General features: G+C 46.7%; 2 protein-coding genes and 1 long non-coding RNA gene across 7 annotated transcripts in view; 2 read left to right on the plus strand and 1 right to left on the minus strand.

Annotated features, from left to right (window-relative positions):
- The window catches only part of hsf1 (heat shock transcription factor 1), a 105,411-nt gene extending 93,107 nt beyond the window's left edge, over positions 1 to 12,304 (plus strand). For both annotated transcript variants that reach the window (XM_043690949.2, XM_043690950.2), the window contains 4 exons: positions 3,527 to 3,632; positions 4,247 to 4,312; positions 4,953 to 5,019; positions 7,556 to 12,304. In XM_043690949.2, coding sequence (XP_043546884.1) covers positions 3,527 to 3,632; positions 4,247 to 4,312; positions 4,953 to 5,019; positions 7,556 to 7,767 — 451 coding nt within the window. In that variant the 3' untranslated portion in view covers positions 7,768 to 12,304. The remainder of the gene's footprint in view (positions 1 to 3,526; positions 3,633 to 4,246; positions 4,313 to 4,952; positions 5,020 to 7,555) is intronic.
- An 8,869-nt stretch (positions 12,305 to 21,173) lies between these two features.
- Positions 21,174 to 42,076, minus strand: LOC148150028 (uncharacterized). 4 transcript variants are annotated; one of them, XM_087986870.1, is made up of 10 exons: positions 42,023 to 42,076; positions 39,187 to 39,248; positions 35,442 to 35,480; positions 35,186 to 35,218; positions 33,790 to 33,822; positions 33,442 to 33,483; positions 28,415 to 28,456; positions 27,894 to 27,932; positions 24,848 to 24,877; positions 21,174 to 21,916 (listed from the first exon to the last, which is right to left on the minus strand). In XM_087986870.1, the coding sequence occupies exons 1-9, from the start codon at positions 42,031 to 42,033 to the stop codon at positions 24,867 to 24,869; spliced, it is 312 nt and encodes a 103-aa protein (XP_087842996.1). In that variant the 5' UTR covers positions 42,034 to 42,076; the 3' UTR covers positions 21,174 to 21,916; positions 24,848 to 24,866. The 4 variants fall into 4 exon arrangements, with proteins under 4 accessions (XP_087842996.1, XP_087842994.1, XP_087842995.1 ...); XM_087986868.1 differs by having other exon boundaries at positions 33,442 to 33,486; XM_087986869.1 differs by lacking the exon at positions 24,848 to 24,877.
- A 2,218-nt stretch (positions 42,077 to 44,294) lies between these two features.
- Positions 44,295 to 57,406, plus strand: LOC148150029 (uncharacterized). Its single transcript, XR_015757140.1, has 3 exons — positions 44,295 to 44,429; positions 55,165 to 55,260; positions 57,070 to 57,406. It is a non-coding gene; the product is annotated as an uncharacterized LOC148150029 (long non-coding RNA).
- Positions 57,407 to 60,948: the final 3,542 nt, after the last annotated feature.

Here is a 60,948-nt window from a genome sequence, read left to right on the forward strand (position 1 = left end):
TCCTTATCTCCGTTCGAAAAGCTCTTCCTTTACTCGAAAGCTGTGCCCTCGCGTCTTCATCTCTCCTGACGGTGGAAACATCTTCCCATCGCCCACTTTGTCTAGGCCATTCAGTATTCTGACAATTTCGATCAGATCCCCAGTCATCCTTCTAAACTCTCAAGTAAAGTCCCAGAATCCTCAAACATTCCTTTCATTCCTGGCATCATTCTCATGAACTTCCACCAAACCCACTCCAAGCCCAATGCATCTTTCCTGAGGAATGGGGCCCAAATTTGCTCACAATACTCTAAATGTGGTCTGATCAGAGTCTTTTAAAGCCTCAGAAATATATCCCTGCTTTTATATTCTAGTCCCCTCGAGATGAATGACAACATTTTATTTACCTACCTAACTACCTGTAGGGTTCAGTATTTAGCACTGCTGCCTCACAGTGCAAGGGACCCAGGTTCAATTCCCGCCTTGGGCAACTGTCTGTGTGGAGTTATTCACATTCTCCCCGTGTCTGCGTGGGTTTCCTTCGGGTGCTCCAGTTTCCTCCCACAGTCCAAAGATGTGCAAGTTAGGTGAATTGGCCATGCTAAATTGCACCTAGTGTTAGGTGGAGGGGAGTGGGTCTGGGTGGGTTGCTCTTTGGAGGGTCGGTGTGGACTTGTTCGGCCGAAGGGCCTGTTTCCACACTGTAGGGGATCCAATCCAATCTAATCTAATCAGAAGAAGGTTGAGAGGTGACTTAATTAAGACATATAAGATAATCAGAGGGTTAGATCGGGGTGGACAGTGAGAACCTTTTCCCTCGGATGGCAATGGCTAGCACGAGGGGACATAGCTTCAAATTGAGGGGTGATAGATATAGGACAGGTGTCAAAGGTTGTTTCTTTACTCAGAGTAGTAGGGGCATGGAATGCACTGTCTGTAACAGTAATAGACTCGCCAACTTTAAGGGTATTTAAATGGTCATTGGATGAGAATGGAATGGTGTAGGTTAGATGGGCTTCAGATTGGTTTCTAAGGATAGTGCAATACTGAGGGCTGAAGGGCCTGTACTGCGTTGTAATGTTCTGTGTTGTAACTTTCCACATAGAGGGTGGGACACGTATGGAACGAGCTGCCAGAGGCGGTGGTGAAATGCTGATGCAATTACAGTATTTCAAAGGCATATGGGTGGGTATATGCATAGGAAGGGTTTAAAGGGATGCCAAGTGCTGGCAAATGAGTCTTGGTCAGATTGGGATGTCTGGTTGGCACAGATGAGTTGGACCGAAGGGTCTTTTTCCATGCTGTAGGACTCCATGACTCTTGAAGTGGATGTAAAACTTGCCTTTGTAACTTTCTATGTCAAAATTGCTTTTGTGTGTTTTTCTCTATCCATTTGTTTTTGTCTCCATGTGTATGTGCCCCTCTCCAGTTCTGAGTTCTGCTACGTGTCTTACTCTGTGTTTGACTTTCTCTCCCTCTGTCTCTATCTTTCTTTCCCTCACTCAACTTCCACTGTGTTTCTCTGTCTTGGTGTCTTGGCACTTTTCAGATTGAGTGAGTATGTTCTTGTTTTGCTTAATGATTGGTGACTTGGTCTCTCTCCAAACACTGTGAAGAGGTGACAGATCCAAAGTTGAATGAATAGTGGCCTCCTGGTGAAATTGAGGGGACTTCAACCTTTGACATGATGCTGACTCAAAAAGGGTCATATTCGTATGAAAAGTCATTCATTAGATCAGTTTGAAATTGCCAATTTATTAACTTGTGCTGCATTCTGAGAGATCTAGCTGTGGTATAACCAGGTTGATTTCCTCCACTTGTTGTGTTCCCAATCTCAGCCATGCTAATAAAGAGACGATGCAGCCCTTTCCCAGGTTGCTTCCTGAAAGAGGAGCAAGTGCAGCTTGAGGCTGATGAACAGCTCTTCCACCCACACCTTTTGACCACTTACATATTTGAAAGTGGAAAAGGTGGTGAAATTTATGGAACAACTACTGTGTTTTTAAAATCATAGTTGGCTTTTGTTTCACCCCACTGGGGTGCCATGCTGTAAACTGAGCCTCACTATTGCCGGAGCCCCAAATATTAAAGATTTTGTGTCTATGATATGCACAATACCTCAATTTACCTGACTTTCACAGACTAGGGTTGATAGAAACCACGGGCCAGGTTTCTGTACTAACCAAGAATTATTCTTTATTACAAATAATTAGACTCTGGCTACAGCCAAACAGATATAAACAAACACAGAAATTGCTGGAGACACTCAGCAGATCTGGAGACACTCAGCAGATCTGGCACCATCTGTGGAAAGAGAAACAGAGTTAACATTCTGAGTCTTCCTTAAGGAATTCTGATGGTTCTCTCTCCAGAGATGCTGCCAGAATTCTCCAGTATTTTCAGTTTGTTTCAGGTTTCCAAGATCTGCAGTATTTTGCTTTTAAACAGATATAGACCATTAACATATAACACTTAACAAAAAAAAATCCCCATAAAATAAACTCATTTTTCTCTCATACTCACTCTCTCTCTCACACATGTTCACACACGCGTTCATACACACACATCTGGCACTATCCATAGAGAGAAAGCAGAGTTACCATTTCAGAACCAGTGAACCTTCTTCAGAGATTCGCTACATTTCGCTCCACATGCATCCAAACCTCCTGAGCTTTTCCAGCAATTTTTATGTTTTTGATTTCCAGCATCCACAATTCTTTAGGTTTTTAATTAGAGAAAATAGATTATTGGAAGACATAGAAAAACTGGAAAATCAGTTCAGTGGTCTTTATTTCCCTGCTTCCAATAAGACAATTGTTTTCAACTGGCCAGACCTCTTGTTCAGATGTCTTTCTCCGGATGCTTCCACTGGGTTGTAACAAGTTACTAATACACTTGGAAAATGCCTCTGATTTTACAATTTAGAAGTTACAGCTTCCAGCACCTGCTGCAGGAAAGCTAACTTTCTTCAGGTTCAAACTGTGGAGAACTGTGAATATGGAGAACAGAGCTTCTGGGTTGGGTGAAGATCTACACATTTCTTTTTGTCTCTCTCTCTATTTCTGTCACTCTTGTAACTTGTTTTCAGCTCCAAGCTGCTCAGCCACTGCAGAACCAATTACACAGCTGTTAGCAAGCAAAAGGTCTCTGCCATTGGTTTGCAGGATGAGTGACAGTTATCAATCGGCTTAGTATTGCCAACAAGAGCTGTATCATTACACACCCTTGGCTCCAGACCCTCTGCTAAATGAACTTCACTTACTGATTGTTTAAACAGTTATTTGCAATGCCTGCCATGGCTACTGTGTTACTTTCCATCAAAACTGCAGCCACTCTTTCAAACACTGGTTTGTAAAACACCTGTCTCTTGTTTCAGTCTCCACTTCACAAAAAAAATCAAAAATAAGAAGACACCTACCATGCACTTCTGTCCCTAGCCTTCCTGGAATTCTTTTGGAAAAATGACATACGGTAATGGAACAGAAAATGTCTTACCTTAAAACAATCTAAGTTAAAGCATTATTTCTCATTTTCTCTTCTTCTGCAGAAATGATTTCTCCAATCACTTGGATAGAATTGATTCGAGTTTGGATAACCTACAAAACCTACTATCAGGACAGACTTTCAATATGGAATCCAGCACGCTTTTAGATGTGAGTTTGCTTTGGTTGTGAACTGGGGATTTAATTCTCCTGCTGCTGCTCTGGAATTTGAATTTAATTACATAAATATGGAATAAAAGCCTGGTTTATGTAATGAGGACCATTAAATTACCAACCTGCTGTAAAAATCCATGTGGTTTGTTCATGTCCTGTGAGAAATTAAATCAGCCTGTCTGGCTGATACGTGAGTGCAGACTTGCAGCTTGACCTTTAACCACTTAGTTGCCTTCAAGAAGCTGGCTCACCCTGCTTTGTCGAGGGCTATTCGGGATGAATGCCAGCTCATTGAATAAAAGAAAATATCAGTTGCCACTCCTTCTAAATTAAATTATTTCTGTGCATATTTATCAAGCGGTGACAAAATATGAGCATATGTAAAGAAAATTCTGGAACACTTACTTGGAAAGACTTTAAATCGGTTGAGTAACATGTCCTTGTAGCAATGTCAAGTGGGAGTTAAAGCTCCTGATCCCTGTGCTAACAGGTCAGCTGTGTATTTCTATGCGTGTTATGTAGTACCTTTATCCATTCAGTCAACAGAGGGAGCTGTTTTACTGTGTTTTGGTCGAAGTTTGGAAATTAACTGTGCTTTCTTTCATTTGCAGCTGTTTAACCCCTCGCTGTCTGCCATTGACCTGAACTTGCCAGATGTGGAGGGGAACCTAGAAGAAGTAAGTAGAGTAATCCTCATTCATTATTCTACTTCTGATCCAGAGAAGCACCATATTTAGTGTAATGACCTGAAGTGAATCAGATTTTCCCCTTAGAATCAATATGAAAGCTATAGTTTGGTACTGTGGGACCTTTCTCATCAGAGAAAGTAATTATAATTAAAGCGCATTACCATGGATAATGAAAATTTAAAATGAAAGGAAAGTGTCTTTTGGTTTTAAATAGATTTGGCAGCATCAGTGGAAAGATTTGGAGATGCCGGTGTTCGACGAGGTGTACAAAGTTAAAAGTCACACAACACCAGCTTATAGTCCAGCAAGTTTATTTGGAACACTAGCTTCCAGCGCGCTGCTCCTTCATCAGCAGCGCTCTGAAAGCTAGTGCTTCCAAACTAACCTGTTGGACTATTAGCTGGTGTTGTGTGATTTTTAACTCAGTGGAAAGAAACAGTGATATTTCATGTCACACATGACTCTTGTCCAGCATTAACCTACATAAGGGAGGGTTCCTGCTCCCTCTGTTTTGGGAGGCTCTGTTATGAGCTGTGCTTTGAAGTAAACATTTGATAAAGCTAGTTTTTTTTATTAATTTTCCCAAATTACTGACCTTTTTTTCTCTCTCTGCTAATTAACTTTGCAGATGCAAGTTATGATGGGCTCTCAGGATCAGAAAGGTTCGGGGACAGATACAAGCACTTTGGATGCAGGTAACTTAAAGGGAGATTGCAAAATTTTTTTAAACCTAGGCCTGGGGATATTTCCCAAAATGCTGTCTGCTCTGAGTTAAAATGTCTTCCATTGGATGTGAGTTCTCTGCAGAGGAAAGGATTTGCACTTATCTGACTTCTTTCTCATCCATCCCTGTGAATTCTGAAAGAATTTCACAACCACCAAATTATTTTTCAGCTCTGGACATAGGCAAACGAAGCGCACAACAGAATCCTATAAAAGGCAGTAATACAGGAATCTGTTTTGTGAGTGAATTACTTATGGCATTAACCTTTACACGTTCACCAATGGAACTCCCTGCTCAGCTTCAAATATTGCAGATTTAGTCAGAAATGTTGTATTATTGATCTTGCCAGTTTCCATTTATATTCAGAGCAATAGAGATATAAATTGATAGACTTACTGTTCCACTCCACAAATGCCTAACTAAAAGGCAAGTGTGCTGGTTTTCTATTATGTTCTCAATTTACTTCTTTAAAATGTCTTTGTAACCCCTCTTCCAACCCTCCATGGAGATTATTGTTTTGACATAAATGTAAGCAAATAGAATGGGCCTGGAGCTGATTGGAAGGTGATCTTAATGAAACATAGAAGATTAAAGGTCTTGACAGGAAAGAAACTCGGAGAATATTTCCCTTGATTGGGGAGTTTAGATCTAGGATAACATGCTCAGGAGAAGAACACAACCATTTAGAACTGAGATGAGAGAGTCTCTTATTCAAGGCTGTGAACCTTTTGGAAATTGCTACCCCAGAGGTTCATGGCAACCCAATTGTTCAGCAGATTTGTGTTTGACATTGATAGGTTTGCGGATGGTGAGGCAAGTGTAACTCTTGTAGAATGCCAGCCATGATCTGTTTTACATGAGGGTCCTGTTCATTACAGAAAGAACACATACACACACTACACCAACTTGACACAACAGGTGACAGCCATTCACTGGTTCATTGCCTTGACCCATCAGAGTCTACCTGCCTGGTTTAAAATGGAAACCAAGCCTGGCAGGTAGCTGTTGAATGGTTGTAGTTTCCATGGTAATGTCTTTCCCAATCAGAATTCTCCTTTCATGTAGTATAAGTATTAGCTTTGCCCTTGAATTGGTACTCTTATGAATTGTCCTGATTTGTTCAAGATGAAAAACCTCAATAAAATGTCTTTTCCTTTGCAACTATGTACAAGTCCTGTTCTTCCATGCAACTGTTTAAAGATAACAGAAAGATTGTCATATGAGGAAAAGTTAAAGAGACTGGGCCTATATTCTATGGGGTTTAGAAGAAGGAGAAGTGATCTCATTCAAAGATACAAAATTCATTCAGGTTAGAAACGGGGTGAATGCAGATTGAGCTGTGTGAGCCAGCGGACAAGTCTTAGAATAAAGACAGGCCACTTACAATTAAGATTAGAAGGAATCTCTTCACTTGGTGAGGAATCTTTGGAATTCTTCCCAAGAGGGCTGTGGAGGCTAAGCTGTTCGGCATGTTCAAGACTAAGACGGATAGATTTCTATGTGTCAAAGATATCACAGAAATGTTATAGTGCAGAAGGAGGCCACTCAACCCATTCGGCTTAGACTAGCTCTCTGAACAAGCTTCATGACTTAGTGCCATTCTGCAGCCCATTTCTTGTAATTCGGCACATTACTTGAATTTAAGTACTGCCCTTTGGAATGCCTTGATTGACCCCATCGTTACCACATTCCCAGGCAGTGTATTCCAGACCTGAACCATTTGGTGTGTGTAAAAGCTTCTTCTTGCATCACGTTTATTTCCTTCGCAGACCTGTTTTAAATCTGTGCCCCCTCATTCTTGATCCATTTATATCAAGGGAGATGGGAATAGTGCAGGAAAATGGTGTTGGAGTCGCAGATTAACCATGATCTCATTGAAAACAAACATGAGGGGCTGGTTGGCCTCCTGCAGTTTATATTTCTTATTTACAAGCTTTTTATTACATATGCATCAATTGTATTTCATGTTCGCCAACTCCCATTGTGAAATTTAAACTTGTCTCTCTGGATCGCTAATCCAAGCCAGTGGCATAATCATTACCACTATGGCAGGAACTGAGCATTAGAATCCTGACATGCTTGCTTGCAGAATGATGACCCTCTCCCTAGTCCAGCTGCAATGATTTCAACACAATGTCTTATGACGTAGTGACAGTATCCCTATCAATCGGTCAGAAGCTTGGATTCATGTCCAACACCAGGACTTGTTTGCCGCAATGGACTGCTTATCACTTTATTGATTGGGCAAATAATCAGCATGCCAGGAGAATCCTGCTGACCTATCCTACTTTTCCCCAAAGAAGAAAGAAGTGTGTGTAAAGATATGCTTTAAGAACAAACAATTCTATAATGAGTCCACAGCTGAGACCTGCTGGGTCCAATTGGAAAGTGAGCCTTGTATCTGTGGATTGTGTGACCTATGTCACTGTGATACCAAATCCCATTCTGTTCATATCCTCAGTTGCACTGCACAATTGAATAACTTGTGTGTCTCCTCTCTTGTTTAGGAAAGCAAGTTGTCCAGTACAATGCCCCACCTCTACTAATGGTAGACACCAACACCAGTGATATAGGGGACCTCCCGGTTTTATTTGAGCTTGGAGATTCTCCGTACTTTCAGCCTGAAGACAACTTAAACCTGGATCCCACGGATGATGACCCACTGTCCCTCCTATCAAGCAGCAACCTGTCACACACAAAGGATCCACCTGTCTCCTAACTCCAGGAGAGCCTTCCCCCTACTTTCCTCCACCCAACCATGCTCCAAACGCTGGACTGTTTGTTCAGGGGACGGCTTTCTGCTGCAGGAGAGAACACAGGATGAGAGAGTGAAACTGTATCTTTAAATATTTTATTTTAACCAGTTTGCATTTCTAGCCTGATAAACTCTTATTGCAAGTAGAGAACAGCCTGGGTTCAATCACAGGGAAGTGTATCATAGGGATCCTTCTCCTGTTAAGTCCCAACATCATTGATTAAGGACAAGATCATTGATTGCAGACAGCAATTTTCTTTAATCTTGATTCTCCCTTTTAAAGCGACAAAGAGCAGTTAGACTCTATTGCCCTAATAACAAGTTCTGTTGGAGGAAGATTTAGAAACCACTATCACTTTTCTCTGAGTAAAGAGATATCGTTATATTATGTTAATTTCTGTTTTGTGTTGTCCCTACTCTCCACCCTTCCCTGCCCCTCCCCTGCCTTCCCTCCAATGTCCTTGTTTTTGTATATTTACACTTTAATCCAGTTGCTGATAAGTGAAGATGTATTTTTGATTCGTATTAAAAAAAAAGGTTTTTTAAAAAAAGTTAATATTCTAGCTTGTACTGTAAAGCCTGCAATGATGTGGTAGAAAGGAGGTTTATTTTTTTATGCACTATATTTTGGAAGCTTACAAAATAGTTTCACGAAGAATCAGAAATTGGAATGTAGGGATAAGGATTGCTGTTTTGAGTATAATCCATGTGCTCTCATTCTCTCACTTGTAGTTCACGTATTTACATTGAAGACAAACTCAATTCGCTGATTCCTTCTTTCCAGTGCTGGTGATGGGTTATTTCAATGGGAGAGCAGTGGAACCTTGCCATTAATGTAACTGCTGTGTGGTTGGTCTTGGGGCCCACAATCTCAGCAGACGTGCTCGTGCAGTCCTGAGAAAGCAGAGGTGAGGCATACATCAACCTGCTCAGGTAGTCGTAGGTGAGCCCTCTTTTTTTTTTAGAGGAAGGGCCCTTTTTTCAGAGGAAGTCAGGGCTTCCCCAATTATCACAGCAGCATTTCTCTCTTCTGTGTGTCCATTCCATCCCCCAAATTGCTCTGGGACATAATGCATAAGATGTAAGAGCAGAATTAGGCCATTCAGCCCATTGAATCTCTCCATCATTCAATCATGGCTGGAATGTTTCCAAACCCTGTGGAGTCAAAGAGTAATACTGCATAGAAACAGACCCTTCAGCCCAAATTGGTCCATGCTGACCATGGTGCCCACTCAGCTACTTCCAATTGCCCGCATTTGGTCCATATCCTACTTAAACCCTTCCCATCCATGTACCTATCCAAATGTTTTTTAAATCTTGCTATTGCACCTTGTCTGGCAGCCCATTCCATATATGCACCACTCTGTGTGAAGAAGTTGCCCCTCAGGTCCTTCCTAAATCTTTCCCCGCTCATCTTAAACCTGTGCTCTCTGGTTTTCAGATCCCCATCCCTGTGCATTCATCCTATCAATGTCGTTCATGATTTTATACACCTCTATAAGATCACCCCTCATTCTCCTATGTTCCAAGGAATAAAGTCGTATCCCATTCTCCTACCTTAGAACATAGAGAATTACAGCACAGTACAGGCTCTTTGGCTCTCGATGTTGCACCGATCTTCTTCAAGAACCTATCTATCTCTGTCTTATATAGGCTCAATGACTTGGCCTCCACAGCCTTCTGTGGCAATAAATTTCACAGATTAACCACCCTCTTGCTGAAGAAACTCCTTTTCTTAGTTCAAAAGGATTGTCCCTGCATTCTGACACTGTGCCCTCAGGTCCTAGTCTCTTCTATTAGTGACAACATTTTCGCCATGTCTACTCTATCCACTACTAGTAAGATACCCTCATCCTTCTCAATTCTATTATGAGCAGACCCAGAGTTGTCAACCGCTCCTCATATGACAAACCTGGGGATCATTCTTGTGAACCTCCTCTGGACCCCCTTCGACGCCAGTACATCCTTCCTTAGATGCAGGGCCCAAAACTGCTCACAAGCTTCCAAATGCAGTCTGACCAGAGCCTTATACACCCTCAGCAGTACATCTCTGCTCTTGTATTCTTGCCCTCAAAATGAATGCCAACATTGCATTTGCCTTCCTAACTACAGTGCAGCGCTTGCTCAGCACTGACCCTCCAACAGTGCAGCTCTCCCTCAGTACTGCATCAGTGTGTTGACCAAGGTTTCAGCCTCAGCTTTCTGGGTCTTATCAAATGATTGTGCCAGTGTTCTGTTTCTGACCTCAAAGACATCAGAGCAGTTCCCTGCTTTTATGAGTTTGTTTATTCATGGATGTTGCCTGATCCGTGATGTAAAAACTCTTCTCTGGTCTGTCATCAGTTGGATTGAGAATGGGGATGTTTAGAAGGAAGTCGTTGTTGATGTTTCATCTGTTTTGGGAGACGATAGATGGAGTCACCTGGCGGGTTCCTGACTCTGGGAATTTGACTCCAAAGCCACAATAATAATGCTGAAGGAAAGCAGAATAGGGATACGATGCGAAACGAAATTCTGCCAGTGCACATTCAACTTGACCAAAGAAGTGATGGCTTCACTTTGCTGCAGTCAATTCCCAGCCAGTTCTGTGCATTAATATAAGCCACTGTTCTTTGACCAGCACATTCTTCCCTGAGTGTCAGGAGGCTGCAGAGACTCGAGACTCCAAAAATCGAGGCTAATGCCCTCATGCATTGCTGAGGTACTACAGCACTGTTGGAGGTAAACCTAAAAGATGTCAGGACAGTTATTCCAGAGGCAAGCAGTGAGATTATCCTGGTGCCCTGACCAATATTTGTCTCTTAATGAATAATGCAAAAGCATTATTTAGTTGTGACTTTGTTGCTGTTTGTGGGATCTTGCTGTGTGCTAATCGTATGTAACAGTTCCTATATTGCAGCCACGACTACACTTTAAAAGTCAGTCACTTGCTGGTATCCTGAGGGTTGAGAAAGATGTCTTCGAAATTCCCGTCCCTCTTTCTTTAAACTGATGCAGTCACTCAGGCTGACTCTGGTACTGAACCCAGGGAACAAAGTGGACTAAATGCTGCTGGAAACCAATTGCAATGGGTATTCATACCGGGCAAGAATCTGCCATCAGGCCTACTGGCCTGAATCTATAGCCTTGAGGCTAAAGTCTTCCTTGCACTTCAGTATTGACAACCCAACTCTTGGACTGATCTGTTTTAGTCTCCCTTACCTTGAGAAGAGGTTTAATTTTAAGCGACTTTTTTTGTCTTTCCCTGATCTTTATAAATGCCGGTGAGCTGACATGGGTAGTGATAGTATGGTTATTTGAGGATGAGGGATATCGTAGTTCCACACAGGAATTGCAGATACAGTCTGGAAGAGGGAAGGTGAGTTGTTACTGGGTAGTAATCAGGAGTAGGACCCACACCTGCTCAGAGTGTCGATTGCAGCTTGCAGGAACGATTCGCTGTCTGTCTGGGAGCTGCTGTTTCTGTGTTGTGTTTTTATTCATTGAGGGGACGTGGGTGTCGCTGGCTGGGCCAGCATTTACTGCCCATTCTTAGTTGTCCTTAAGATGGTGGTGGTGGCTGCCTTCTTGAACTATTGCGGTCCACATGCTGTTGGTAGACCCACAATACGGTTAGGGAGGGAATTCCAGGATTTAGGATTAGCAATATATTTCCATGTCAGGATGGTGAACGGCTTGGAGGGGAACTTTCAGGGGGTGGTGTTCACGTGTATCTTCTGGATGGAAGTGGTCGTGAGTTTGTAGGGTAATTTTGAAAGAGCCTTCAAGGATCCTTTAGGTCCAAACACTTTGAGCAGCCTCTGGTTTTAAATGCTGAATGTTAGCAGCTTGAGTGAGTTGGCCCCTGCCTCCCTCTAGTCTTCCTGATAGTGTGAGAATGGCGGAATGGGAAGAACGAGAAATATGAACTGACTGATTTCTAAACTGAAGTGTGCATACCTTTGCTTCCTCACTTCGATGCCTCTTCACCCAATCACTTGTACAATCCACTCTGAAACCCCTCGGCAGCTTTAATATTCAGGAGTGGACCTGGACATTGAATAACATGTGTCATTGTCTGAATACTTCCCTGTTCAACAACAAAAGGGTCTTGGCATCCTTCCCCTGTTTGAACATGTTTGGGTATGAGTTGGTTTTATTTTATATATTTTAAGTATCATAGCTGCCCTTCTGAATGTTTTAGATAAAAATGGTAACTGTTGGTGGAAGAGAGCACTGCTGCGTGTAAGTATGAGCGGTATCAGCAGTTTTGCAAATGAGTGACGCCCGACATGCTGCAAAGCATGCACACCCCCATGTTGTTAAAATGCGACATTGCATTCTGTGTAAAACTGTCCATAGACAATTGGCAGCTGTGTGTATCAGACATGCACAGTGCACTTATTCTTGTATTTAAACAGTCAATGTCCAAAGTTGCCAAGTGACTGAAGGGGCTTTCAAATGTAAATAAATTGTAAATGCTGCTGTTTAATGCCATAATAAAAAAGATTGTATAGAAGTGTCGAATGGTTACAGCACCTATATCCATATAAAGAGAAAATACTAAATACATTGCTCAAAATTCTTCCTTCTTTTGATTTTGGATTATTACTTTTTGATGGCTAAACTCGTGCAGTAAATTAGTCAAAAAAAACAATATCCTTTCAATAAATTAACCCAAAAATCTGAGCTAATCTGGAGAAATTAGGTCAAACCCAGCTGGAGCAGATTTCAATTTGCTGGATGTGGGATAAAAATCTTAACAATGATGAGCATTGTCAGAAAAACCCATCTGGTTCACTAATGTCCTTTAGGGAAAGTAACTTACCTGGTCTGGCCTATATGTGACTCCAGACCCACAACTGACTCTTAACTGCCCTCTGGGCAATAAGGGATGAGTGAAAAATATACTCCACTGCTTTCCTATTCCTACATATGTTCAGTGTAGAAGGAGATTTACTCTATGTCTAACCCCGTGCCATCCCTGTCCTGGGAGTATTTGATGGGGGACACTGTGTTGGGAGATTTTCTCTATATGTAACCCCACGCTGTCTCTGACCTGGGGTGTGTTTGATGGGAAAGTGAGGACTGCAGATGCTGGAGATCAGTGCTGAAAATGTGTTGCTGGAAAAGCGCAGCAGGTCAGGCAGCATCCAAGGAACAGGAGAATCGACGTTCCTGAAGAAGGGCTTATGCCCGAAACGTCGATTCTCCTGTTCCTTGGATGCTGCCTGACCTGCTGCGCTTTTCCAGCAACACATTTTCAGCAGTGTTTGATGGGGACAGTATAGCGATCCCAAAGGGACTAACCCCTCACCTCTGTCCAAGACCCCAAAGGAGATAGAGACCATTCCCTCCATGATTCTCTTGTCAGCTCCATGCCCTCCACCATCCTGCCCTCCACTCCCGGCACCTTCCCCTGCCATCGTAAGAAGTGCAACAATGTGCCCACACCTTTGCCCTCTCCTCTGTCCAAGGCCTCAAAGGAAATCCCCAGTCCTCACCAACCACCGGATATACCACGTCATCCTCCACCATTTCCGCCACCTACAAACAGACCCCACTATCAGAGATATATTTCCCCCCCACCCTTATCTGTGTTTCAGAGAGACCATTCACTCCATGAGTCCCATGTCACGTCATTGGGAAGCACTAGCTTTTGGAGTGCAGCTCCTTCATCAGGTAGCTATGGAGTAGGATCATAGGATACAGAATTTATAACAAAAGATCATAGTGGTATACAACTGATGCGATATATTGAACAAGCCTAGATTACTACTCCACTAGCTACCTGATGACGGAGCAGTGCTCCAAAAGCTAGTACTCCCCAATAAACCTGTTGGACTATAACCTGGTGTTGGATGGACAAAGTTAAAAATCACACCAGTCCAACATCAGTACCTTCACGTCAGTGGGTCTCAGAGTTCTGATGTTGCCCTGTTGCATCTGAGCCTTCCCATTGCATTGTTGTGGAAGCTGGAACTAACACTGAGCAGCTTCAGGGAACTGCATATTTTCTCCAGCGGCTTAAACAGACGGTCTGACAAACAGAGGCAGCCCTGGTAAATTTCTAGGCCAGTGTATTCTAATTAATTTCTCTAATTAATTCATTGACTCCCAGGGTTCAGTTCCACAACCCTTCCCTGCAGAATCCATGGAAAAGAAACTGCTGGCATTTGTTGCCGATTAGATAGGGAAAGTCAGAAGGAGATCATTACAAGGTTGAGCAGCTGTGAAGAGTTTGGTTTGACCATCAAGAAGACTTATGTCATGCCATGAATTTGAATTCAATACAAATCTGGAAATAAGAGCCCAATGATGACCATGAATCCATTGTCAATTGTCAGAAAACCCCATCTGGTTCACTAATGTCCTTCAGAGAAAGAAGCTGTCATTCTTATCTGGTCTGGCCTACATATGACTCCAGACCCACAGCAATGTGGTTGACTCTTAACTACTCTGTGGGCAATAAATGCTGCCTCGCCAGTGACACTCTTGGCCCATGAATAAATTTTTTTAAACTTGCTGGACCGCCAGCTATCAGTGTTGGCGATGCTGAAGGTTGGTAAAAACAATGACTGCAGATGCTGGAAACCAGATTTTGGATTAGTGGTGCTGGAAGAGCACAGCAGTTCAGACAGCATCCGAGGAGCAGCAAAATCGACGTTTCGGTGAAGTTTGTTAACAGTTTACAATCACGAACTTGATGCTGAATTCAACACATGGTTCACAAAAGCTGTAGCCGTTAAATCCAGAGTCCGTGCTGATGTTTACATTCCACACAAGTCACCTCCCACTTCCTCTCGCTGCATTAGCACATCCTTCTCTTCCTCTTCACTGTAGATTGTTCACCTCAACTGCTGCCGTCCTAGGAAGGTCCACATTCTTACCATTCTGTGGGTAAAGACGTTTACCTTCACCCCTTATACAGGGGGATCCCTGAATTGCAAACTGCCAACTTACGAATACTTGCACTTACAAATACAATCTCATACATGGGTGTAACTTTAAAAACTGGACATACTAATGTTTCCTGTAAATATGAAAGACTCCTGTATATTGTCGTGCATTGTATTCTGACTTGGTGTATTATTCGACTTGAGTGGGATCTGTCCACAACCCAGGGACTGCCAGTAGGCATAAATGTTCATATTTATGATCTCCATCTTTGGAGTGTCACTCAAGTGGAAGTATACCGTCATAGAAATCCATAGTATAGGTAAAGGCCCTTCAGCCTATTAAGTCTGCACTGGGCAAAAGAAATCAGTGCACTGCTATGGTCTCATTTTCCAGCACTTGGTCCATAGTTGTGAATGCCTTTGCCTTGCAAGCGCATATCTAAAAATACCTTTGTCTAACCAATAAAATATTTCTATTAGATTGACCCTTCCTCGGTCTGCCTGTTTCCTGGTGGAAAGAACCAGTTTAGTCTTTGCTGACCATTCCATCCATCAGAACTGAGGAGTGATGTTCAGAACTACAAGCCTCTGAACAGGAAAGGACTTGTGCTGATTGGTGACTTGACAAGGAGCAGAACAAATTTCGGATTGTTGTTAAAAGGAAACTAAGGGAGAGGTTGTGGCAACACATGAATAATAGCTCCAAAGCTTCCCTTAATGCTAAAAATCTCACAACACCATGTTAAGACCATAAGACATAGGAGTGGAAGTAAGGCCATTTGGCCCATCGAGTCCATTCCGCCATTTAATCATGGCTGATGGGCATTTCAACTCCACTTACCCGCATTCTCCCCATAACCCTTAATTCCTTGTGACATCAGGAATTTATCAATCTCTGCCTTGAAGACATTTAGCGTCCCAGCCTCCACTGCACTCTGCGGCGATGAATTCCACTGGCCCACCACTCTCTGGCTGAAGAAATGTCTCCGCATTTCTATTCTGAATTGACCCCCTCTAATTTTAAGGCTGTGCCCACAGGTCCTAGTCTCTCCGCCTAACGGAAACAATTTCCTAGCGACCACCCTTTCCAAGCCATGTATTATCTTGTAAGTTTCTATTAGATCTCCCCTTAACCTTCTAAACTCCAATGAGTACAATCCCAGGATCCTCAGCCGTTCCTCGTATGTTAAACCTACCATTCCAGGGATAATCCATGTGAATCTCCGCTGGACACGCTCCAGTGCCAGTATGTCCCTCCTGAGCTGTGGGGCCCAAAACTGGACACAGTACTCCAAATGGGGCCTAACCAGAGCTTTATAAAGTCTCAGTAGCACATCACTGCTTTTATATTCCAACCCTCTTGAGATAAATGACAACATTGCATTCACTTTCTTAATCACGGATTCGGAATGCTGCTCCTTCAACAGGTGGTTGAAGGATCTGATGAAGGAGCAGAGCTCCGAAAGTTAGTGCTTCCAATTAAACCTGTTGGACTATAATCTGGTGTTGTGTGATTTTTAACTTTGTACACCCCAGTCCAACACCGGCATCTCCATATCATGACTACCATCGTCCCTCAATGCTGTGGGTGTTGTGATTTGACGGTAAATGTACAGAGCTATTCCAATGCAGTCAGATCAGCACACTGGAGACTCGCAGTGACACAGTGCTCACTTTGTCAGATGGGGTAAACTTGTTGCCTGAAAAAGCGCAGCAGGTCAGGCAGCATCCAAGGAGCAGGAGAATCGACGTTTCAGGTATGAGCCCTTCTTCATGCCCAAAACATCGATTCTCCTGCTTCTTGGATGCTGCCTGACCTGCTGTGCTTTTCCAGCAACACATTTTCAGCTCTGATCTCCAGCATCTGCAGTCCTCACTTTCTCCTAAACTTGTTGCCTGTCAGATGATGTGAAACATGGGGGAGCAAGTCATCACCACTTTCATATCTCCATTTCCTTATTCCCATTGAAGCCAAGATGCACCTTGTGTGTCATGAGCTGATTAGAACATGGAACATTACAGCACAGTACAGGTCTGTTGGCCCTCAATATTGCACCGGCCTGTGAAACCAGTCTGAAGCCCATCTAACCTACATGATTCCATTACCATCTATATATTTACCCAATGACCATTTAAACACCCTTGAAGTTGGCGAGTCTACTACGGTTGCAGGCAGTGCGTTCCATGCCCCTACTACTCTTGAGAAAAGGAACTACCTCTGACATTTGTCCTTTACCTATCACCCCTCAATTTAAAGCTATGTCCCCTCGTGCTAGCCATCGCCATCCGAGGAAAGGGGCTCCCACTGTCCACCCTATGTAACCCTCTGATTATCTTGTATATCTCAATTAAGTCACCTCTCAACCTTCTTTCTAATGAAAACAGCGTCAAGTCCCTCAGCCTTTCCTCATAAGATTTTCCCTCCATGACAGGCAACACCCTAGTAAACCTCCTCAGCACCCTTCCACGTCCGACCTATAATTGGCAGTACTCCAAGTGTGGCCTCACCAGAGTTTTGTACAGCTGCAGCATGACCTTGTGGCTCTGAAACTCAATCCTTCTACCAATAAAAACTAACACGCCGTATGCGTGTGTTCAGCGGTCTTCATTTTCTCTGTGGCATTTGAAATGGGAGGAGCAATAGCAAGAACCAGGGGCTTGATGGGAAGGTAAATTTAAAAGTATAAAAACTTAACTGATGTATAGGTGGAGCACACGCTGAGCAGGAGTGAACACAGGACTGCTGGGTAAGTGAGGTAATATGTTCAGGTGGTTGCTTTACCCGAAACACTACTCTGGTCATGTCTCCCACCCATTCTCTTCCTGTAACCAAAAAAAAGGTTCTGTGTGCCCAATTAGTAAGGTGACTAGTTTTTTTTTAGTTTTCCATAGTCTCATTGGGAATTCAGAAGAGTGGGAATGGATGGTAAGGCAGTTGAATGTTCCTCCTGCAGAATGTGGGAGGTAGGAGTCACCATTAGTGTCACCACTGACTTCATCTTCAGGAAGTGCACCCAACTCCGGCTCCTTGAAAGCCACGTTAGGGAACTGGAGCTGGATGGACATCAGGTCACTCAGATGGTGGAGGGGGTTATTGAGAGGAGTTACAGGGAGATAGTCACACCTCAGGTACAGGAAAAAGGTAGATGGGTTACCATCAGGGGACGGAAAGGGAACCAGTAGGCAATGCAGGGATCCCCTGTGGCTATTCCCCTCAACAACAAGTATACCATTTTGGATACTGTTGGAGGGGGAGGAGGAGGCGGACTTACCAGGGGTAAGCCATGGGGTACAGGTCTCTGGCACAGAGACTGTCTAGCTCAGAAGGGAAGCGGGAAGAGGAGCAGAACATTAGTCATTGGGGATTCTATAGTTAGGGGGACAGATAGAAAGTTCTGTGGGAATGAGAGAGACTTGTGATTGGTGCGTTGCCTCCCAGGTGCTAGAGTCCGTGATGTCTCAGACTGTGTTTTTGGGATCCTTGAGGGGGAAGGGGAGCAGCCCCAAGTCATGGTCCACATAGGCACCAACGACATAGGTAGGAATATAGATGGGGATTTAAGGGAGAAATTCAGGGAGCGAGGGTGGAAGCTTAGAGCCAGAACAACCAGTTGTTATCTCTGGTTTGTTGCCCTTGCCACGTGATAGTGAGGCAAGGAATAGGGAGAGAGAGAGGAGTTGAACACATGGCTACAGGGATGTTGCAAGAGGGAGGGTTTTAGATTCCTGGATAATTAGGCTCTTTCTGGGGCAGGTGGGGCCTTTACAAACCGGATGGTCTACACCTGAACCAGAGGGGTACCAATATCCTGGGAGAAATATTCCAATGCTCTTCAGGTGGGTTTAAACTAATTCAGCAGGGGGGTGGGAACCTAAATTGTAGGTCGAGTTGGTGGGGGGGGGGGGGAGTAGTGACACCAGAAAGAATGTTTCAAGGTTGCAAGAGGGCACCGGCAAGCAAGAAGTTGGTTTGAAGTGTGTCTACTTCAACATCAGGAGCATCCAGAATAAGGTGGGTGAACTTGCAGCATAGGTCGGTACCTGGGATTTTGATGTTGTGGCCGTTTCAGAGACATGGGTAGAGCAGGGACAGGAATGGTTATTGCAGGTTCTGGGACTCAGGTGTTTCAGCAAGAACAGAGATGAAGGTAAAAGAGGTGGGGGGTGTGGCATTGTTAGTCACGGACAGTATTACATTTGCAGAAAGGATGTTTGGGGACTCGTCTACTGAGGTAGTATGGGCTGAGGTTAGAAACAGGAAAGGAGAGGTCACCCTGTTGGGAGTTTTCTATCGGCCTCCGAATAGTTCCAGAGATGTAGAGAAAGAATGGCAAAATTACTCTCGATAGGAGCGAGATTGACAGGGTAGTTGTTATGGGGAACTTAAATATTGACAGGGAATAATATAGTTTAAGAACTATAGATGGATCAGTTTTTGTCCAATGTGTGCAGGAGGGTTTCCTGACGCAGTATGTAGACAGGCCAACAATGGGCAAGGCCACATTGGATTTGATACTGGGTAAAGAACCCGGCCAGGTGTTAGATTTGAGTAGGTGAGCACTTTGGTGACAGGACCATAATTCGGTTTTATTTACTTTAACAATGGAAAGGGATAGGTATATATACCAAAGGCAAGAGTTTTAACTGAGGAAAGGTAATTATAATTTGATTAAACAAGATTTAGGATGGGGAAGAAAATTGCAGAGGATTGGCACAATTGAAATGTGAAGCTTATTCAAGGAACAGTTACTGCGAGTCCTTGATTAGTATGTACCTGTCAGACAGGGAGTAAGTTGTCCAGCAAGGGAGTCGTGGTCTACCAAAGAAGTTGAATCTCTTGTCAAGAGGAAGAAGGCGGCTGTTAGGATGAGATGTGAAGGCTCAGTTAGGGCACTTGGGAGAATTACAAGTTAGCCAGGAAAGACCTAAAGAGAGAGCTAAGAAGAGCCAGGAGGGGACATGAGAAGTTGTTGGCAGAAAGGATCAAGGAAACCCTAAGGCTTTCTACAGCTGTATCAGGAATAAAAGAATTACTAGAGTAAGATTAGGGCCAATCAAAGACGGTAGTAGGAAGTTGTGCATGGAGTCAGAGAAGATAGGGGAAGCGCTAAATGAATATTTTTCGTCAGTATTCACACTGGAAAAAGGCAATATTGTCGAGGAGAATACTGAGATACAGGCTACAAGACAAGAAGGGATTGAGGTTCACAAGGAGGAGGTGTTAGCAATTCTGGAAAGTGTAAAAAATAGTTAAGTCCCCTGAGCCAGATGGGATTTATCCTAGAATTCTCTAGGAAGCCAGTAAGGAGATTGCAGAGCCTTTGGCTTTGATCTTTATGTCGTCATTGTCTACAGGAACAGTGCCAGAAGACTGGAGGATAGCAAATTTTGTTCCCTTGTTCAAGAAGGGGAGAAGAAACAACACTGGTAATTATAGACCAGTGAGCCTTCAGTTATGAGTAAAGGAATAAGTTGATTAGGGATAGTCAACACGGTTTTGTGAAGGGTAGGTCGTGCCTCACAAACCTTACTGAGTTCTTTGAGAAGGTGACCAAAGAGATGGGTAAATGATGAGGGTAAAATGGTTGATATGATGTATATGGATTTCAGTAAAGTGTTTGATAAGGTTCCCCATGGTAGGTTATCGCACAACATATGGGATTGAGGGCGATTTAGCGGTTTGGATCAGAAATTGGCTAGCTGAAAGAAGACAGAGAGTGGTGGTTGATGGGAAATATTCATCCTGGAGTTCAGTTACTAGTGGGGTACCACAAGGATCTGTTTTGGGGTCACTGCTGTTTGTCATTTTTATAAATGACCCGGATGAGGGCATCGAAGGATGGGTTTTAGGTGGAAGTCTTTCCCCTCCCTTGAGTGAATTTTCTGGGCAATAAATGCGGAGAGTTTGGAACTCCTTGGCACAGAGAACTGTGGGGCAGAGTCGTTGTGTCCATTTAAGGTAGAGATTGATAGGTTCCTGATCAGTCGGGGAATCAAGGGATATGGGGAAAGGGTTGGAAAGTGAACGTGAGGAATTTCGGATCAACCATGATCTTCTTGAATGGTGGAACAAGCTTGAGGGGCTGAATGGCCTACTCCTGTTACTGGTCTAATGATTGATATAATTCAACTCACTCAAATTCTTTATCAGAAAGTCCAGCATTACCTCAGAAACCCAAACATCATCAGTTCTAATTCAAACTTAAAGAAAGTGCTGGAAGCAGTAAGTAGGCCAGGCACTGTCAGTGAGGTTCCAGGAGGTGGGGGGCATTGTTCCCAGTGACAGTCAGTGGGGACTGGGGGAGGGGGCACTGTTGCAGTGAGGGTCATTGGCAGGGAGGTGGGGGGATTCTGTCCCGATGAGGGTCAGTGAGGTGGAATGGAGCACTAACCCAGTGAGTGGGGGTGTGGGAGGGGTGGACAGTTCTCGTGAGGGCGAATGCCTTCATGGGCGGTAATAACAATATAAACACGTTCCCTGGAAGCCAACAATTGAATTCACGATAGACCTTTTATTGAGAAGCAGATGTCACAGGCTGACAGATGGAAGGTATTCAGGAAACAACTCTATACAGTTATTACAATTTCAAACAATGCAATTTTGTTGAAATGGTGGAAATGCTCCAGTTTATTTAACGAGCAATTATTCCCATGAAGGTTGTGACAGCAGCATTGTTTGTAAGTTACAAAGCATCTAATAGAGAAGTCAATCTCAGCTAAATCAAATCACAGCAGTTACAAGGTCTCTGTTATTGTGTTGTAACTTTATACACACACACACACACGTGTAGACACAGTGTTTACTATTGCCAGAACACCCTCCAGATTACTTTGATAAGGTGACAGTGGCTCAGGAGGATATCACTGGGTTTTAATGTTCCTGTTTCCCTTTGAGGCTGTGTGCATGTGACTGTGAATGTATCTGTCATTTACTTTCTATTTTCTCTCTCTCCCTCCTCCCCCACCCCCCCCCCCCCCCCACCCCATTCCCTCTTTTTCTCCATTGACTTGGGTGGGTGTGTATTTATCTCTATTACAGTCGATGCTTATTTCCCCTTTCTGTCTGCACAGAGGTGTGCCTGTGTGTGCAGTTGTATGGTGTACAGAGATGAAGTGGTGTTGGTTCAATGGTGATTCTCATTAGCGTAGACTTTGGGCAGGCTGAAGTCTTTGAAAGCAGTTCCCAGCGACAGCACGTGTCTCAGATTCACAGCAGTAATCTCAGACACTTCCACCTGAAGTAAGAACAAGAGACAGATTTGTGGGACCTGAGCCAAATCCATACTCTGCTCACTTTGACCTCCCAGATTCACTTACTGAAACAGGAGAATTTACTGCACAGAAGATGACCAATCAGGGTAGGCATGTACTAATAAAGCAGTTGTGGGAAGGGGCCCGGGTAGGCCTGGAACAAGAAATGTTCCACATATCCTATGAAAAGGCAGGCATAGTTAGGACCCATGCAGGTACCCATTGCTACACTTCTGATTTGGAGAAAATGCCAATCAGCACTGACTATTCAACAAGAGTGGAAGTGGAATGGGATTATCCACAGCCCTGACAAAAATAGATCTATTTTTAAAGAAAACAGAAGCTTGAGAGGTGACTTAATAGCTGATTGTAGGATTCTATAAGAACATAGGAGCAGGAGTAACATATTCAGTCTCCTCAGTCTACTCCACCATTCAATACAATAATGTTCGATCATTCACTTCAATGCCTTTTGCCTCAAATACCTCCTGCTTGATTGACACCACATCCACAAGCATCCACCATCGAAGCTCAGTAACAGCAGTGTGTACCATCTACAAGATGCACTGCAGAAACTCAGACAGCATCTTCCAAACCCACGAGCACTTCCATCTAGAAGGACAAGGGCAGCAGATACACGGGAACATTACCACCTGCAAGTTCCCCTCCAAGCCACTCACCATCCTGACTTGGAAAGATATTGCCATTCCTTCACTATCACTGGGTCAAAATCCTGGAATTCCCTCCCTAAGGGTATTGTGGGTCAACCCACAGCACATGGACTGCAGCGATTCGAGAAGGCAGCTCACCCCCACCTTCTCGGTGGGGGGGCGGGGTGCAACTGGGGACAGACAATAAATGCTGGCCCAGCCACTGCCCACATCCCACAAATGAATTTTTTTAAAAATACACATTAAAGTCATTGGTATTTAGACATCTGTCTATCTGTAAACCTACGCATAGACACAGTCCTCAGGGGTATACCATTCCAAAGATTCATGTTCCTCTGAGCGAAAAAATTAATCCACATCTTAAGTAGCTTTCCCCTTGTTTTAAATTATGCCCCAAACATGTAAATGTGGGTACCCTGTCTCTCCCTTTAAGGATTTTTTAGTGTTAAACTCTCATTCTTGCAAATTCTCAATTACAGGTGCAGTTTGCTCAAACTCTCTTCATAGGACAGTCCCACCAACCTGGAAATAGGTCTTGTGAACTATTGCATTCCCTCTAGAGCAGTCAGAGAGTCATACAGCATGGAAACAGACCCTTTTGTCCAATGAGTCCATGCCAACCATAATCCCAAACTAAACTACCTTGCCTTTAGCCATATCCACCCAAACCTTTCATATTCTTATTCTTATCCAAATGTCTTTTAAACATTGTAACTATACCCACATCCATCACTTCCTCTGGAAGCTCATTCCACACAAACCACTCTCTGTGTAAAAATGTTGCCGCTCATGTTTCTTAAATCTTTCTCTTGTCTCCTTAGAAATGTTCCCTCTAGTCTTGAAATCACCCACCCTAGGGAAAAGACACCCGCCGTTACCTTATCTATGCCCCTCATGATTTTATAAAACTCTATAATGTTACCCCTCACCCACCTGCACTCCAGTGAAAAAAGTCCCAGTCTATTCAGCTTCTCCTTATAACTCAAACTCTCTATTCCCAGCAACATCCTGGTAAATCTTTCAACTTAATAAAATCCTTCCGATTAACAGTGTGACTAGAACTGGACACAGTACTCCAGAAGAGATCTCACTAATGTCCTGTACAACCTCAACATGACATTCCAACTCCTATACTGACAGGTCTGAGTACTGAAGGCAAGCATGCTAAATGCCTTCTGAATCGCACTATGACAAATTTCAAAGAATCATCTACCTGGACCCCTAGGCCTGTCTGTTCTATGACACTACCCAAGGCCTTACTTTTGCACATTCATGTGTGTGTTGTAGTCTGAGGATCCAATGTTATCGCTGTTTTGCTTCATTACCTATTCAATCTTGGCCTGGGGCTACATTACCTATTGAACCGTGTTATATACATCCCTGGCCTGGGACTTGAACCTACAGTTTCTGGCTCAGAGCTGGAGACAGTCTCCACTGAATGACAGGACTTCCATCAGCTCTTCACTTTCTGAAACATGTCAATCAGTTCGATGTTTAATCCTCCAGCCTCCCGAACATCCTCGATCATGCTGCCCTCCTCAGTCCTTCGATCCTTGCTTCCTCTTTACTCATAAGACATATGAACTGAAGTTGGCCATTCAGCCCATCAAGTCTGCTTCACCATGCAGTGATCCTCAGTTCCGCGTTCTTGCCTTTTCCCCCATAATCCTTGAAGCATCTTTTTTTTTTGACACTTCTCGCTCCCTCAATCTTCCTCCAATCAACAGAACATGAACTCTCGAGCAATCTGTCACACCTTGCTGATAGACTCCACTCATCTAGATTAGAGTGGTGCTGGAAAAGCACAGCAGGTCAGGCAGCATCCGAGGTGCAGCTCAGCACCATCCTCATGACCTGTCCTACCTGCCAATCTTCCTTCCCATCTATCCACTCCACCCTCCCCTCTGACCTATCACCTTTATCCCCACCTCCATCTACCTATTGTACTCTTGGCTACCTTCTCCCCAGCCCCATTCCCCTTCCATTTATCTCCCCATCCTGGAAGCTCCCTGCCTTCATTCCTGATGAAGGGCTTTTGCCCGAATCATCAACAAGAAAGATTTTCCTGCTCCTCAGATGCTGCCTGACCAGCTATACTTTTCCAGCGCCACTCTAATCTTGACTCCAATCTCCAGTATGTGCAGTCCTCAATTTTGTCTGATGGACTCCACTTCCTGTCCCTTGTTAAGCTTGTTAAAGGCCTTACAATTCATTTATATTCCCCAATTAAAACAAATGACTTACTCTTCCAAATGTTACTGCTTCATTCACCATCTGTGAGCAGTCAGAAAGAGAAGAGGAATTTCAGACATTAGTCCCGTAAAATCTCGCAGCTTAGAAATACTGCTCGTCAGCCCATCAAGTCTCTTCAAAGTCTCTTCATCCCCTTTCCCGGTTCTTTCCCCATTCCCCATCCTTGGTTACTCCCAGGAAGATGTCCATGCGTTTTCTGGATTATTTGTCCAATGACATGACCACTACTCCGTTGTTTCCCAGAGGGATGAGTGGGTTTCCATTTTAATCTGTTCTCTTTCAAAGCAAGCCCCTTGGGATCATGAGAGCCCCCTGCTCTGCCTCTGTCGGATGGATCAGGAAGCCAGGATGCGGACTGGAATTCCAGTCACCAGGCTGTCCAATCCGATTCCTGAATTACAGCACAGAAAGAAGCCATTCAACTATTCTTGGCCATCTCTAAGAGATGTTATCTGTCCCAAAGACAGGGTGTTAAACATTGCTGGGTGTTAAATATTCCATGTCAAGGAAAGATAGGGAAGGAAGGAATGAAGGAGGAGGCATGACAGGATAGATTAAAGAGGAATTCCAATACTGGGAGGGAGAGAATATCCTGAAGAACAAAATCTATTTCCTGCTTATCTGATTAAGGACATATGGTGTTTTAGAAATTTTAATACCAATTTCTTTATAAAGACGGCAGCAATAAAGGGTGTAGCCTGAGAGAGCTCTTAGGGGTAAGAGCTGGGGCAGCTACTCTGCTAACGGTTTTAAAACCTAAGCTCAAGCCTGCCTTATAGGTATCTATGTTGCATTGTAACATTGATGCCATTGGTAAATATAGGTAATAATTTAAACGAAACTGTCTAAGAGTTTTAAATTCCAGACTGCCACAGAGTACGATCTATGGGATGAACCAAGAGAGGGTACAGGTAGAGTCCCTCAGTGATTCCCTGAGCCGTCCCGAATTGATACTTTAACAGAGCCACAAGGTTTTGCTGCAGCTCTATAAAGCCCTGGTTAGACCACACTTGGAATATTCGGTCCAGTTCTGGTCACCTCATTATAGGAAGGATGTAGATGCTTTAGAGAGGGTGCAGAGGAGATTTACCAGGATGCTGTCTGGATTGGAGGGCTTGTCTTATGAAGAGAGGTTGAGTGAACGTGGGCTTTCCACACTGGATGGCAGAAGGAAGAGAGGTGACTTGATAGGGGTGTACAAGGTAATGGGAGGCATAGAGAGAGTAGATAGCCAGAGACTTTTCCCCAGGGCAGAAATGGCTGTCACGAGGGGTCATAATTTGAAGGTGATTGGAGGAAGAAATAGAGATGTCAGAGGTAGGTTCTTTACTCAGAGCGTGGTGGGTGTGTGGAATGCACTGCCAGCGGTGGTGGTAGAGTCAGGGACATTAGGGACATTTAAGCAACTGCTGGACAAGCACATGGATGGCAGTAAATTGAGGGGTGTGTAGGTTAGGTTGATGTTAGATTAAGATAAATGTTCAGCACAACATTGTGGGCTGAAGGGCCTGTACTGTGCTGTACTCTTCTATATTCTATGTTCTAAAATACCAAGGATTGTGGAAAGGTTTGCTGTACATTTTAAAAGCAGCTCCCTCATTGTAAGTGCTTCTTACACAGCTGCTTGTTCAGGCAGTGGGGAGGATTTAATTGCTGACGAGCTGGAGTCAGGAGACTCGGCCAGTAACCAGTAGCTGATTGGTCTGTGGCACAGTGACCAGTTGTCAATGACAAAGGCCTTCTCCCTGACAACAATGATGTGATTGGCTGCCAGACAGCTGAACAGCTTGTGGGTGTGAACAATATGGGGAGAAGCCTTCAGACCTCCAGAAAGGCAGGTGCTGTCCTTTTGTTTGCAGTAAAAAACACTTTGAGCCTGAAGAAAGCCCTTATCAGTTAGCCCTTATCAGGTGCTGAAGCTGTGGCTTTTACCCAGTAAGTCAGAGACTTTATAAATTATGAATCAGGCACTCTGCGCCTTCTGCATCAAATGAAAATTCCTGGAGAAAGACAATCATGGGAGCGGTATTCCTCAAAACCTAAAAGGTTCAATTCAGTAAACCCTGTGGACAGGACCCATTGAAATGTCTTCCCAGTCTCTCCTTCTGCCTGTGATACCCCTTTATTTTGTGTGGTTGTGGAGGAGGAGTTTACAAGGGGATTACATTTTTAACAAATATGTCACTGTTTTGAAATTGTTTACCTGTAGCTATATTTATTTGCAATAAACAGTAATTCCTGTTAAATATAGAAATCCAGCCTGTGCTTCTGCTCAACCTGAATCCAAGAGACAGGGAAACTGGGGATTTGCACATTGTTTTTTCAGTTTGATTTCTCAACCTGTTCATATTTGACGGGTTTCTATGAGATGCCCCTCATGTTTTATAACATCACCCAGTATCTGATCAAAGCTTTTTTGAAAACCCAAATTCACAACATCCAGCGCATGCACCTTATCCATCTCAATAATTACAATTTCCAAAACTCCAGTAAGTTTGTCAAACACACAAACTTGCACAACAGGTGAGGACCTTGTGTGAGTGTCACTAACTGATATGGGTGTTGCTGGCTAGACCAGCATTTATTCGCCATCCCTAATTGCCCAGAGGACAGATAAGAGTTAATCACATTGCTGTGGGTCTGGAGTCACATGTAGGCCAGACCAGGTAAGGATGGCAGATTCCTTCCCTGAGGAACATCAGTGACCCAGATGGGGATTTTCCCAACAATTGACAATGGATTCATGGTCATCATTAGACATTCAGATTCCGGGTTTTTTTTATTATTAGTGAATTCAAGTTCCACCATCTGCCTTTCTGGGATTTGAATTCAAGTCCCCAGAGCATTACCTGGGTCTCAGGATACCTTGCTGGAGAAGGAGTTGGGGATTATTATGAAGCTGAACCAGAGTGCTTATGGTGTAAGATGGACCAGGCTGCCCACTGACTGTTCAGAGCCAGAGCTATGGAACCTCATCCGAGCTCTCTGTGGGAATCCATCCCACATTTCCCCTCCGCAATAATAAAACCAAGCTTACCGGGATCTGGGTCATGATGTTCCACACTCAGTACATGGGCTGGGGAGAGAGAAAGAGAGAGAAAGATTAGTCTGTGTCTGTCCCTGGGTCTCTGGCAGCCTGTCCTGATGACAAATACCCGAGTATCAGTCCCTTAAACCATGTTAGGCCACTCCCCACCATGTCTGTCCCCTCCCCTTGCAGTTCCAGCCCTATCCCCACTCAGTTTCTCACCCAATCCCCATCATTTATGTGCTAGCTCTAATGATGAGTAATGTGTGTGAGGTTGGTGGGCTACAGGAGGCATCACAGCTGAGCTGAACACCTCCTCCCACCCCCCTTGTCAGGCACGGGGTAGAAGGGGGAGCCCAGTTTATGGAAACTCAGATCAGGACAGAGACCAGGGTCTGAGGGACATTCCCTCCCCCCTGCCTGCCCAGGTGGAGAGTGCCTGCTCCCAGTAGTTAGTGCAGGACTCTTGGGGAGACACCATTCCACCATGTCATCATATCCAGTCCTGGGCCCGCTCGCCATTTACTCACAGCCTTCGTCAGAACGTGCAGATCGGACGTGTCTCCTGGCATCTGAAAGTCAACATGAGAGTGGGATGAGTTATAAAATCCCACAACCTGTACCCGCGCCCTTTAGACTCCCACTTTCCCCTCTTGGGCCAACATGTGTTTTACAGCCCCCGCCTCAGCCACATCACCCTTGCCTTAACATTCCCCCCGCAACTCCACCAGCCCCTGCCAGCCTTCCCCACCCACCATGCCCTCACCAACCCTTCCCCCTCCTCATAACCCATCATCACCACCACCCCCCAGACCAACCCCAACCTCACCACCAACCCCCATCAATCCCTCAGGAGGATGACAGGGCATGGTCTCAATCTGGGATTGATGTGGAGTTTATGGGAATGGTCACAGTCAAGAGAGGGGACGGATTGAGCTCAGTGGGAGAGGGAAAGAAATATCAGGATGGTCCAACAGATGGAGAAGACCTCGGTAGGAGGAGGGCACATGGGAGGTCGAGAAATCTAAATGGTTTCTATTTTAATGCAAGGAGCCTGACTACTCAGGGGATGGAATGGGATGATATTGTTGCACTCACTGAGACATGGTTGAAGTCAGAGATCTACAGCACAGGGGAAGGCCCTTCTTCCATTGAATCTGCACCTGCCAAAAACCACCACCTAACTACTCTAACCTCACTTCCCACTACCTGGCTCATAGCCTTTTATGTTTTGGCACTGCAAGTGCACATTTAAATGAGAGTTTCTCTCTCTACCCTTCGAAGCATGAGGCTCCAGATTCCCACCACCCTTTAGAAGATAGATTTTACCTCTCAGCCCTTCCAAACTTCCTGGTAAACATCAATCTATGTCCCTAGTCACTGAAATAGTTGAGTATCTTCCCACCTATGCTATGTCTCTCATAAATTTCTACATCTCAAAACATGACTCCTCTTAGTCTCCTCTAAGGAAAGCCCAGTCTATCCAATCTCTCTTCATAATTAAAACTCTCTAGCCAAGGAGACCTGGACTGTCAGCTCAACATTCCCAGTATAAATGTTTCCGGTGCGATGGAGGGGGAATGTAAGTGAGATGGATAAAGGAGACCATTACTGTAGGGATAAGGGAGGGTGTCCACCTAGGGTCTTCAAATGAGGACACCTGGGCAGAGCTCAGAACTAAAAACGGTGCAATGTTTACTTTGCTGCGATTATACTACAGGCCTCTCAGAAATGAGATAACAAGAATCCAGAGAATGTATATTCCTGTCTGGGTGAAAGGGAAGGCTGGTAGGTATAGGGAATGCTGGATGACTAAAGAAATTGATGGTTTTGTTAAGAAAAAGACGGAAGCATATGTTAGGTATAGGCAGGATAGATCGAGTGAATCCTTAGAAGAGTATAAAGGCAGTAGGAGTATACTTAAGAGGGAAATCAGAAGGGCAAAAAGGGGACATGAGATAACATTGGCAAATAGAATTAAGGAGAATCCAAAGGGGTTTTACAAATATATTAAGGACAAAAGGGTAACTAGGGAGAGAATAGGGCCCCTCAAAGATCAGCAAGGTGGCCTTTGTGTGGAGTCACAGAAAATGGGGGAGATACGAAATGAATATTTTGCATCAGTATTTACTGTGGAAAAGGATGTGGAAGATATAGACTGTAGGGAAATAGATGGTGACATCTTGCAAAATGTCCAGATTACAGAGGAGGAAGTGCTGGATGTCTTGAAACGGTTAAAGGTGGATAAATCCCCAGGACCAGATCAGGTGTACCCGAGAACTCTGTAGGAAGCTAGAGAAGTGATTGCTGGGAATCTTGCTGAGATATTTGTATCATCAATAGTCACAGGTGAGGTGACAGAAGACTGGAGGTTGGCAAACGTGGTGCCACTGTTTAAGAAGGGTGGTGAGAACAAGCCAGGGAACTATAGACCGGTGAGCCTGACCTCAGTGGTGGGCAAGTTGTTGGAGGGAATCCTGAGGGACAGGATGTACATGTATTTGGAAAGGCAAGGACTGATTAGGGATAGTCAACATGGCTTTGTGTGTGGGAAATCATGTCTCACAAACTTGATTGAGTTTTTTGAAGAAGTAACAAAGAAGATTGATGAGGGCAGAGCAGTAGATGTGATCTATATGGACTTCAGTAAGGTGTTCGACAAGGTTCCCCATGGGAGATTGATTAGCAAGGTTAGATCTCTCAGAATAAAGGGAGGACGAGCCATGTGGATACAGAACTGGCTCAAAGGTAGAAGACAGAGGGTGGTGGTGGAGGGTTGTTTTTCAGAATGGAGGCCTGTGATGAGTGGAGTGCCACAAGGATCGGTGCTGGGTCCTCTACTTTTTATCATTTACATAAATGATTTGGATGCGAGCATAAGAGGTACAGTTAGTAAGTTTGCAGATGACACCAAAATTGGAGGTGTAGTGGACAGCAAAGAGGGTTACCTCTGATTACAACAGGATCTGGAACAGATGGGCCAATGGGCTGATAAGTGGCAGATGGAGTTTAATTCAGATAAATGTGAGGTGCTGCATTTTGGGAAAGCAAATCTTAGCAGGACTTATACACTTAATAGTAAGGTCCTAGGGAGTGTTGCTGAACAAAGAGACCTTGGAGTGCAGATTCATAGCTCCTTGAAAGTGGAGTCGTAGGTAGATAGGATAGTGAAGAATGCGTTTGGTATGCTTTCCTTTATTGGTCAGAGTATTGAGTACAGGAGTTGGGAGGTCATGTTGCTGCTGTACAGTGCTTTGGTTAGGCTACTGTTGGAATATTGTGTGCAATTCTGGCCTCCTTCCTATCGGAAAGATGTTGTGAAACTTGACAGAGTTCAGAAAAGATTTACAAGGATGTTGCCAGGGTTGGAGGATTTGAGCTATAGGGAAAGCGTTTTCCCTGGAGCGTCAGAGGTTGAGGGGTGACCTTATAGAGATTTACAAAATTATGAGGGGCATGGATAGGATAAATAGACAAAGTCTTTTCCCTGGGATCAGAGAGTCCAGAACTAGAGTGTATAGGTTTAGGATGAGAGGGGAAAGATATAAAAGAGACCTAAGGGGCAACTTTTTCACACAGAGGGTGGTACGTGTATGGAATGAGCTGCCAGAGGATGTGGTGGAGGCTGGTACAATTGTAACATTTAAAAGGCATCTGGATGGGTATATGAATAGGAAGGGTTTGGAGGGATATGGACCAGGTGCTGACAGATGGGACTAGATTGGATTGGGATATCTGGTTGGTGTGGACAGGTTGGACCGAAGGGTCTGTTTCCATGCTGTATACCTCTATGACTCTATGACTCTCAACAGGCAGAGGGAGGTAGAGGTGCAGACATGTTGGCAAATCACAGGGAGGTCTGTGAGGGGAAGAGGGTTATGGTCATAGGGGATTTCAACTTTGCTAACATTAACTGGGATCACCTTAAAGTGAAAGGATTAGACTGGGTGAAATTTTTAAAGTGGGTCCAGGAGATCTTTCTGTGCCAATATGTAAATAGTCCTGCTCGGGAAAGGACAGTGCTTGGGAATGAAGCTGGTCAAGTGTTTGAAGTGTCAGTCATATCCCTCTCCCTGGTGAGGCAGTTGTGGTCACTGTCACCGAAATGCTCTACTACTGAGAGACCTGACACCTGGCCTGGCTCGTTGCCTAGCACCAATTCCAATATGGCCTCTCCCTAGTCGACCTATCTACATACTAAATCAGGAATTCCTCCTGGACACACCTGACAAAAGCGGCTCCATTCATACCATCTGCACTAAGAAAGTTCCAATCAGTATCGGGGAAGTTGAAGTCACCCATAACAACAACTCTGTTACATCTGCACCTTTCCAAGATCTGCTATCCAATCTATTCTTCCATCTCTCTGCTGTTATTGGGGGTCTATTAGAAAACACCCAATAAAGTAACTGCTCCTTTCCTGTTACTGACTTCCACCCATACTGACACAGTGGACAAACCCTCCTCTACAACCTCCTTTTCTGCAGCTGTGATGCACTCTGTAATTAACAATGCTACTCCCCTCCTCTTTTACACCTCTCCCCTGCCTCTTATTCTTTTTGAAATATCTAAACTCTGGAACATACAGCAACCATTCCTGCCCCAGTGAAATCCATGTCTCCGTTATGGCCACAACATTGTAGTTCCAAGTCTTAGAAGAGATCTGAGAATCAACAATGGTTTGCTGGTCATCACAGATTCTTGATTCCAGATTTTTATTACGTTCTACCATCTGCCCTGGTGGGATTCGAACCCAGGTCCACAGAACATAACCTGAGTCTCTGGGTTAAGAGTCCGGCGATAATACCACTAAGTCTTTGAGTCCCCTTACAGTGTACAGTATTCCAGGTTTCATTAATAAGTAATTAATTCAGTGTCAAGTTCAACAGTTTTCAGGCATGAGCAGCTTTCCCTATGTCTTTCCCCCTCCCCCACGCACCAGGTCTTGCCATCACACGAGCTGCTGCCACACACAACCCATTGTCAGCCTCGAACAGGTCTCAGTAGCAGCCAGTCATTCTCCTAGGCTGACCTTTGTCCAACTGTGTTTCTCTCTCTTTGGGCTCTATCTCCACCTATTGTTTAGTCCCTCCCCTCCCACCACCCTTTCTTCTATAAAAGTAATAACCTTTTCCTAGCTATCATCAGTTCTGAAGAAGGGTCACCAGACCCGAAACATTAACTCTGTTTTCTCTCCACAGATGCTGACAGATTTGCTGAGTTTATCTAGCAATTTCTATTCTTGTTTCATTAACAGGGACATAGAGTACCTAATGTCTCCACCTCCTGATGCTATCTGGCTTGCTGTGTTCTTCCAGCTTCCTGCTTGTTTATATAGAGTACAAGAGCAGGGAGGTTATATTGATCTTGTACAGAACACAGGTCAGACCTCAGCTGGATATTGAGAACAGTTATGGGCACCACACTATAGGGAAAAATGTGAATGTATTAGAGAGAGTACAGAAGACGTTTACAAATATAGTTCCAGGGATGAGAAATTTCAGTTATTCTCCTTAGAGAGGAGTGGATGTACAAAGAAACAGGAAGTACATCCTACCTGTCAGGAAGTCTTCATAGTCATAGTGGCTGGAGAAACCATCTGCTGGAGAGAGGAAATGAGAACGTTACTGACTGCCCCTCACTCTTCAACCTTCGCAAAGTTCTCACCCCAACCCAGTTCCCTGGCCCTCAGCTTAATGCTGGGCTCCGAATGTTTGAGAATATTGATCCAGTGGGTGAGGTCCTGAAGCCAATCCAATCCTTTTTCCATGGAACATTAGTAAGTGGAGAGCAGCCTCTCCCAATGGAACCAGAACAGGGACTGGCTGAATTAGTTATTACTGTTTCATCATCGGCACGCAATTCTCTTCTACTGAACGCTTCCCAAATTAAAGTCATCTCCTACCTTCATCGAGAGAGTGGGAATCTGCTGAGGAGGCTGAGGGAGAAAGAAAAAGAAATTTGAGTGACTTCTCCTCAGAAACAACACCCCGATAAAGTGTCTACAAAGCCAGCCCTTCGGCCCATCAAGTATCCTGTGCCATCCATTAACGTTGTGGCTGGTCTGATTGTTGTCCATTTTCCCTGCCTCATCCCTCCATAACCTTTGACTCCCTTGTTGGTCAAGAACTTTTCTATAGTGGCCTTAAAAATCCCGAATGACCCTGCCTCCATCACTGTCTGAGGAAGAGAGAACCAAAACGTAAACTAGCCTCAGAGAAAACATTTCTCCTCATCTCACCTTAAACGGGAGACCTCTGCTTTTTAAATTGTGTCCCCTATTCTGATCTTCCCCACAAGGGGAAACATCCTTTCAACATCTTCCCTGTCAACTCTTCAGAGCATCTTCTATGCTCAAATAAAACTGGTTCTAAACAGCAACAGATGCAGGCCCAGTGATCAAACCTTCCTCATGGAAGAACACCTCCACCCTCCAACCCTGATTCCAGGAATCAGTTGATTACCTTTAGCTTCTCTGAGCTGCTTTGAAAGCAATCAAGCCCTTTTTCATCTAAAAGGAGACCATAACTGGACACGGTGCACCAAATATGGTCTCGCCAACGATCTGTGCAACTGCAATGACTTTTCCTACTCTGATATTCCATACCCCATATGATTCACAGCAATGATCTATTAGCCTTGCTCATCACCTGTTGTCCCTGCACTCACTTTATCTGAAGCAGGACCCCCAGATCCCTCTGTACCTCAACGTCCACGTAAACAATTCACTAATTCCTTATCCTTCCTGTCAGTTGCAAACTCTTTGTCCATAAGACCATCTGCAAAGCAAAAGGAAGCCACTTGATTTATACTGTCTACCCTCACAGGAATCCAGTCAAGCCCCTCTCTCCTGTTCAATCCCTGAATCCCTGCAGGTCAATGTCTTTCAAATTCCCATCCAATTTCCATTTGAAATGATTGATCTCTGTTTCCAATCCCCTCCTGTGCAGTGAGTTCCAGGTCATTGCCACTCACTGTCTAAACAAGGCCTTTCTCACATTTCCCCCCTTTCCTGCCTTGACAAAGACTAATTCTCTTGGTCCCCTGGTCCTTGGTCATCAGCTAATAGGAACAGTGTTTGCCCTGTCTACATTGTCTGAACCTGTCATAGTCCTGTACACCTCTAACAAATCCTCCCTCAACCTGTTGTGTTGCAGTGAGAACCACCCCAGCCTCTCCAGCATCTACCTATAGCTCGCCACCACCTTCTTCAAGGGGTAACTAGGGACGGGTAATAAACCCTGGGCCCTGGGCCAACCAGCGATGCCCATGTCTCCTGAATGAATAAAGACCATACTTACAGCCCACGAGAGTTCTCACCAGTCTGGAATGACCTGGAATCAGAAGGAGACAGCATGTGACTTGATCTTCCTTCCCACGCCCCTCTACCCATATAGCTGCTCAGTAAGATTGTTATAGAACCTTTCGGCTGCTCCAACCACACTGCACCCCATCCCCCAACAACCCAATTGCCCCCTCCACCCCGGAAGCAAATGCTTCATCTGCACAAGCCCAAAACACAGCAGAAACTAGAATGAGTCAAACAGGATTACTCACTTCCCAACGAGTCTGAGGATTTTTTGGAATGTGGCTTCCCTGTGAAGGTGGAAAGAAGACATTAAAGTTTTTGAGTGACACCTCCCACAATAGATCCCCTCCCATCATGCCCCCATTCAGCTCCGTCCTCTCACAACCCCATTCAGCACCTCCTCACCCTCCCCCTCCATGCTGAGGTTAGAGATGGGTGGGGCGGGGGAGGTTTACTGTGTGAACTTGTTGTGGATTCATGTTGCCTTTTTTCCTGCCACAGTTCCCTCCTGATTGGGGGACAGGGTGGGGCGGGAGGAATGGTGTGGGGGCAGGAAGAGAGGCTGCAAGGCAAGACTCCTAACTTTACAATGAATCCTCAACCTAAACCTATCAGGGACTAGCTTGGTGCAGACTCAATGGGCCAAAAGGCCTCGTCTGTGTTGTTTCATTCTGTGACATTCAAAGAGAGAGTGAAAGACAGTGCATGAATGAAAGAGAGAAGGCGAGAGGGTGTGAGACAGAGAGAGAGAGTGAATCAGAGAGAGAGGGAGAGAGAGAGAGAGCAGTACTGTGGTTTGGGTTCTATTGTGAACCTGGAGCAGACGACTAACTTCATGTCACAATCTGCTTAGGGAGGGACCGGTATGTTTTACTTCTCGAGCAGAAGTGTGGGTGATCCCAAGGACTTCCGAAGAAAATAAAGTCACAAGATTCAATGGATTTTAAACAAACAACAATGAAATTTGCTACACAATGGACCATCAGTGATATAACCTATTATACATGTACAACTTGTGTACAGACTTAGGAATAGGACTTATTTATTTGTGGGATGTGGGTGTTGCTGGCTGGCCAGTATTTATTGCCTGTCACTGGAATACAGAAGAATGTAGGGGGTGGGGTGTGGAATCTCACTAGACAGCATAAACACATGAAGGATATTCCTGATGACTGGGCAGTCCAGAATAATTTGGGGTAAGGTCATTTCGGACTGAGACGGGGAGAAATGTCTTCACCCAGAGAGTGGGGAGTCTGGGGAATTCTCAAACACAGAAGGTGTTTGACACCAAGACGTTGAATGTTTTCAAAGAGGAGTTAAATATAGAACATAGAACATTACAGCACAGTACAGGCCCTTCAGCCCTCGATGTTGCGCCGACCTGTAAAACCAATCTGAAGCCTATCTATCCTACACTACTCCATTACCATCCATATGCCTATCCAATGACCATTTAAATGCCCTTAAAGTTGGCGAGTCTACTACTGTTGCAAGCAGTGCATTCCACACCCCTACTACTCTCTGAGTAAAGAAACTACCTCTGACATCGGTCCCATATCTGTCACCCCTCAATTTAAAGCAATGTTCCCTCATGCTAGCCATCATCATCTAAAAAAAAAGGCTCTCCCTGTCCACCCTATCTAACTCTCTGATTATCTTGTACGTCTCAATTAAGTCACCTCTCAACCTTCTTCTCTCCAATGAAAACAGCCTCAGGTCCCTCAGCCTTTCCTCGTAAGACCTTCCCTTCATACCAGGCAACATCCTAGTAAATCTCCTCTGAACCCTTTCCAACACTTCCACATCCTTCCTATAATGTGGTGACCAGAACTGTACGCAATACTCCAAGTGTGGCCACACCAGAGTTTTGTACAGCTGCAATGTGACCTCATGGCTCCGAAACTCAATCCCTCTATCAATAAAAGCCAACACATCATATGCCTTCTTAACAACCCTATCAACCTGGGTGGCAACTTTCAGGGATCTATGTACATGGACACCGAGATCTCTCTGCTCATCGACACTACCAAGAATCTTACCATTAGCCCAGTATTTTGTATTTCTGTTACTCCTTCCAAAGTGAATTACCTCATACTTTTCAGCATTAAACTTCATAAAGTTAGTCACAGAGATGTACAGCACAGAAACAGACCCTTCAGCCCAACTCATCCATGCCAACCAGATATTCTAAATTAATCTAATCCATTTGCCAGCATTTGGTCCATATCCCTTCCCATTCATATACCCATCCAGATGCCTCTTAAATGTCCTCAGGCTAAAAGGACCAAAGGGCATGGGGAGAAAGTAGGAACAGGGAACTGAGTTGGATGATCAGCCTTGACTGTATTGAATGGTAGAGCAGGCTCAGAAAGGCTGAATGGCCTCCTCCTGCTTCTAGTTTTGACATTTCTATATTTCAATTCGATGCCTCCATCGTGGCTAGCACTGCTGCCTCACAGCACCAGGGACCCAGGTTCAATTCCAGTCTCGGGCGACTGTCTGTGTAGGGTTTGCATATTCTCCCCGTGTCTGCGTAGATTTCCTCCGGATGCTCTGGTTTCCTCCCACAGTCCAAAGATGTACAGGTTAGGTGAATTAGCCGTGCTAAGTTGCCCATTGTGTTCAGTGATGTGTGTGTTCGTCATGGGAAATGTAGAGTAATAGGGTAGGGGAATGGGTCTAAGAGGGATATTCTTTGGAGAGTCAGTATGGACTTGTTGGGCCAATGGCCTGTTTCCACTCTGTGGATTAGAGTGGTGCTGGAAAAGGATGCTGCCTGAACTGCTGTGCTTTTCCAGCATCACTCTAATCCAGAATCTGGTTTCCAGCATCTGCAGTCATTGTTTTTACCTAGTTGTTTCCACTCTGTGGGGATGCTATAGAAATTATCATCTATCTGGTCGTTAATGGTAGCAGATTATGATCGATCACCCAATAGCAGCTATGATCAAGGGGCTTTCTCTGCAACTCCCCTCAGATGTTAATGACATGATTGGTCTCAAATCCCATTCAACTTCACAAGAGATTACTCTTCTGCACTTCAGCCAATCTGACCTTGAAACCCTGAAGAGCCACTCATGGATTTCTTCGGCATCTGTTCCTGTCCTGGGTGGTGCGAGGTTTACGTAACCCTGTCCTCCAAAGCAACACTCCAGTGCCAGCACACAGCTCGCTTCACCAAGCTACAGCCATCCCTGAATTGTTTTTTTCAGCTCTAATCTAACACAGTTGCAGAAAATAACTGCTGGTTGTGGGTTGCAGAGAGCTGCACTGAACTATTTATTAGCGCACAGCTTCTTCTAATCCCTTGCAGCTCCCAGAACCTATCTTGAGCTACCTCCTTGTTCCTAGAACTTCTTCCTGAGGTTTATATGCCATCTAGTTGCTCTTGACTGCTGATTCCCCAGACTCGGTGCAGGTCACTGGCCTATTCAGCAGTACAGGGCAAAAGTGAGGACTGCAGATGCTGGAAATCAGAGTTTAGATCAGAGTGGTGCTGGAAAAGTACAGCAGGTCAGGCAGCATCCGAGGAGCAGGAAAATCAACGTTTCGGGCAAAAGCCCTTCATCAGGAATCCGATGAAGGGCTTTTGCCCGAAACGTCGATTCTCTTGCTCCTCGGATGCTGCCTGATCTGCTGTGCTTTTCCAGCACCACTCTGATCTAAACTCTATTCAGCAGTACAGCCTCATATAGAGTCCACCTCTTTTCCTATCTCCCATTCTCACTCATTTCCAGACCCTCTGCCTGCCATCTTTAAATTCTTCTTCAGTAACTCTTTAACTTTCCTGGGTCATCTATTAAAAGCCTTGCATCAGGGCCTGTCCGTACAACTGAAACAGAATTCAATAGCGACACCCAGTAAATCTTGGAACCCTGTGCTTGCTGAATGTTGCCATTGACAGATTAATAACTTGCAGAGTACAAAGGCTAGGATACAGATGGAGGATTTCATCACAGCTCCTCTTTCACCGGCCGGGGGTCAATCTGTTACCTCTTCCAGCAGCAGTCAGCCAGCATCCCAGTAAAACCAGCAGAACACAGCAGAGGATGGACCTAGAAAACAACACTGATTATTAGCAGGCCAGCACTTTACAAGGTTCATTCTCTCTCCCTAATGCCAGGGACTGGGGGTCTAGCGGGTATCCGTTAGCTGCATGGGCTTGGTTTGATGCAGAGTCGAAGAGTATGATGCTGGAAAAGTACAGCAGGTCAGGCAGCATCAGAGCAGCAGGAGAGTCAAAGTTTCAGGCATAAGCTCCTCATCAGGAATCCTGATGAAGGGCTTCTGCTCAAAATGTCGACTCACCTGCTCCCTGGATACTGCCTGACCTGCTATGCTTTTCCAGCACCACACTCTTGGACTCTGATCTCCAGCCTTTGCAGTCCTCACTTTCTCTTTGTTTTGATGCAGACTGATGCCAAGAGCATGGGTCCATTTCCTGTACCAGCTGAGGTCACCATGTACGGCCCTGTCTTCTCCACCAGAAGCACAGTGACCCTCACTCAGGTAAAACTCACCTTCACTCCTCTCTCTCTCTCTCTCTTTACTGAGCCTGTGGTCTTCTGGGCAACTTTCTCTTCCTTTCCAGGATCTTACAGGACAGAATAAATTCAGTGCACTGTTTCTGTGTCAGCTCTTTGAAAGAGGAACACAATTACTCCCACTGCAGCCCCCAACGAAAATCACCCCAGTTTCTCTCTCCACATTCACCAAAGTCCCTCATGACTGTGTCAGAACATAGAACCTAGAAGAATACAGCGCAGTACAGGCCCTATGGCCCTCGATGTTGCGCCGATCCAAGCCCACCTAACCTACACTAGCCCACTATCCTCCATATGCCTATCCAATGCCCGCTTAAATGCCCATAAAGAGGGAGAGTCCACCACTGCTACTGGCAGGGCATTCCATGAACTGACGACTCGCTGAGTAAAGAACCTACCCCTAACATCTGTCCTATACCTACCACCCCTTAATTTAAAGCTATGTCAGGTTTTGGACCATCACCAATTTCGAGACTATTCCCTGTATCCTGTGGTCTAAGTTATTAATACTTTGTGAATATTTCAGAATTATAGGGGAGGTGATGGCCCTGTGAATCTAGAGACCCAGGTAACATTCTGGGGACCCGCTTTCGAATCCCACTGCAGCAGATGATAGAATTTGAATTAAATAAAAATCTAGAATTGAGTCTCATGATGAATTGATTGTTGGAAAAACCCATCAGGTTCATTAGTGTCCTTTAGGGAAGGAAACAGCCATCCCCACCTGGTCTAGCTTACACATGACTCCAGACCCACAGCAATGTGGTTGATGTTTAACTGCCCTCTGGGTAATTAGGGATGGGTAATAAATGCTGGCCTGGCCAGTGACACTCACATCCCATGAATGAATAAAAAATAATGTATGATCCCTACCATGACTCCTGAGAATTCTATGAGAAATCTCCCTCAATGGGACAAATATCTATTGTTCTTGTTCCCAGTCTGTCAGCTAATCCATGTCACCTCTATCCCCATTATCCCATGATTTCTGACTTTGCTGGCAAGGCATTTGTTTTGATACTGTATTAAATGCTTTTTTGGAAACCCCATCAACTGCATTACCCTCATCAAACCCTCTCTGTTACCTCCTCAAAAAACTCTACATACACATGAGTTTCCCTTAACAAATCCAAGCTCAATTTCCAGGATTGATTCTCACTTGTCCAAGTGACTGTTAATCTGGGATCGACCTTTGCAGAAGGTCCAGGTTAGACCAATTGGCTGCTGGCCTTATCTTGACACCCACTTTTCAACAAAATGGTAACACTGCTCTGACACTGCTCCTGAGTGTAAGGAAGATGAAAAAATCATGGCCAGTTCCTTTATAATTCTTACCCTTAAATTCATCAAGATCCTCAGTTTTATTCATTATTCAATTAATTATTTTCACTTCCCCTCCAAACTTTCAATATTCAGCCTGATTCTCACTTGACAGCATTCTCATGCCTATAGTTTTCAGCTTCATTGTAATCTTTATCTCTGCCATTATCTGCTAAGTTTAAAATCACACAACACCAGGTTATGGTCCAACAGGTTTATTTGGAAGCACTAGCTTTCGGAGTGCTGCTCCTTCATCAGGTGGTTGAAGGATCACATGACAAAGGGGTAGCTCTCTGAAAGCAAGTGCTTCAATTAAACCTGTTGGACTATAACCTGGTGTTGTGTGATTTTTATCTTTGTACACCCCTGTCCAACACCGGGATCTCCAAAGCATGATTATCTGCGAATTTAGTTTGCACGAGTTTTGCCCATTATGTAAACACACCTTCACAGGATTTCCCTCGTCTCTCTTTAAACGCACCCCTTTTTTTTATAGAATCCCTAGACTGTGGAAGCAGGCCATTTGACCCACTGAGTCCATATCAACCCTCTGAAGAGCATCACATCCACACCCACCCCTTACCCTATCTCCTACATTGCCTATGGCTAAACTATTTAGCCGACATAACCCTGACACTACAGACAATTTAGCATGGCCAATGCACATACCTAACCTGCACACCTCTGGATAGTGGGCAACTGGAGAAATGGGGAGAATGTGCAAAATCCAGACTATTGCCCGAGGCTGGAATTGAAGCTGGGTCCCTGGTGCTGTGAGGCAGCAGTGCTAATCACTGTGCCACACCTTCTAAGTTTAGTTCCAATTTACCTGCAGATTTTTGATTATAATCTACCAGATCCAGATTCATTCTCACAAAAAAGGTCCCATGAGATTCTTTCCCCAGTATCGTTTTGAATGGGATAGGGACAGACTGGACCCAAAGTTACCGAGTGCCCATTCTTACCTGGGCAGCATGCTGAAATGCCAGGCCAACAGCAAGAGGCAATATCTCAGATGGAGCCTGCCTTCAGGACTGGTACAAGCAGCTTCCTGGAGGCTTTTTATTATGTGAGTTAGTGTGTCTATCAGCTCCCATTGCCAATTAATATCAGAGTGCTGACAGACAGAGGAATCGATTACATTGTACTGATTTACTAGTCATCAAAGCACACAGTGTCAGAAAGAAACTTTCCTTTCATATAGTATTAAATGAGCTACAGGTTCATTTTAGATTCAGGTGATTGAGTGTATTGAGGAACTTAGATGGTTCCTATCAGATTACAGAGCACAGTTTAATTAATACAGTATCAATGACCTAGCATTCCTGAGAAAAATCATCAATGCTGCAGCACACCCTGAGTACTGATCCTCCAATACTGCGTTACTCCCTCAATACTGACCCTCCGACAGTGCGACACTCCTTCATTACTGACCCTTCAACAGTGTGGCACTCCATCAGCACTGACCCTCTGACAATGCGGCGCTCCCTCAGCACTGACCCTCCGACAGTGCGGCGCTCCCTCAGCACTGACCCTCCGACAGTGTGGCACTCCCTCAGCACTGACCCTCCGACAGTGTGGCGCTCCCTCAGCACTGACACTCCGACAGTGTGGCACTCCCTCAGCACTGACCCTCTAACAGTGCAGTACTCCCTCAGTACTGACCCTCCAACAGTGCGGCACTCCCTCAGCACTGACCCTCCGACAGTGCAGCGCTACCTCAGCACTGAAGCTCCGACAGTGTGGCACTCCCTCAGCACTGACCCTCCAACAGTGCGGCACTCCCTCAGCACTGACCCTCCGACAGTGCAGCACTACCTCATCAATGACCATCCGACAGTGCGGCGCTCCCTCAGCATTGACCCTCTGTCAGTGCGGCACTACCTCAGCGCTGATCCTCCAACACTGCGGTATTCCCTCAGCACTGACCCTCCAACATTGCGGCCCTCCCTCAGCACTGACCCTCCGACATTGCAGCCCTCTCTCAGCACTGACACTCTGACATTGCGGCCCTCCCTCAGCACTAACCCTCTGATAGTGTTGTTTTCTCTCAGGTTCTCTCATTCTCTACACAATGCCCTTAGGGAGGGAATTCCAGGATTTTGGCCCAGCAACAGTGAAGGAATGGTGATACATTTTCAAACTCAGGATGATAAGGGGCTTGGAGGGGAACCTGCAGGGGATGGTGTTCCCATTTATCTGCTGCCCTTGTCCTTCCAGGTGGAAGTGGTCGTGGGTTTGGAAGGGGCTGTCTAAGGAACTTTGGTGAGTTTCTGCAGTGCATCTTGTAGATAGTACACACTGCTGCTACTGGGCATTGGTAGTGGAGGGAGTGGATGCTTGTGGATATGGTGCCAATCAAGCGGCTGCTTTGTCCTGGATGGTGTCAAGCTTCTTGGCTCAGAAGTCATGGCACCGGTTATAGTCCAAAACGTTTACTTGAAATCACAAGCTTTCCGAGTGCCGCTCCTTCATCAAGTGAAGATGTTAGGAACTTCACCTGACAAAGGAGCAGCACTCTGAAAACTTGTGATTTCAAATAAACTTGTTGGACTTTTACCTGGTGTTTTGTACTGCTGACTTTGTCTAACCCACTCCACCACCGGCACCTCCACATCAAAATTTCTTGAGTGTTGTTGGAGCTGCACCCATCAGGCAATTGGGGAGTATTCCATCACACTCCTGACTTCTGCCTTGTAGATGGTGGACAGGCTTTGGGGAGTCAAGAGGTGAGTTCCTCACTGCTTTATTCCCAATCTCTGATCTGCTCTTGTCACCACTGTGTTTGTATGGCCAGTTCAGTTCAGTTCCTAGACAATGCTCACCCCTAGGACGTTGATGGTGGGGGGATTCAGTGATGGTAACACCATTGAGCGTCAAGGGCTGGTGGGGTGTTTGTGTGGCGTGAATGTTACTTGTTACTTTTGAGTCCGAACTGGATCTTTTAGGTGTTGAACATTGTGCAGTCAACAGGCTTAATCCGATGGTCAAACCTTTGTTTTCTGACCCTTTTGACTGAGGATGAGCCACATATCGGCCGCAGCCATCACCAAAGTTTGGAATGTGAGGGAATGCAGACAACTGAGACCGTGCTCTTTAATCTGAGCTGCTCCTGAATGCTGAGTAATGGAGATTCACAAGCAACAATTAATTTATCGTTACATTTCAACAGATGGGAATAACTTGAATCACGTGGATTAATCTCTGAAAGGAAGAAATTCAGATGTGGATGAAACAGAAGAGAAGATTTTGATTAACACAAAGTCAGAATGAGCCAGCAGTTTCAGTGAAGACTGTGTCAGCTGGAACCCAATTTATTGCTTACTGATTGATGCCTTGAACTGAATGTGTATTGTTTGATAGTGGATACAGGTAAAACATCCATAGTCAATGGACTGCCAACTCCATCATCAACACCAGAAATTCATTAGAACACGTTGGACAGTGGATTCAGATCAGTCCATTGACAAACGCTGCTGCTTTCATTTCCCCTCGATGAACCTGATACAATTTCAATCTCTGCTGCCTGTGACTGAACAAACACCAGCTCTCATCCCCTTTCAAACTAATTTCTCTGATCAGCTCCTCATGTGGAAATGTATCCGTTTTAAATTCTCATGGTCATTTTCAAGTTTCACTATCTTCCCTACACCCCCTCCCTGTCTCTGTTACCTCCTCCAACCCCCACACCCCTCCCTATCTCTGTAACCTACTCCAAACTCTATACCCTTCCCTATCTCTGTCACCTCCGCCAACCCCTACACCCCTCCCTATCTCAGTCACCTCCTCCAACCCCTACACCCCCTCCCTATCTCTGTCACCTCCTCCAACCCCTACATCCCTCCCTATCTCTGTCACCTCTTCCAGCCCCTGGAACCCCTCTCTATCTTTGTAATCTCCTCCAGCCCCTATACCTCTCCCTATTTCTGTCACCTCCTCCAACCCCTACACCCCCTCCCTATCTCCGTCACCTCTTCCAGCCCCTACATCCCTCCCTATCTCTGTAATCTCCTCCAGCCCCTAGAACCCCTCCCTATCTCTGTAACCCCCTCCAGCCCCTAGAACCCCTCCCTATCTCTGTAACCCCCTCCACCCCCTACATCCCCTCCCTATCTCTGTAACCCCCTCCACCCCTACACCCCCTCCCTATCTCTGTAATCTCCTCGAGCCCCTACACCCCCTCCCTATCTCTGTAACTCCCTCCAGCCCCTACACCCCCTCCCTATCTCTGTAATCTCCTCCAGCCCCTACACCCCCTCCCTATCTCTGTAACCCCCTCCAGCCCCTACACCCCCTCCCTATCTCTGTAATCTCCTCCAGCCCCTAGAACCCTATTGTACAAAATGCGGAGGAATGGGATTGTGGGAGATATACCAGTTTGGATCAGTAATTGGCTTGCTGAAAGAAGACAGAGGGTGGTGGTTGATGGGAAATGTTCATCCTGGAGTCCAGTTACCAGTGGTGTACCGCAAGGGTCGGTGTTGGGTCCACTGCTGTTCGTCATTTTTATAAACGACCTGGATGTGGGTGTAGAAGGGTGAGTTAGTAAATTTGCAAACGACACTAAGGTCGGTGGAGTTGTGGATAGTGACGAAGGATGTTGTAGGTGACAGAGAGACATAGATAAGCTGCAGAGCTGGGCTGAGAGGTGGCAAATGGAGTTTAATGTGGACAAGTGTGAGGTGATTCACTTTGGATGGAGTAATCGGAATGCAAAGTACTGGGCTAATGGTAAGATTCTTGGTAGTGTAGATGAGCAGAGAGATCTCGGTGTCCAGGTACACAGATCCTTGAAAGTTGCCACCCAGGTTGACAGGGTTGTTAAGAAGGCATACAGTGTTTTACCTTTTATTAATAGAGGGATCGAGTTCCAGAACCATGAGGTTATGCTACAGCTGTACAAAACTCTGGTACAGCCGCACTTGGAGTATTGTGTACAGTTCTGGTCACCGCATTATAAGAAGGATGTGGAAGCTTTGGAAAGGGTGCAGAGGAGATTTACTAGGATGTTGCCTGGTATGGAGGGAAGGTCTTACGAGGAAAGGCTGAGGGACTTGAGGCTGTTTTCGTTAGAGAGAAGAAGGTTGAGAGGTGACTTAATAGAGACATACAAGATAATCAGAGGGTGAGATAAAGTGGACAGAGAGCTTTTTTCAAGTATGATGACGGTGAGCACGAGGGGGCAAAGCTTTAAATTGAGGAGTGATAGATATAGGACAGATGTCAGAGGTAGTTTCTTTACTCAGTAAGGAGGGTATGGAATGCTTTGCCTGCATCGGTAGTAGATTTGCCAACTTTAAGTACATTTAAGTCGTCATTGGACAAGCATATGGACGTACATGGAATAGTGTAGGAGGGATGGGCTTCAGATTGGTATGACAGGCCGGCGCAACATCGAGGGCTGAAGGGCCTGTACTGCGCTGTAATGTTCTATGTTCTATGTAAACCCTCCCTATCTCTGTAATCTCCTCCAACCCCTAGGACCCTTCCCTATCTCTGTAATCTCCTCCAGCCCCTATACGCCTATCTGTCACCTCCTCCAACTCCTACACTCCTCCCTATCTCAGTAACCCCCGCTAGCCCCTACACCCCCTCCCTATCTCTGTCACCTCCTCCAACTCTTACATCCCCTCCCTATCTCTGTAACCCCCTCCAGCCACTACACACCCTCCCTATCTCTGTCACCTCCTCCAACTCCTACATCCCCTCCCTATCGCTGTAACCCCCTCCAGCCCCTACACCCTCCATATCTCTGTAACCTCTTTCGGACCCTACACCCCTCCCTATCTCTGTAACCCCCTCCAGCCCCTACACCCCCTCCCTATCTCTGTAACCCCCTCCAGCCCCTACACCCTCCCTATCTCTGTCACCTCCGCCAACCCCTACACCCCTCCCTATCTCAGTCACCTCCTCCAACTCCTACATCCCCTCCCTATCTCTGTAACCCCCTTTGGCCCATACACTCCCTCCCTATCTGTCACCTCCTCCAACTCCTATATCCCCTCCATATCTCTGTCACCTCCTCCAGCCCCTACATCCCTCCCTATCTCGGTAACCCCCTCCAGCCCTACACCACTCCCTATCTCTGTAACCCCTTCCAGACCCTACACCCCCTCCCTATCTCTGTAACACCCTCCAGCCCCTACACCCCCTCCCTATCTCTGTAACCCCCTCCAGCCCCTACACCCACTCCCTATCTCCGTCACCTCCTCCAGCCCCTACATCCCTCCCTATCTCTGTAACCCCCTCCAGCCATACACTCCTCCCTATCTCTGTAACCCCTTCCAGACCCTACACACCCTCCCTATCTCTGTAACCCCCTCCAGCCCCTACACCCCCTCCCTACCTCTGTAACCCCCTCCAGCCTCTACACCCCCTCCCTATCTCTGTCACCTCCTCCAACCCCTACACCCTCCCTATCTCTGTAACCCCCTCCAACCCCTACACCCTCCCTACCTCTGTAACCCCCTCCAGCCCCTACACCCTCTCCCTATCTCTGTAACCCCCTCCAACCCCTACACCCTCCCTATCTCTGTAACCCCCTCCAACCCCTACACCCTCCCTACCTCTGTAACCCCCTCCAGCCCCTACACCCTCTCCCTATTTCTGAAACCCCCTCCAACCCCTACACCCTCCCTATCTCTGTAACCCCCTCCAACCCCTACACCCGCCCTACCTCTGTAACCCCCTCCAGCCCCTACACCCCCTCCCTATCTCTGTAACCCCCTCCAGCCCCTACACCCCCTCCCTATCTCTGTAACCCCCTCCAGCCACTACACCCCCTCCCTATCTCTGTAACCCCCTCCAACCCCTACACCCTCCCTACCTCTGTAACCCCCTCCAGCCCCTACACCCCCTCCCTATCTCTGTAACCCCCTCCAGCCCCTACACCCCCTCCCTATCTCTGTAACCCCCTCCAGCCACTACACCCCCTCCCTATCTCTGTAACCCCCTCCAGCTCCTACACCCCCTCCCTATCTCTGTAACCCCCTCCAGCCCCTACACCCCCTCCCTATCTCTGTAACCGCCTCCAGTCCCTACACCCGCTTCCTATCTCTGTAACCCCCTCCAGCCCCTACACCCCCTCCCTATCTCTGTAACCGCCTCCAGTCCCTACACCCCCTCCCTATCTCTGTAACCCCCTCCAGCACTTACACCCCCTCCTTATCTCTGTAACCCCCTCCAGCCCGTACACCCCCTCCTTATCTCTGTAACCCCCTCCAGCCCCTACACCCCCTCCCTATCTCTGTAACCCCCTCCAGCCCCTACACCCCTCCCTATCTCTGTAACCCCCTCCAGCCCCTACACCCCCTCCCTATCTCTGTAACCCCCTCCAGCCCCTACACCCCCTCCCTATCTCTGTAACCCCCTCCAGCTCCTACAACCCCTCCCTATCTCTGTAACCCCCTCCAGCCCCTACACCCCCTCCCTATCTCTGTAACCCCCTCCAGCCCCTACACCCCCTCCCTATCTCTGTAACCCCCTCCAGCCCCTACACCCCCTCCCTATCTCTGTAACCCCCTCCAGCCCCTACACCCCCTCCCTATCTCTGTAACCCCCTCCAGCCCCTACACCCCCTCCCTATCTCTGTAACCCCCTCCAGCCCCTACACCCCCTCCCTATCTCTGTAACCCCCTCCAGCTCCTACACCCCCTCCCTATCTCTGTAACCCCCTCCAACCCCTACACCCTCCCTATCTCTGTAACCCCCTCCAGCCCCTACACCCCCTCCCTATCTCTGTAACCCCCCCAGCCCCTACACCCCCTCCCTATCTCTGTAACCCCCCAGCCCCTACACCCCCTCCCTATCTCTGTAACCCCCTCCAGCCCCTACACCCCCTCCCTATCTCTGTAACCCCCTCCAGCCCCTACACCCCCTCCCTATCTCTGTAACCCCCTCCAGCCCCTACACCCCCTCCCTATCTCTGTAACCCCCTCCATCCCCTACACCCTCCCTATCTCTGTAACCCCCTCCAGCCCTACACCCCCTCCCTATCTCTGTAACCCCCCCAGCCCCTACACCCCCTCCCTATCTCTGTAACCCCCCCAGTCCCTACACCCCCTCCCTATCTCTGTAACCCCCCCAGCCCCTACACCCCCTCCCTATCTCTGTAACCCCCTCCAGTCCCTACACCCCCTCCCTATCTCTGTAACCCCCCCAGCCCCTACACCCCTTCCCTATCTCTGTAACCCCCTCCAGCCCCTACACCCCCTCCCTATCCCTGTAACCCCCTCCAGCTCCTACACCCCCTCCCTATCTCTGTAACCCCCCCAGCCCCTACACCCCTTCCCTATCTCTGTAACCCCCTCCAGCTCCTACACCCCCTCCCTATCTCTGTAACCCCCTCCAGCTCCTACACCCCCTCCCTATCTCTGTAAACCACTCCAGCCCCTACACCCCCTCCCTATCTCTGTAACCCCCTCCAGCCCCTACACCCCCTCCCTATCTCTGTAACCCCCTCCAGTCCCTACACCCCCTCCCTATCTCTGTAACCCCCTCCAGTCCCTACACCCCCTCCCTATCTCTGTAACCCCCTCCAGCCCCTACACCCTCTCCCTATCTCTGTAACCCCCTCCAGTCCCTACACCCCCTCCCTATCTCTGTAACCCCCTCCAGCTCCTACACCCCCTTCCTATCTCTGTAACCCCCTCCAGCCCCTACACCCCCTCCCTATCTCTGTAACCCCCTCCAGTCCCTACACCCCCTCCCTATCTCTGTAACCCCCTCCAGCCACTACACCCCCTCCCTATCTCTGTAACCCCCTCCAGTCCCTACACCCCCTCCCTATCTCTGTAACCCCCTCCAGCCCCTACACCCCTCCCTATCTCTGTAACCCCCTCCAGCCCCTACACCCCCTCCCTATCTCTGTCACCCCCTCCAGCCCCTACACCCCTCCCTATCTCTGTAACCCCCTCCAGCCCCTACACCCCCTCCCTATCTCTGTCACCCCCCCCAGCCCCTACACCCCCTCCCTATCTCTGTAACCCCCTCCAGCTCTTACACCCCCTCCCTATCTCTGTAACCCCCTCCAGCCCCTACACCCCCTCCCTATCTCTGTAAACCACTCCAGCTCTTACACCCCCTCCCTATCTCTGTAACCCCCTCCAGCTCCTACACCCCCTCCCTATCTCTGTAACCCCCTCCAGCCCCTACACCCCCTCCCTATCTCTGTAAACCACTCCAGCTCTTACACCCCCTCCCTATCTCTGTAAACCACTCCAGACCCTACACCCCCTCCCTATCTCTGTAACCCCCTCCAGCTCTTACACCCCCTCCCTATCTCTGTAACCCCCTCCAGTCCCTACACCCCCTCCCTATCTCTGTAACCCCCTCCAGCTCCTACACCCCCTCCCTATCTCTGTAACCCCCTCCAGCTCCTACACCCCCTCCCTATCTCTGTAACCCCCTCCAACCCCTACACCCTCCCTATCTCTGTAACCCCCTCCAGCCCCTACACCCCCTCCCTATCTCTGTAACCCCCTCCAGCCCCTACACCCCCTCCCTATCCCTGTAACCCCCTCCAGCCCCTACACCCTCCCTATCTCTGTAACCCCCTCCAGCTCCTACACCCCCTCCCTATTTCTGTAACCCCCTCCAGCCCCTACACCCCCTCCCTATCCCTGTAACCCCCTCCAGCCCCTACACCCCCTCCCTATCTCTGTAACCCCCTCCAGCCCCTACACCCCTCCCTATCTCTGTAACCCCCTCCAGCTCCTACACCCCCTCCCTATCTCTGTCACCTCCTTCCAGTCCCTACACCCTCCCTATCTCTGTAACCCCCTCCAGCCCGTACACCCCCTCCCTATCTCTGTAAACCCCTCCAGCTCTTACACCCCCTCCCTATCTCTGTAACCCCCTCCAGCCCCTACACCCCCTCCCTATCTCTGTAACCCCCCCAGCCCCTACACCCCCTCCCTATCTCTGTAACCCCCCCAGCCCCTACACCCCCTCCCTATCTCTGTAACCCCCTCCAGCCCCTACACCCCCTCCCTATCTCTGTAACCCCCTCCAGCCCCTACACCCCCTCCCTATCTCTGTAACCCCCTCCAGCCCCTACACCCCCTCCCTATCTCTGTAACCCCCTCCAACCCCTACACCCTCCCTATCTCTGTAACCCCCTCCAGCCCCTACACCCCCTCCCTATCTCTGTAACACCCCCAGCCCCTACACCCCCTCCCTATCTCTGTAACCCCCCCAGTCCCTACACCCCCTCCCTATCTCTGTAACCCCCCCAGCCCCTACACCCCCTCCCTATCTCTGTAACCCCCTCCAGTCCCTACACCCCCTCCCTATCTCTGTAACCCCCCCAGCCCCTACACCCCTTCCCTATCTCTGTAACCCCCTCCAGCCCCTACACCCCCTCCCTATCCCTGTAACCCCCTCCAGCTCCTACACCCCCTCCCTATCTCTGTAACCCCCCCAGCCCCTACACCCCTTCCCTATCTCTGTAACCCCCTCCAGCTCCTACACCCCCTCCCTATCTCTGTAACCCCCTCCAGCTCCTACACCCCCTCCCTATCTCTGTAAACCACTCCAGCCCCTACACCCCCTCCCTATCTCTGTAACCCCCTCCAGCCCCTACACCCCCTCCCTATCTCTGTAACCCCCTCCAGTCCCTACACCCCCTCCCTATCTCTGTAACCCCCTCCAGTCCCTACACCCCCTCCCTATCTCTGTAACCCCCTCCAGCCCCTACACCCTCTCCCTATCTCTGTAACCCCCTCCAGTCCCTACACCCCCTCCCTATCTCTGTAACCCCCTCCAGCTCCTACACCCCCTTCCTATCTCTGTAACCCCCTCCAGCCCCTACACCCCCTCCCTATCTCTGTAACCCCCTCCAGTCCCTACACCCCCTCCCTATCTCTGTAACCCCCTCCAGCCACTACACCCCCTCCCTATCTCTGTAACCCCCTCCAGTCCCTACACCCCCTCCCTATCTCTGTAACCCCCTCCAGCCCCTACACCCCTCCCTATCTCTGTAACCCCCTCCAGCCCCTACACCCCCTCCCTATCTCTGTCACCCCCTCCAGCCCCTACACCCCTCCCTATCTCTGTAACCCCCTCCAGCCCCTACACCCCCTCCCTATCTCTGTCACCCCCCCCAGCCCCTACACCCCCTCCCTATCTCTGTAACCCCCTCCAGCTCTTACACCCCCTCCCTATCTCTGTAACCCCCTCCAGCCCCTACACCCCCTCCCTATCTCTGTAAACCACTCCAGCTCTTACACCCCCTCCCTATCTCTGTAACCCCCTCCAGCTCCTACACCCCCTCCCTATCTCTGTAACCCCCTCCAGCCCCTACACCCCCTCCCTATCTCTGTAAACCACTCCAGCTCTTACACCCCCTCCCTATCTCTGTAAACCACTCCAGACCCTACACCCCCTCCCTATCTCTGTAACCCCCTCCAGCCCCTACACCCCCTCCCTATCTCTGTCACCCCCCCCAGCCCCTACACCCCCTCCCTATCTCTGTAACCCCCTCCAGCTCTTACACCCCCTCCCTATCTCTGTAACCCCCTCCAGCCCCTACACCCCCTCCCTATCTCTGTAAACCACTCCAGCTCTTACACCCCCTCCCTATCTCTGTAACCCCCTCCAGCTCCTACACCCCCTCCCTATCTCTGTAACCCCCTCCAGCCCCTACACCCCCTCCCTATCTCTGTAACCCCCTCCAACCCCTACACCCTCCCTATCTCTGTAACCCCCTCCAGCCCCTACACCCCCTCCCTATCTCTGTAACCCCCTCCAGCCCCTACACCCCCTCCCTATCCCTGTAACCCCCTCCAGCCCCTACACCCTCCCTATCTCTGTAACCCCCTCCAGCTCCTACACCCCCTCCCTATTTCTGTAACCCCCTCCAGCCCCTACACCCCCTCCCTATCCCTGTAACCCCCTCCAGCCCCTACACCCCCTCCCTATCTCTGTAACCCCCTCCAGCCCCTACACCCCTCCCTATCTCTGTAACCCCCTCCAGCTCCTACACCCCCTCCCTATCTCTGTCACCTCCTTCCAGTCCCTACACCCTCCCTATCTCTGTAACCCCCTCCAGCCCGTACACCCCCTCCCTATCTCTGTAAACCCCTCCAGCTCTTACACCCCCTCCCTATCTCTGTAACCCCCTCCAGCTCCTACACCCCCTCCCTATCTCTGTAACCCCCTCCAGCCCGTACACCCCCTCCCTATCTCTGTAAACCCCTCCAGCTCTTACACCCCCTCCCTATCTCTGTAACCCCCTCCAGCTCCTACACCCCCTCCCTATCTCTGTAACCCCCTCCAGCTCCTACACCCCCTCCCTATCTCTGTAACCCCCTCCAGCTCCTACACCCCCTCCCTATCTCTGTCACCTCCTTCAAGGTCTCTATGCTTCTTTAATTCTGTTATTAATATTTTGAGAAATTCATGAGAACCTACCTTATACACATAATGGTAAGGTCCTCGGGAGTGTTACTGAACAAAGAGACCTTGGAGTGCAGGTTCATAGCTCCTTGAAAGTGGAGTCCCGGGTAGATAGGATAGTGAAGGTGGTGTTTGGTATGCTTTCCTTTATTGGTCAGAGTATTGAGTTCAGGAGTTGGGAGGTCATGTTGTGGCTGTACAGGACATTGGTTAGGCCACTTTTGAAATATTGTGCACAAATCTGGCCTCCCTCCTATAGGAAGGATGTTTTGAAACTTGAAAGGGTTCAGAAAAGATTCACAAGAAATTTGCCAGTGTTGGAGGGTTTGAGCTATAGGGAGAGGCAACAGGCTGAGGCTGTTTTCCCTGGAGTGTCGGATGCTGAGGGGGGACCTTACAGAGGTTTATAAAATCATGATGGGCATGGATAGGGTAAATGGACAAGGTCTTTTCCCTGGGTTGGGAGAGTCCAGATCTAGAGGGGATAGGTTTAGGGTGAGAGGGGAAAGATATAAAAGGGATCTAAGGGGCAACTTTCGTGTGTAACGTGTATGGAATGAGCTGCCAAAGGAAGTGGTGGAGGCTGGTACAATGACAACATTTAAAAGGCATCTGGATGGGTATATGAGTAGAATGGGTTTGGAGGGATAAGGGCCAAGTGAGACTAAATTAGGTTGGGATATCTGGTCGGCATGGACAAGTTGGACCGAAGGGTCTGTTTCTGTGCTGTACATCTCCAAAGCTCACTGCGACCAGATCTGGAGCTTCCTTTTTTTTAAGGGTGCTCAATGTCAATTTTTGTCTATCTACAAACCTGCCCCTCAGAACACCACGCTGGGTTCAAAGGGAAACATAAACGCCTCTCATTGTTAAGTGTTTGGGTTGAAATGCCATCACATACTGTCATGCTTTCTTGGTTGCTGTGAAAGGTCATGAGTCTGTCATCAGCAGGCAACTGTTTGTAATAAGGACAGAGTACACACAACATTGCACCATTGAACATGTACACCGTGAACTGAAATGGAGCTGAAATTGAATTTTTAAAGATTTATTCACAGAATGTGGATTTTGCTGCCAGTATTTATTGCCGATCTCTAATTACCCAGAGGGCAGTTGAGAATCAAACACTGTGGGTCTGGAGTCACATGTAGGCCAGACCAGATAAGGATGGCAGTTTCCTTCCCTAAAGGACATTCATGACCCAGATGGGTTTTTTCCAATTGTCAAGAATGCTTTCAGGGTCATCATGAGACTTTAATTTCCAGCTTTACACCAAATTCAAATTCCACCTTCTGTCGTGATAGGATTCAAACCCAGGTCCCCGGGACATTGCCTGGGCCTGTGGATTAACAGTTCAGCAGTAACATCACTGGGCCATGGCCTCCCCATGTGAATTGTGAAGAGCTGTACTGAAGCACAGTTAATAAAGGAGGAACAAGAATGTTCAGAAAAGCAAAAGGTTACTAAAAGCCACTGAAAAGGATAAATTCTGTGTCTTACAATCTTATTCTCCACAGCCACCTGATGAAAGAGCGTCGCTCCGAAAGCGAGTGCTTCCAAATAAACCTGTTGGACTATAACCTGGTATCGTGTGATTTTTAACTTTGTCCACCCCAGTCCAACACCGGCATCTCCAAATCATGAAAAGGAAGGCAGCTGAACCACTGAATAAGTCACACAATGACGATCAATTTTCCTCTCTCAACTCCAGTTAAAATCCAAGGTGACAAGAAACAACTGGCAACATTTCCAGCTGCACTGACAAAACGATGGGATTGTGACAGATTTACTTCATGAGCCACTGCAGGTACCTATAGCAACACTCACCACTTGTTGGGAAATGACTGTTACAAAGTGTGTTTCATTCTAAATCTCTCAAAAAACAGAAAGGACAGATTGCAGAAATTTTGAAAGCCTTCAAGATATACTTGGAATCCTGAATAAATGTAAAAATCTTATAAAAAGTGTGTGTTCAATAGTAGAACACAGGGTGAAAAGGACCCTATTGATGAATACTCGACTACAGAACCACAGAACTGTAGAATGATATAGCACAGAAGAGGGCCATTTGGCCCATCTTGTGCATGCCGACCCAAAGATACGCAGATGCCTTTTCTAATCCTACGTTCCTGCACACAGCCCATAATCCTGCAGCTTTCTGCATTTAAGGTGCAGGTACAGGTACATTTTAAAAGAGTTTCACTTTTTAAAAGAGCCTCCACCACCAATTTAAGCAGTGAATTCCAGACACCCACCAGCACCCACCACAACATTGAAAAGGTCTTCTTCACCTCCCCTCTAGTCCTTCTGCCACTGAGCCTGAATCTACGACCACTATTTTTGAGCTCACTGCCAAGGGAAACAGGTTCCTACTCGATCTCTTTGCCTCACAGTACTGTACCCCTCAATCATGTCACCCCAACCTCCTCTGTTCCAATGAATACACCCCCAATCTCTCCAATCCCTTCTCATAGCAACCACTCTCCAGCCCTGGCAACATTCCAGTAAATCTATGTCAATGTAGCTCACAGAATACTGGGAATTACATCATCCAAAAGATAGTTCAGACAAAGAAAGAATTATCTCAGTAAAAAGATCATTTATGTTTGGACTGTGGATTCAAAATGGGAAATGATTGTTTTGAAACTAAAGAAACTGGATGAAGGGTTTTTGTTTTGCTGTTTTAAAAACTAACTACTGGGCGGCACGGTGGCACAGTGGTTAGCACTGTTGCCTCACATCGCCAGAGACCCGGGTTCAATTCCCGCCTCAGGCGACTGACTGTGTGGAGTTTGCACGTTCTCCCCGTGTCTGCGTGGGGGTGCTCCGGTTTCCTCCCACAGTCTAAAGATGTGCAGGTCAGGGTGAATTGGCCATGCTAAATTGCCCGTGTTAGGTGTAGGGGTATGGGTGGGTTGCGCTTCGGCGGGTCGATGTGGACTTGTTGGGCCGAAGGGCCTGTTTCCATATTGTAATGTAATCTAATCTAAACACATTGTGAGTTATCCAGTGCTGTCTTATTGGAGCAGTGAGGGAGAATTCCAGCCAATTCTACATCAGTGCGTGTTCAGGGAAATTCTGCCCAGTGACAGTCTTTTGATTAGCTTTTCAATTGGCACCACTTGTGGGCTTTACCTTTTGTCTGTTTCTTCTCCCTCAATCTTGTCCTGACTCTCTGTGTCCACCAGCTTTCAGAGCTGCTGCCTGTTGTTGCTGCTTTTTCAATTATGCTGATGCCTTGGTAAGTCTGTGCTAGTGTTGAAAGAGGCAGGCAGGCCATAGGGTTGGAAGGCTATCTGGCGGCTCTTATCCTGTGTGTGTGCCGGAATTCACATTCCAGACAGCCATGGTCTCAGCCTTTTTAAACTTGATGTTTAATTTTGAAGCACTTCTGTATCTCAAGAACTGTCATCTCCAAGATGTCCGATCCTGTCCTGTTTGATCCAACTTTGAATCTTTTTGAAATTATTATTTCTCATTGCCCGTGTTAGGTGTAGGGGTATGGTGTAGGTAATTTTTTTAAATTTTTAATGCTAAATGTAGCATGCTGTTCTTTAAGATTAGTACTGCAAAGTTCATTCACTTTTAACTGTATTTTCCTCTGTAAACACTCTAGTTATCTAATCAACCTGTTCAGAGATGTCATTACATACCTTGGAGCAAGTGGGACTTGAACCTAGGCCTCTGGGTCCAGAGGTAAGGACACTATCACTGTGCCACAGACAGCCCTGAGCTCTGCATTATAGCAATGCATATTAAATTATTCTGTTAAAGAGTTGTTCTGGAGTAATTTACTGCTTTTAAATTTTACTACATTCAAACCAAAACAAATAAAGTTATGACCTATCAAAAAACCTAAAGAACTGCGGATTCTGGAACTCTGACACAAAAACAGAAATTGCTGGAAAATCTCAGCAGGTCTGGCAGCTTCTGACAAGAGAAATCAGAGTTAATGTTTCGGGTCTGGTGACCTCTGCCAATTCAAACAAGCATCATTACCTCGTACCAATTTCCTGTTTTATCTCCACACACTTGCACTTCATTTCTATCCATCCAGTACTCCTCCTGAATGCCTCATCTGAACCTGCCTCCACCACATTTCCAGGCAATGCACTGCAGACCCTAAGTGGGTGAAAAAGATTTATTCTCACAGCAGCCCCGACAGAATGGCTCTGGTTGAGAGCCCTCATGTGCTAGATGGGCTGAACATCCTTTCTTCTGGGATGTAACCATTCTGTCATGATTGGAGTCTTTACTTTTCAGTGACTGTAAGCGTGATGGTTATAAAACACTATGAGGGGCATTGTTCTGTCTCATACAGCGATGTCGTAGTCAACTTTGTGTTAAGCATCACCTCCTGCAGCTCAGGAACCGCACCTTTGGCAATGGTAGCCAGTGCTGCATTTGGTGCAGTCATTAGGTTCAGAAAGTGTCTGATTCACTGGCCTGTTTTTCCTGGGTCCACTTCGTGGCCAGCCCTCCATTACTGTCTCTTCTCACCTCTTCCAAATGTCACAGTCGTCAGCAAATGTCTCCCAGTTGGAAATGCCAAGATTCACCATCTTCATACCTCCCCTGCAAGTCCCCTTGTAGAGTTGGTGTGAACACCCATGAAGACAGGACGCAGTGGAGGGTTTGCCATACGAACAGCTTTGGGTTTGGAATGAGTTGAAATCTGTTGCACTGTCTGTCATATTAAGTTGTGCACTCTGAACGTACTTCTGACATGAAAGTGTTTATTTCAAAGATTGATTGATTGCTCTCCTATTGAGGCAACATGTCATACCGAGAATAGTTGAATTTTATTGTATTTTCTGTGACAATCAATTTGGAATATATTGTCACATATTTTTACAAATGTGATAAATGAATGAAGTATTTTTTGGGAGAGTTCTGATGGAATTTGCATCTTCTTGGACGTGTGTGTTGGTCTTGCCCTGTCAAGAATTGTCAAGGATATCCAGGGGATTTTCAAATGTCTGACTCATTGAATGCGATTCCATACAGGGATGTAATTTTAACAATCTGAAACACAAACATTTTCCTGCACGAATGAATAGCTGCCTTTTTAACTGCCAATTGAACTTGCATGTTAACCTGAAATAGGAATCCCAAGTCCCTTTGTGGTTTCAGATTTCTGAAGCATTTCCCCATTTAGAAAATAATCTATGCCTCCATTCTTCCAACCAAAGTGCATAATCTCACACTTTCTCACTTTGTATTCCATCTGCCACTTATGTGCCCACTCTCCTAACTTGTCCAAGTCCTTCTGTAGCCTCTTTGCTTCCTCACCACTACCTGTACCTCCAACTATCTTTGTGTCAGCTGAAAACTAGCAACAATGCCTTCAGTTCCTTCATCCTGATTGATAATGTATAACATGAATAATTATAGTGCCAATGTGAACCCATGCGGAACTCTACTAATCACTGGCTGCCATCTTCAAAAAAGACCCCTTTATCCTCACGCTCTGCCTTCTGCCAGTCAGCCAATCCTCTATCCATGCCTTTCCCTAGCCCCTAACACCATGGGCTCTTACCTCATTTATAGCCTCCTGCGTGACACCTAATCAAGGCCTTCTGGAAATCATGATGTGGAGATGCCAGTGTTGGACTGGGGTGGACAAGGTCAAAAGTCACACAACACCAGGCGTCACCTGAAGAAGGAACGTTCCAATAGCCTGTGATTTGAAATAAACCTATTGGACTATAACCTGGTGTTTGACTTTTGTCCTTCTGGAAATCCAAATAAATCATGGTCACTGGCTCTCTTTTGTCTAACCGGCCTCCTCCACCACCAAATGCAAACCATAGTGGGGCAGCACGGTTTGTTAGTACTGCTGCCTCATAGCGCCAGGGACCCGGGTTCAATTCCCGCCTCGGGCGACTGTCCGTGTGGAGTTTACACATTCTCCCCGTGTCTGCGTGGGTTTCCTCCGGGTGCTCCGGTTTCCTCCCACAATCCAAAGGTGTGCAGGTCAGGTGAACTGGCCATGCTAAATTACCTATGGTGTTCAGGGATGTGTAGGTCAGGTGCATTAGTCAGGCGTAAATGTAGGGGAATGGATTTAGATGGGTTACTCTTCAAAGGGTCAATGTGGACTTAAGGAACAAAGAACAAAAAAAATTTACAGCCCAGGAACAGGCCCTTCGGCCCTCCAAGCCTGAGCCGATCAAATCTACTGTCTAAACCTGTCTCCCAATTCCTAAGCATCTGTATCCCTCTGCTCCCCACCTCCTCATGCATCTGTCCAGATGCATCTTAAATGAATCTACCGTGCCTGCCTCTACCACCTCTGCTGGCAACACGTTCCAAACGCCCACCACCCTCTGTGTGAAGTACTTGCCGCGTGTATCCCCCTTAAACTTTCCACCTCTCACCTTGAAAGCATGACCTCTCATTATTGAATCCTTCACCCTGGGAAAAAGCTTGTCTCTATCTACCCTGTCAAAACCCTTCATTATTTTGTAAACCTCAATCAGGTCCCCCCTCAATCTCCTTTTTTCTAGTGAAAATAAACCTAACCTACTCAACCTCTCTTCATAGCTAGCACCTTCCATACCAGGTAACATCCTCATAAACCTTCTCTGCACCCTCTCCAAAGTGTCCACTTCCTTTTGGTAATGTGGCGACCAGAACTGTACACAGTCTTTTAAATGCCACCAAACCAAAGTCTTGTACAATGTTAACATGACTTGCCAGCTCTTATACTCAATATCCTGTCCGATGAAGGCAAGCATACTACTTGCCTTCTTTACCACTATATCCACCTGTGCAGCCACCTTCAGGGTACAATGGACCTGCAGATCTCTCTGTCCATCAACTTTTCCCAAGGCTCTTCCGTTCATTGTATAATTCGCTGTCGAATTAGTCTTGCCTAAATGCATCACCTCACATTTTTCTGGATTGAAAACCATTTGCCACTTTTCCACCCAACTCTCCAGTCAATCTATATCCTCCTGTATTCTCTGACAGTCCCTTATACTTTCTGCTACTTCACCAATCTTTGTGCCATCTGCAAACGTGCTGATCAGACCAACAATGCCTGCTTCCAGATCATTGATGTCTATCACAAATAACGGTGGCCCCAGCACTGACCCCTGTGGGACACCACTGGTCACCTATCTTCATTTCGAGAAACTTCCTTCAACTACTACCCTCTGTCTCCTGTTGCTCAACCAGTTCTTCATCCACCTCGCTAGAACACCCTGCACACTATGTGACTTCACTTTCTCCATTAGTCTGCCATGGGGAACCTTATCAAATGCCTTACTAAAGTCCCTGTATATGACATCAACAGCCCTTCCTCGAAGAACTCTATTAAGTTGGTAAGGCACGATCTCCCCTGCACAAAACCATGTTGCCTATCACTGGGTCGAACGGTCTGTTTCCATACTGTAGGGATTCTACCCGATGCCTGGAGGAAGAATGCCTCAGCTTCTGCTTTGGGACACTCCAATCACACGGAATCAATGTCGACTTCACCCGTTTCCTC

Source organism: Chiloscyllium plagiosum, unplaced genomic scaffold, assembly GCF_037043375.1.
Source record: "Chiloscyllium plagiosum isolate Xiang-an unplaced genomic scaffold, Cpla_swu_hap1 HiC_scaffold_5, whole genome shotgun sequence".
Lineage (NCBI taxonomy): Eukaryota > Metazoa > Chordata > Chondrichthyes > Orectolobiformes > Hemiscylliidae > Chiloscyllium > Chiloscyllium plagiosum.

Bases quoted from the DNA above. Each gene is read 5' to 3' on its own strand.
- LOC148150028 (XM_087986867.1), bottom strand. The intron at 35,481-39,186 runs GTAACAGATTGA...CCACCTTCACAG, and splicing joins GCTGACTGCTGCTGGAAGAG to GGAAGCCACATTCCAAAAAA. The intron at 33,487-33,789 runs GTAGGAGATGAC...TCCTCTCTCCAG, and splicing joins TTCCCACTCTCTCGATGAAG to CAGATGGTTTCTCCAGCCAC.